Genomic DNA, 69459 nt, shown 5'->3' on the forward strand with positions numbered 1-69459 from the left:
GTTATCACTTTTCAAATGAATTGATACGGATGCTATAATCTTGCTAATAAACAATCTAATGACCAGTGGCTAGCCCTAAAACTACATCAAAGAATCTCTGACAACTAGCCCATATTAAAATCTATAGAATGTCAAAGGGGAAAATTGGTACCAGTGTTTTTGTTCACAATTATTTAGGAGATCCAGCATATTGAGAATGAAAAATGAAATTGGTTTTAAAATCAGATACACCCTCCCCACTATTTATGTAGCCCAGGATAGACCTCTTATGCCATAATGATTAAATAGCTATGGTTTTCATTTATTCAAACTCACATTCAAGTCATTATTTCTGTTATAGTAACCCTGCCAGTGATATAAGCTGCCAAGTGGTATACAAAATTTCAGGTTCACCTTTGGGTCTCTGGTGAACCCATAAAAGCTATATTTATGTATTTCATAGCCTTAGATTTTAATGGAAAAAGAGTTGGCATATTAATAAAATGTTCTGTTTTGTATATGCAAGTCAAATTTATGCCATTATAGAAAGGTTGCTTTCTCAAAACAGAAAAAAAAGATCCAATCATTGCCGAAAGCAGACTACATGCAGACATGAGGAAATGAAAGCACAAAGGTTAATTACAATGAGCAATAAAAATTCACATTTTAACAGTAGGGTTTGGAGACATATCTCCTACACAAGGCTTTTAAGAACACAGAATTTAAAAATGAAGTTAAAGACTAGAATCCAACTTTTCAGTTTAAAATCATTCCCTGGATCTTTTTTTTCTCCATCACAAGGAGACTTCTACATAGGCATTCATTTCTCCTTTTTTCCTAGAATCAGCACATTTCAGTACTTCAGATACTCTCCCAATTACTGGTTAAATTTCCTGAAGGAAGATAAGAAAGCATTTACATGTATTTATGAAACAAAAAACCATGAATTTATTTACAGATATATTTTTAAACTATTTCAGCAACAACATTACTTTTCATATTATAAATTTATGTTCTTTAGATGTTGCTCCCTCAAGAAGAGATAACAAACTGAATATCAAAAAGGAGCTGAGGTCTTGAGGCTCATGGATTTATTGCCTTCAATTGGTAATGCTGGTTGTTTGTGATTCTAATCCACTGGTTTTTGTTAATAGGAATTGCATTCTGGCCTAGCATGAGAATCTGTGAATTGTGGTCATTCATTAGAAAGATCCAGAAGAGACTAATTGCTCCCTTAATGGCAGACATCAGCAGCGTTCTGCCAATGTATCTCAGAAGGATGGGAAACTAACCCAGAATTACACACAATATTTTCTTTCCTGCACTAACAGCTAAAGCAAATAGATATTAGTACTTTGTGTTCATATGTGTATTTTCACTGACCCATTTTTCAAATTCATTATCATTAATATCTGCCTAGAAATTTGGAAAGAAATAGAGAAGATAGGTATCCAGTGTTCTTAGAAAATTATTGTTCCATAAAGTCATAGCAATGAAAAATCCCACAGCTGTAGAGCCACGCTCATTGTTATACATGCACTGCTTTCTAAATCCCATAAAAATCTCAACATCTGACTCATTTCATTTTTACAAGGGAAGGGGCTATTATACTGGAAAATATGCATAAAAATCTGCAGCATTCAGAGGCATTAAGCAGTTTTACTTCACATTTGTTTCCTATGTAGCTTACATAGGAAACATGCATTCCTGTGTCCTGTGTCCACTGTAGCACCTGTTGCTATAACTCCACTCTGTCAGTTCCCAATCTTCTGTTTTTAGAAGGGATTACATGGAGAGCATTTGAACAGCTGAAGTAATGCTGCCACCTCCTGTTCACTTCAGAGAATGTAATGAAATTGCACTTAACAAGGATAGAAAGTACAACTGAATTAAAATTACAAATCTTCCTACCATTTTTAAACAAATCGAAAATAAATTTTATTCATGCTAATAATTCTATAATTTGTTTTAAACTGTTATTATATATTTAAATAGAAGTTACTCTACAGTGTTAGTGTTTAGCTAAGCATTAAATTTGTAGTTTGTCTGATTTTTCTGAATATTGTTAATACCTTAATTTCAATCATATATCTTTTACAGTGTAAACATAAAACATTTTAAAAATTTAAAAATAGTAATTATTTGCCTTGATTTTAACATCACCTGAAGTGTTCTTGGGAAATTGACTCCTCCCCAGCAATTTCATGTGTAGAAACAGAGATGAGAGTGTAAGGAATGCAAATGCTAACAGTTACCCTAGTAACAGAAGTTACTATCTTATTTTGGAATTTTACCAAAGCATATACAAGAAAATAAACTTTTCAAAAATTTATTTTCATGGCTAAATTTCTATATTTGAGACCGCATCCAGTTCTTTCTATTAATATAAATTGGGACCACTGGTTGGTTGTGATTCTAATCCCAGGTTTTTGTGAATAGGAATTGCATTCTGGCCTAGCTTGAGAATCTGTGTCTCGTAGTCACTCATTAGAGAGATCCAGAAGAGACCAGAGGCTCCCTTGATGAGAGATATTAACAACATTCTGCCAATGTATCAGAATGATGAGAAACTAACCCACTATTACACACAAAAGCAGTTTCCCTACCAATCAACTACAGGGAGCAACACTCCTCATTTGAAGTTACCTATAATCTCCTCTGAAAATTAAGATGATTTTATTTACTGTGTTTAATGCCAGGGCAAAGCCACTAGCTGTAACATCTTACAAAATATACCCTCATCATATACTTTGAGATTTTCTTCAAATCACCTTTATCTGGACAAAAAGCTCCCTTCTCCCTCTTTCTCTTAAAAGCCATCTGCTTGGCCCTGTGAATTCACTCGTGTGCCCAACAAAGTTCTCTTTTGCAGGTCCTCCATTCTGGAGACTTCACCACTCTGAACCCCTGTTGTTAGCCTGGATAATACGAAACAAGTGTAGATCAAGAAAATATTGCACAGCCAAACTCAAAGTGCACAGCATTGTAAATAGAAGGCCAGTGGCAATGCTTTGTACATTGTATCTTTGCGTAAATGTTCTTCCAAATCCAAATGTCATTCTTGTAGGAGCCAAATGAATTGACATCGTTAGCTTATTTTTCAGGCGATAAAAAGTATTGTTGTACTCATAGCACATTTATAGTTCTTATCACCAATATTTATCAATATATACCCTTCAGTTTATAAAATGTAATTTCCTACATATATTAAATACAGAATATTCTAATCTTCAACAAAACAACAAATCCTATAATCAGTCCATTTTTTCACATGGTCAAAGGCTTCTCTGGGGCATGTCCTGGAACTTGGGGCTCTGTCTTCTCAGTTGGAAAATTATGGAATGAAACTAGGTCATTTCTCAGGTCTCTTCTATCTTAAGAACTCAGATTCCAACTGTGAGTAGAGTCTACAGTGGGAAACTGTTTTCACATAGGCCTAAATTCTCTTGAAACAAGAGAACCTTCTTCAAAAGCATAGGAGAAAACTAAGAACGTTGTATTTGGTCAGGGCACACAATCACTTCCTTCTAGAAAATAACACAACCAATAATGATAGAAGTAAAGTGGCTGCTGACTCTAAGAAAAATAATCTACTATAATTACAACCAACAATTACTTTAGGTTACAGTATTAGAGAATATCACTTGTATCATTACGAAGAACAGTATAACAGTTTGCTATGTTTTAATTGTCTAAATTTTATTTAGGCAAATTTAATTTGCTAAATTATTTAGCAATAACCTATTTCTGAGAGGAAATCATGAGACATTATATATATATATATATATTTTTTTTTTTACACTACATAATCCTAAATAAAGCCCAGGATTCCATAAGTGACCCTTCCTCATAGACCCTCTTCAAAGGACTAAAATCAAATATGTAGCAATTTGGGAACTGCCTAAGATGTCAAAATGCTAGGATAAAAGAGATGTCCAATGGGGCAGGCATTGTGGCATACACCATCGCTTGCGATGCACACATTCCATTATCAGAGTGCCTGAATTCAAGTCTCACCACTGCTTCCTGCTAATGTGCACCCTGACAGGCACCAGGTGATGGCTCAAGTACTCTGGTCCCTGCCACTCACCTGAGAGACCTAGATGGAGCTCTGGGCTTCTGGCTTTGGCTCAGCCCAGTCCAGGCTGGTGTAGGCATTTGGGGAGTAAAACCAGCAGAAGGAAGCTCTTTCTACCTCTTGCTCTCCCTCTCGTTCTCGCTCTGCCTTTCAAATAAAGAAAACAGGGCTGGCACTGTGGTGCAGTGGGTTAAAGTCCTGGCCTAAAGTGACATCATCCCATTTGGGTGCTGGACTAGATCCCATATGGATCTAGTCCCTGATGCTCCTATTCTGATCCAGCTCTCTGCTATGGCCTGGGAACTCAACCCAACTCCCACATGGGTGGCAGGACCAAACCACCTGAACCATCACTTGAATGTATGCATTCCCCAGCTGCGCAATAGCAGGAAGCAGGAAGCAGGAAGCAGGAAGCAGGACTGGAGTCCAGACTGGAACCCAGGCACTCTGATAGGGGATGCAGGTGTCCCAACTGACGAGTTAGCTGCTTGGCCAAACACCTGCCCCAGGCTCTGTGTTCTTTATGTTTCACTGATAATAATTGTACTAATTTGTGGGGCACAATGTGATATTTTGACCTATGTACACATCATACATTCAATCAAGCTAATTAGCATGTCCTTAAAGATTTCTGCTCTTAATTTCCCAATGTGAATGATTTACCCGAAAGATAAGGTGCACAAGTAGGATAGCATATTTTACTTTGTTGCTATCAGAAAAACTGTCAGCATAACAGGTGCAAGTCTGTAGATTTGTTGTACACTTCTCATATTAGTAAAAACGCATTTCAGTTGAGCCTGTGATCACCACAGAAAACAATTACTGGAGTTCTAATGCAACCAAAGAATCGGTCAGATAATATTCTATTTATGTATATTTATTTCCAACCAATGATCTATAACACCAAATAATTACTGACCTTATAAAAGTAAAGATGAATGCTGGCCATTTTTTTTTCATATTTTTAAACTTAAGGAGCCGGTATTGTGATGTAGTTAATAGGCCTCCACCTGTGGCACTAGCATCCCATATGGGCGCCTATTCGAGTCCCATTTGCCACACTTCTGATCCAGCTGTCTGCTTATAGCCTGGAAAAGCAGTGGAAACTGGCCCAAGTGCTTAGACGTCTGCAGCCACATGGGAGACATGGAAGAAGTTCTTGGCTCCTGGCTTCAGTCTGGCCCAGCCCTGGCCGTGGTAGCCATTTGGGGAATGAGCCAGCAGATGGAAGACCTCTCTTTGTCCCTCTCTCTCTGTAACTCTGCCTCTCAAATAAATAAATTTTTAAAAATAGATAAATAAACTTAAGAAAATAATTAGAAGTTAAAAAATAACTCCTTTGTACTAATTTAAAATAAGCTGAACATCTCCTTCTCTCTCCCGTTTCCTTCTTCCCCAGCCCTCCCTCCTCGTTCTCTCTCTTCATATTACAGAAATACTGCTTGCTTTTCAAATGTTACCTTCCCTTCCTGCAGATGAACACTGAGCAGCTGCTGCAAATCTGTCCTTACCAGAGAGGGTGCTGGGTTCACTGTTAGCAGGTTTCTGGTCCACCAGTGGGCCTGCTGTTCCCACTCCTGACAGCAGAAAGACGCCAGCAGCTTGACCACACAATGGAAGATTCTTGAAGACCAGCTCATTTCTTACCTGTTTTTACTGCAGCCCAACACAACCACTTCACACTGTAACTGAAGGTTCAACTTGGACCTGTCCTCCATCCTATTACTCTGCTCCTCCAGATGGGGCAGTGCAACCCAAGGGGCTTTGAATGACACTCACTTGACCAGAGAGGCAGCAACAGAGAGAGTAACAAGTATGCTTTTATGTGTTGGTCATGCTTTTTAAGAACTTGAAAGATTTAACGTAGATCATTCTGCTTTATACTTATTTAATAACTTTCAATTAAGTTCTCACTGTCATTGTCTCTTTTTAGAGTAAAAACAAGACAGTACTTCGGGAGATATTTCAAACTGTATGATTTTCTTACAAAATGCAGCCTGTTGTGGGGGGAGGTAGAAAAGGTTTTATTTTCTTCTTTAAAATGATGTCTATTCCCCCAGGAAATAATGGCAGAACTGCATCACTTTATGGTCCAAGTGTGGGGCAGTACCTCCCAGTAAGGCACAACTTATACCCACGTCGCTAAACATCTGCTGACCCCTAAAACTTAGCAACTAAAACCCACCTTCTAAAAGCAAAGACAGGGTTTTAAAATTGTAGCATTTTGTATGTTAATGTTTTATTTTCCCCACAAGAATCTCATATTTATTTATTTTTATGTGCATTTTGCTCCTTTTAACCTGATGGCAGCACTGTGAAATATCACAGGCCTTTCACTCAGTATTCTTCTAACAAGTCAACCAGGTACAAACAGGATTTTTATATCCATTTGTAAATTTTAGTGGGGGGCGGCTGAGTTGACAGAAGGAAAATAAAAAGACAAATACTACATTTGTGCAATGCTTAATTCACATCACTTGTACAACACTGTGCTGTTGGCATTTGTCTCAATAAATAGGCTTCAAAAAGAAATTACTGCAGTGTAAAAATAGTTTCCCTGAATTCACGCGCTTTTTATGGCTCCCACATCTCAAAATGGCTTTTAAAGTTTTTTTCTTTCTTTCTTTTCAGCCTCTTCCAGTCATGGACCCCATATTGTGATAGGGTATGTTCCCCCTGCCCTGCTCCTCAGAGAGGCATTGGAGAAAAGAGAAGTTGAGACAATTTGGCACCATACTAGTCTGAAAGAGGCCCAACTTGAGACATTCACTTTGATTGCCAGATAGAAAGGAATATGAGAAATGAAATGAAAGGAAACAACAACAACAAAAAAAGATGGAGGAGTGTAAGCCTGAGAAGAAAGGACAAAAATAAATGCACACACACAGCTCAAACCTGTTTGTCCAACAAAAATCGTCTGGGTGCACATCAGCACCATGCATGATACCGGAAACAAAGTACTCGGTGTTTCCCTGGAGCGACCGTGTGCTTGGGGACTCTGAACTGTGTGCACTTCCCAGAACCAACCTTCTCTGCAAACTCGTTCCTCAGGTAGCCCCAGGCATATTCTCAGCAGAGTGGAAGAAAAAAGCCTAGCACAAACAGACAACCCCCTATCGCAAATCAAACCTTTTCCTGTAGGAGTATGTTGTAGAGTTTCCATTTCTCACTCGTATAGAAAATACTGCAGTAACCTCAGTTTACAGTCTAACAAAACACATGACAAAATGCCACCCACCACTGACCTCAGAGGCTAGAAAGCATGGATTCTGCAAATAAAGATTAAAATGTTCAATCTGACGCCAAATCCTGGGATAAGTTGTCCATACGCCTATTTCTTTAACATGAAAAAGGTGTGATTAAGAAATTCATGCTGACATGAGAAATGCACTGTTAAGTGAAATATAGCAAGTTAATGGGAAATATCTAAGTATAACCTCACTGTGTTTTTTTAGAAAAGGCAAAGCCTTGAAATTTCTTAAAATCTAAAATGGTAGTGGGGAAAAAAGTCAAACGAAAACAAAACTACGTCCTAGTTAGCCTGTTGGTACTCGATGATACTTAGGATGAATATCATTCTTCAGGAGGAAAGATCTTCCAAGGGACTAAATGGCATCACCAACCAAAGGGATCTCATAATGAGACCCACTTACTCCAGAATTAGGACAAGGAAACAAGAGGGGGGAGAGAAGGAATTAGGAATATAAACCAAGTGAGAGGAAAGCCAAATTGCTTTTCTTGCATTTTTCTTATTTTTGAGATTTATTTATTTACTTGAAAGATAGAGTTACAGAGAGAGAGAGAGAATCTTCCTTCTGCTGGTTCACTCCCCAAATAGCCACAACACCCGGAGCTGAGCTGATTCAAAGCCAGGAACCAGGAACCTCTTCTGAGTCTCCAACCTGGATGCAGGGGCCCAAATACTTGGACCATCCCCCGTTGCTTTCCCAGGCCCATTAGCAGGGAGCTGGATCAAAAATGGAGCAGCCAGGACTCGAACTGGCACCCATATGGGATGCTGACACTGCAGGCAGCAGCTTCACCTACTATATCATAATGCTGGGCCTGCCAAATTGCTTTTTAGCATTATGGTTTACTGTAGGGACCTACCAAAAATCAATTTTTTATAATATCTGATTTTCTATATACATATATACTGCAATTGAGCAAAATTAGTAACATTTGAATGGTTGGTTTTTAAATCTTAATTCATATTACAATTACTAGATAATCATTTCAATCTGCTGCTTGGGATGCCCACACACCATATTAGTGCATATCTGGGATCAAATTCCACCTCTGCTCCCAATACACAGAGTTCTGAGGGACAGCAGATGATTGCTCAAGTACTAGGGTCGCTGCCATCCACATAGGAGACCCAGATGGAGTTCCTGGTTCCTGGCTTCAGCATGGCCCAGTCCTGGCTACTGTAGGCATTTGCAGGATGAACAGGTGAATGGAAGGTCTTACTCTGTGTCACTCTGCCTTTGGAATAAACAAAACTTTCTTTAAAAGAAAATTGTATGATTTATAAATCTCATTAAACTGCTTAACATAATAAATCGAAATAGTGTCATGAAAATTTACAAGTTCCAGGGCCTGTGTTGTGGCATAGCAGGTAAAACTGCCGCCTGCAGTGCCAGCATCCTGTATGGGTGCTGGTTCGAGTCCCTGCTGCTCTACTATCCAACTCTCTGCTATGGCATGGGAAAGCAGTAGAGGATGGCTCGAATGCTTAGGCCTCTGCACCAGCGTGGGAGACCCGGAAGTAGTTCCTGATGGGCATAGCTCCGGCTGTTGCTGCCATTTAGGGAGTGAACCAGTGGATGGAAGATATCTTTCTGCCTCTCTGTAACTCTACCTTTCAAATAAATAAATAAATCTTTTTAAAAAAAGTTCTAATATCCTTTAATATATTTTGTAAAGAATCACATATCTTTAATGTTTATTTATTATTTTCATCTACTTGAAAGGCAGAGAGAAAGAAAGCAAGAGAGTGTATGAGAGAGAGGTCTTCCATCTGCTGGTTCATTTCCCAAGGTCTTGCCACGGCCAGAGGTCAGAAGCCAGGAGGAAGGCCAGAAGGAAGCCAGGAGCCAGGAATGCTGACTGGGTCTCCCATGTGGGTGTCAGGGGCCCAAACACTTGAGTTATCAGCTGCTGCCCTCCAGGATGGCTTAGCGGGAAGCTGGATCAGAGGCACAGCAGGAACATGAACCAGCACTCTGATATAGGATTCCAGCATCCCAAATCATGGCTTAACCTGCTGCAGCACAACACCTGTGCCAGGTTTAAAAAGTAAATAATCTAAAAGCAAGGCTAATTAGGTCTCTTTGATGGTATTATTAGTATAGGTATTAAACTCAGTCCAACTGATGATACCATTTGCAAAAATTAATGTAACCCAAAGTAGTAAACTAAGGGTTAATAATGTGCTTCCGAAAAACCTTCCTAAAGAGGAACCTGCCATAGCCTTTTTTAAAAATTTTTTTATTATTTTTTTTGACAGGCAGAGAGAGAGAGAGAGAGAGAGAGAGAGAGAGAAAGTCTTCCTTTCCATTGGTTCATCCCCCAAATGGCCGCTACGGTCGGCGAACTGCTCCAATCCAAAGCCAGGAGCCAGGTGCTTCCTCCTGGTCTCCCATGCGGGTGCAGGGCCCAAGCACTTGGGCCATCCTCCACTGCCTTCCCAGGCCACAGCAGAGAGCTGGATTGGAAGAGGAACAACCGGGACTAGAACCTGGGGTGCCGGCGCCACAGGCGGAGGATTAGCCAAGTGAGCCACGGTGCCAGCCAATGCCATAGCCTTTTACTCTCATCTTCCAGTTTCCCATGCATGAAGTCAGTTTTGTTTTTCCCTACAGCATCTCATTCACTTCTCAAGCACCAGAAAGGAAGCAAAGATTCCAGCTGTGAGCTCCATTGTGCAAGATCACAGGGTCAGGCAAAGGCGCCATGGTTAACCGCAGGTCACCTGGCTGAATTTAACTCAGAGACCCACGCACAAAGTGGGGCAGGCTTGAATATACCCACAGGCCCCACCCATACAAAACGGGAAAACTGAAGCACAAAGCAGAGTTAACACCCAGCTCTGGGTTACACCGCACAACCTGTACATGCCTTGGGTTCAGAGCCAGACAGTGGCGCTGTCCACGCATTCCCTGCGCAGCTAGACTGCTCCAATGCAGTCAGTGCTGACATCTCCAGCCCCATCCAGTGCACGTCTTGAATAGTCTTTTTAAGCCTTGTCGTTTTCATACAAGTGCAATTTTACTAATTCACTTGATTCACAAAACGTGTATTTTAAAATTTTTGCATGTTTTATAACTCTTTGCTTGGTTCACATAAAATTGAGACTAGAAAATACTATAAAAACACTTCTCGGGGCTGGCATTTGGAGAAGTGGTTAAGCTGCTGCATGGCACACCCACTTTCCATGACAGTCTCAGCTCAGCTGCTGATCCAGCTTCCTACTGATGTGCACCCTGGGAGGCAGGTGATGGCTCAAGTACTTGCATCCCTGTCACCCATGTGGGAGACCCAGATTGAATTCCAAGCTCCTGAGTTTGGTGTAGCTATTGCAAGAATTAATAATAAGAGCATTCTCTCATTCTCTCTGTGTCTCTCTGCCATCCAAGTTAACAGGTAAGTTAAATACTTCCATAGCTCTGCTCTTTGGCACATTTCCTTTCCAAAGCTAAGGGACTGAAAACCAAATTACGAGTGCACTGAAGATAGCCACCGAACAAGGAGCAAAAGAGACATTCTTAAGGGATATTTCAGGCAAAGTAAGGAAGAACTCAGAAAACCACATCATCAATGTAGGTAAGGAATCCTTAGAAGTTAGGTATTGCCAAGCAACAACCAGATTGTAATGCTATTTCTAACAGTAGACCAAGATTAGGCACCACAAGTTTTAAGGGGGAAAAAAAAAAGCTGGCTGTACCATCTCACTTAACATTTCACCTGTTTTTGAAATGTTAAGATTTATTCATTGGGGCCAGCACTGTGGCATAGAGGGCTAAGCTGCCGCCTGCAGTGCCGGCATCCCATATGGGAGACCCAACTGCTCCACTCCCGATCCAGCTCTCTGCTATGGCCCAGGTCCTTGGGGCCCTGCGCCCACGTGGGAGACCCGGAGAAAGCTCCTGGCTTCGAATCGGCACAGCTCCGGTTGTTGCGGCCATTGGGGAGTGAACCAGCAGATGGAAGACCTCTCTCTCTCTTCTCTATGTAACCCTTTCAAATAATAAATTCTTTAAAAAAAAATTTTATTCATTTGAAAGGCAGTTAGAGAGGCAGAAGCAGAGTAAGAGACCAGGAGAGTTCTTCCATCCACTTTGTCCTTCCCAAATAGCCACAATGCCTGGAGCCAGGCCAGACATAACCCATGAGCCAGGAATTTCCCGGTCTCCCACGTGGATGCAGGGACCCCAAGAACTTGGACCATTTTGCAATCCTTTCCCAGGTGCATTACCATGGAGCTGGAACAGAAGTGGAGCAGCTGGGACTAGAACTAGGACTTGCGGTTCTTTTGTGCATTGATAACCTGTCATAGTGTCTGTTAAAACTCAGATCAATCTTTATGCTCTCCAAACCCTAAATACCTGGTCACCCTTGGTTTTCCGATTTTTACCTCAACAACCCTTCGGCTCATTATACCACCTGCTGCCAATGATGAGCAGGGCTTCTCCCAACGCGTACCCCAGGGGAGCAGAGAGCCCACCATGCCACCTGTGGATGTTGTTGGAATTTACTGCAGTAAGTAATGTTCTGGCATGTGAATAAGCCTGGCTGGAAGATCCCTCAACACATTCCTTGGGCCCAATGCTGGATCGAAAACAATTGTTTCCACACTTTTCTAGGTAACACCTCTGCCTATATGCTTCCACTGCCTCAGCAACCCAGTTGAAGTGACAGGCCCATTTTTTTTTTAATTTATTTTGATAGAGATCTTTCATCCACTGGGTCATTAACTAGATGAGCACAATGTTCTGATAGAAGTCAAGAGCTTCATCCCTGTCTCCCATGCTGGTGCAGGGGCCCAAACACTTCAACTCATTTCCACTGTTTTTTCCAGGCCATTAGCACAGAGCTGGATGAGAAGTGGAACAGCCAGGACACAAACTTGTGCCTATATGGGATGCAGGTGGTAGCTTTGCCTGCTATGCCATACCATCAGCCCTGCTGTTCTTAAAACTTAAATTGACTTATCAGAAATAATAAAATTTTAATAAAAACTAAATCAAAAGTATAAAAATGGAGGAGAGTTATCTGGCCCAGTGGTATAGAATTTTAAAGGGTGGGTGGGGGAGGGGTGCTGGCCCACTCCCCAAATACCTCCAACAGTCAGGACTCAGCCAAACCAAAGCCAGGGGCCGGGAATTCCATGTTTCCCACTTGGGTGGCAGGGACTCAAAATACCTGAGCCATCATCTGCTGCTTCCCAGGAGCATTAGCCGGGAGTAGGTTCATTGAGTAGCCCAGCACCAGAACCCACATCAACAAAAGGGTCCCAAGTGGCAGCTGTACCACACAGGACCCTTTTTCTTAAGATTTGAAAGTTAGTTTTAGAGAGGTAAAGACACAGAGGTCTTCCATCTGCTGCTTCACTCCCCACATGGCCACTATAGTGAGCTGAGCTGATCTGAAGCCAGGAGCCAAGGTCTCCCACCTGGGTGCAGGGGCCCAAAGAATTGGGCCATTCTCCATTGCTCTCCTAGATGGATTAAGAGGGAGCTAGAGCAGCAGGGACTCAAACCAACACTGGTGCTGGATGCTCCAAAGCACCAACCTCCCCCTCCTTGAGATTTCTTACAAGCAGTGTAAACATGCCTCATCTCACTGTCCATGAGCATACAGAAACCACACCTCCAAAGGTTAAAGTTACATCTGGAGCAGTTCATGTTGTAAGACCCAAAATGAACCAAGATGAAGAAAGGAGCGTGATCACTTTCATCAGAATTTAGTTGGTGCACTCAGCATGAAAATAACCTTGATAAGATGTCTGGAAAACAAAGTAGAGGCAGGTTAAGAAACCTCTGCCTTAGGAAACTGGTTAAGCAATAATGGACCGAAAACATTTGGTGCAATCTGGTACATACCAGATGTTCTACAGCTTTCCTCTAATGAAAAACATGTTTTTAAGGTGATACTTTAAAAGAAATGAAACAGAAAAGCAGTCATGGAGACAGGAACAGATTTCATTTACTGTTCACAGCTGGGTCAGAACACAGGAATCACAGGAAGCTATTAAAGTAGAAATGTTCCAGTCTGAACTCGAAATTACAACTGAAAGGGTGAGCAGAGAACAGAAGACTGCTAAGAATGAGGCTGAGGTAGAGCGGGGACACAAAATACTTACTTCCAAAACAAATACACCAGGGGTCATGGACTGAAGCCACTGAAAGGTCAATGACTATCAGTGGCACAATATAGACTTTCTATAATCTTAATATAAAAATGGCAACGTTTCCAACAAAATTGTACCAGAAGCTTAAGGTTGAGATTAAATCAAATTATGTCACCAGGGCCAGCTCTATAGCACAGCCGGTTAAAGCTCCAGCCTGTAACACTGGCATCCAATATGAGCACCAGTTTAGACTTAAGTCCTAGCTGTTCCACTTCAGACCCAACTCCCTATAAACCCGGGAAGACAGAGAAGGGCCCAAAGACTTGGGCCCTGCACCCGGGTGGGAGACCCAGAAGCTGCTCTTGGCTTCAATTTTCCCCTGGTTGCCACCATTAACCTGTGGCAAGCCCATCTGCTTCACCAAGGAACACACGTATCAGTGATTGGCTTAATAGGCTTTCACCTAGAAACCAGGAAGTCAAACTGGAAGCTGCTTTAGAGCATGCTTCCAAGTCAACGTTTGTAGACTGCTTGTTTTTCACTCATCTTACCAAACAAAATGTCAGACAAGAGAATAAATATGAACCAAATTTTTATTTGTTCATTTCTTGCATTTGAAGTATTCTTCGATGACATCCTTGGCCTGAGATTCTTTGCCGTAGTCCTTGAAAAAAAAAATAATTTCTTATTAACATTTACAAAAAAAATCTCATTTGAGGTCCTTAGCAACTAATTATTATGAACCTTTAATTAACCATGCCTTAAAAATGCTTCTTTCTTATCACAAAAGTTTGTTGTAGCCATTTTCAGGGACCTGAAAGACTTCAATGTCTTTAAGGCTCGTAACATGGCACTACTATTGCCAGCTTTTTCTAGATTTCTGCAGAAACACAACAGGTAAGCAGATTCATTGGCTGGCTTCTAAATTAAGCTTCCATTTCATTTCTAAAATCCCAAGTTTTCCAAGCCATTGACAGCCATTTTTTCCTTCACATGGCTCTCAATCTTATTTGAATATAAGGTTATATATGGTCGACACAATCTTCACCCCCAAGATAAAAACTGACTTACCTTAACCACTACGCAACTGCAACCAACCACTTTGCGGGGTTTCCCTTCTCGGTCAATTTTACAGAGGCCTACCCATTCTCCAAGTTTCTTGTTGTCATCAACCTATTGGGGGGATTTAGAAAAGAAAAATCACTATTAGCAGACATTAAGCCACCGACAAAAAAACGGAAGCAGAGAGATGGCTGTAGTCAGTAGGGTGACATGGCAGTTTCCTCAAGGCAGCTCAGTAGAGGGAGCCAGTTGTCATCATTCACAGCACCATTAGCACTCAATCTTTGTTCCATATCCAACACCAAAATCAGCACTTCTTTCTGCAGGTGTAAATGCTCCTACAATGAGCTTCCCCACAGCCCACATCAGGTCCCTGTATTTACACCTGCAAAAAGGAGCCCAATTTTCAGGCAGGCATCTTGATCAGACCAGTAACTTACCTTAATGAGGTTGATTTGGTGCTCAGCACACAGGGCCTCCACCAGCTTGACATACATAGGCTCATCGCAGTTAGATGCAAGCACACAAAGATGGGCTTGGCGCCTGAAATGGAAAAAAATACATCAAATTCAGGCCTACAGCAAATACTCCTGTACTTTCAAAGGTTTATCTTTGCACTCCCTACACTCAGTAATAATTCTGCAGTAGACCCACTACAGAACCCATTATAAATCTGACACACCTGTTAACCAACCCAGTCAATTTGCTTATAAAAATCCTTGACAATCTTCAGCAAATCTCACCCCAAAAATATCAGGTTCGTACACAGGTATGCCATGTATTTGTGGTCAAACAAAACCAAGACAGTTTTGTTATTTTTTTGTGAGCACGGCTGTCATGTACCTGCAGACGATTCAAATCCAAACTGCATCCCAGCAGGTGTTTACTATGTGCTCAGCTCTTACTAAATGACAAATCCTTTACTGTGTAAAGATCTTATGTTCATTGAAATTAAACTCAAGAATATTGTTCTATTGCCAACCTAACCAGCCCAATAAATATCAGAACTAGAATGATTACTTAACCATTCCAGATTCCACCTAATTATCAGTTGTAGGCACAAAAGTACAAACCCAGGTACTTTTTCAACAAACAGGAGCTCAACGCTCCGGTAGTTTCATGCCGGCTCTGCTGAGCCTCCCCACGATTCCCGGTAACCTACAGGTTTGTCAGACTGCAGTGTGTCACTCAGGAAGGAGTGAAGGGGTATCCGACAATTTCAGTCATCATTCAAACACTGTAGTTCTGCTCCGCTTTAGAACCCGACGCTCACCCCCACTACACACAGCAAGCCACGTGTTCTCGGTGGGCTATACAAGATCTGAGTTCTGATACCTTTTCCTAGGTCTCTTGTAGGACGGATGCCATTCACAACTTTTGTGCTAACTTCACGCTTTCTTCCCTTGGCTGCAGTTTTGTTCCGGCTGCAACAACCCACAGTATTGAGACTGATACACGTACTTGTCTAAGGCTTTGGCAGCTTCACGGATTCCACGTGCTAGGCCATCATGGATGAGGGCGGTCTTCAGCACCTCTTGTAGAGCAGTGTTAACGTCCATTACACCTCCAGCAGCAATGCTAAAAACACAGGACAGCAAGGTCACGAAATCTTCCCATGTACCCCGGTAGACACACCAGCGAAGCTCCGCAAGAGCGCCCTGGCGCCCAGGCAGACCCAGCCCCACGTAGCCGGCTCCCGACCCGCGCGGCCTACGTGAACCCCAACTCCCAGGCCCCCGGACTCACCCTTCCTCGGCCATGGCGGTGGGTTACGGGTGAAGCCGAATCTTGAACGCACTGCAAGGAAAACACAACTGCTTAACTCGGTTTAGAATCAGGAACCCATAATCAGCCACAGCCGCTTTCCGCCACAGCCACACGACTCGCGCTCCACACTCACCCCGGGCCTCCGCCTCCGCGCGTCTCGGCGGCGGCAGGGAAAGAGGCCGCACGCGTCCGCATGACGGTATTTAAGGGTTTGTTAAGGACCCCTGTGCGCATGTGCATTCCCTCCCACGAAAGAGGTGGCTGTGGCCGTGCCGGGCCCCGAGTGCCTCTGTTTCCGGGTTCAGGCGGTCTTCCGGAAAGAGGACTGTGCGTCTTCTGCCTCTGCCGGGCCAGTTATTGGCGCGCGCTGCAGGCACGACGCGGGCAGCCTCGCGTCGGTCCTCTCTGCCAGGGGCGTGGCCTGCGGAGGCCCAGCAAGCTCGTTGTACAGGGCGCGAGAGGAGCCAAACACGTTTCTCCGCACTAATTGCGGGATTGTTGGAGACGCCGGCGCCCTTAGAGCTCAGATTTTTTTTTTTCCTGGTGTAACTTTTTTTTTTTTGATAGTTCTTGTATTTTACTTTCTAACTCGTTTTTACCAGGTTCAATGTGACTTGTAGATACAATTCCAAGAACATAATGAGAATCCCGGTTTTAACCCTTTCCACATCACACTGATTTCTTGTCGTCTGTGTTAAACTCAGCGTTCCGGCGAGCAAACGAGTCCCTTCGCTTCTAAGTCACCCCCTGTGACTGCCTCGTTCTGGGGGTGGTCCTCGTCTTTTTCCATGACGCTATAGGCAGCGCGTTTTCGCTGCTAAAGTGGACCCGCCAGCCCGGGGGACAGTTCCGGTTCTGAGTTTAGTGCGAGAGTCGGTTCTAAAAGAAGTCGTTCTTTTGCTTCGTTTCGTTTTGAGCACTAGATTGTGCCTGGGATTCAGTGAGGCCGTAAATCTCGATTCGTTTCGTGCGTTTTAGAAGCTGCAGTGCCTGACAGCATCTGGCTCTGTAGGAATGAAAAAAAGCGCGTCTTTGAAGAACCCGGCCTAATTCCACTTAGGGCGTGACGGAGTCAGGGCTAGAATTCGACCATCTCAAAGCTTTTTTTCTTTTCCTTCAGAAGAAACGTTCACTTTCAGGGGCTGGCTGCCCCCACCCTCACTTCCAGACCCCAAAGGAGAAACAGCTGAATGTAGTCAGTGTTACCGTTTTCCTTTAGCGCGCTCGCCTGAGGAATCTCCAGGGAGTCAGCAGTTATTAGGTGCTTGCTGTATGTCAGTACTGTGGATGTGGTGAGCAGGTAGTGTCAGGCCCATGCGTGCTGTGAAGGAAAACAAAAATGGGCGAGGTGATGGGGATGTTCATCGGCATGTCCATGCTGGGATTTTAGTAAACTGGCTTTTCAGATGCGCTGTTTCATTTTTAGAGTGTTGAACCTGCTTCTCTCAAGCAAATGTTTAATAAGATTTTTTTTTTAATGTGAAGAGGAAGGAGGCAGCGGATATTCTTGTCTCTGAAATTTTGTGTTGAGATTAGGATTTGTCCCCATGCTTAGAATAGCTAAGGGTCACAGGGAAGTACAAAGGGGCATGAGGAGTGGGAGTGAGGAGGATGTGGCAAGGTAGCCAGACAGACCTTAGCCTTGGGACTGTATTTGAAAGGGGTTATCAAAACTAGGGATTCCAGACAGATGTGAGTGGGAGCCCAGGACGGGAGAGCATTCTACCTGGAGCAAAAAAAAAAAAAAAAAAAAAAAAAAAAAAAAAAAAAAAGAGTAGTGGAGGCAAAGAAGGATGCCTCCTTTGTTTTCCTGGATGTTACCTTAAAGCAATTGTGTATTCAAGAAAGAATGTGATAAATAGTATTTCAGCATGCTTCTCATCTAAATTTAATATGCTAAGCATATTAGAAGCTTTCCTTCCAAAACAGTATTAAGGAAGAAGCAAGGATTTTCTGACATCGGAGACATAAACAGAAGAAATAATAATTGCCAAACAACATACTGATTTGGAGGGAAATGACTGAGTGCCTTTTAATTTAGTTGTTTTAGTGCTGTTTTCCCCACATACCAACCAACTCAGACTTGGTTTCTGGCATCCAAGAGCTTGTCATCTGTTCTGTTCACATACTCAAACATCATGGACGTCTGCCTTCGTACTTCACCTTGATAAACGCCTTTCCTGTCAGCCAGAAACCCTCCTCCTAATACTGCTGGTACATGATTTGGAGTTGGAGTTGTATAATCAATTCTAACCCTAAAAATAAACTTTGGGCACAGTGGGGAAATAAGAACTCTTTCATACAGCTTCTCCTTGTTCACTGTGGTTAAGATCAAATCCTCTCGGTTCTATGTTTAGCAAAGATGGAAGACAATACTAAATAGAGGCCAGAGGCTAATCACTCTTAAATCAGAAGACTAGAACATTTATATGCAAATATGAATCAAAAACATGAAAAATAAATGAATTCTAAAGTCTGCTTTGGGAACAATGATGATGAGTAACTATCTAGCATTTTTAGGTGACAGGTTTTGTGTTAAAAATTTTTTTTTAAGATTTATTTATTTGAAAGGCAGAGATCCAAAGAAGGCAAGAGAGATCTTCCAACCACTAGTTCACTCCCCAAATAGCTACAACAGTCAGGGCTGGGCCAGATAAAAGCCAGCAGCCAGGAACTTCTTCCAGGTCTCCCACATGGGTGCAGTGGCCCAAGCACTTGAGCCATCTCCCAGTGCTTTCCCAGGCCATAAGCAGAGAGCTGGATTGGAAGCAGAGCAGCTGGAGCTAGAATGCCGGCACTGCAGATGGCAGCTTAACCTGCTGCGCCACAGCTCCAGCCCCAGAGAGTATATTTTCTACAATGTGTACTGTACAAGTTCTGGTTCTTTGTGTGCAATAGCATGACCTATGGCCAACATAAACAATGAAAATGAATTTATTAGAAAGGTATCAATGGCTCAGGCAATACAAGGGTTTGCTGAGCAGACTAGAGAACGGTAGGAAGAGGATGATTCCAGTGTTCTTGGTTATGGAAACTCAACAAAAATATCTTAATGAAATACTATCAAACTATCTTAAGGCTGTCCCCCCAGGCTATTACATATGATTAGTTTAATGAAATGCAACAAACACTGATTACTAGGAAGTTCTGCAAGACTTGCAGATAAGAAATGTACCTCTGAAAATGGTATAAAAAATTACCTGAAGACACTGGAGAATGACCATAAGCATACAGAGCCGTGGGGTAGAAGCAGGGAAGCAACATTAGAAAGAAGGAATGGCACTGGGTATTTCTCATGTTTAAGGGTTTTAGCATCAGAGTAGCAACAAGTCCACACCATGTGGAGCAAATAGCAGAGTTCTTCAATTTTACTGCCTTGAAAACCAGAGGACTGAGTTTAGAGCAACCGTGGTGCTGTAAATGGATAGGAGGAGAATACAGGAAAGAGACAGCCAGAATTTTGTGCATTATCTCTGCCAAAATCTATGGTTGACCCCTCCGTTACACATGCATGGGGTTGGCCCCAAGCAAGAGATGTTAGGCTAAGCAAAATGTATGGACATTTCAGCTGCTTCTGTTTCCATCACTGGAGAAACAAATTACAAGTTTGAGTCAAGGCAGGTTGACTTTCTGCTAAATTTAAAAGAAAAAATAAATAGTCTTTGGAAGAATATAACAAAATCCAGACATTAATGTCTGATAAAGTCCAAAGTTATTATAAATATTAGGAAACAGAAAAAAATGACTCATACTCAAGAGAAAAGGTTGGGGCCAGCACTGTGGCGTAGCGGTAAAGCCGCTGCCTGCAGTGCTGGCATCCCATATGGGTGCCCATTCGAGGCCTAGATCCTCACCTTCTGATCCTGCTCCCTACTAATACACCTGAGAAAGCAACGGAAGATGGCCCAAGTCCTTGGGCCTCTGTACCCATGTGGGAGGCCCTGAAGAAGCTCCTGGCTTTGATCTTGCCATTGTGGCCATTTAGGGAGTGAACCAGCAGATGGAAGACCTCTCTATCCCTCTGTCCCTCTCTCAAACCTGCCTTTCAAATAAATAAAATAAATCTTTAAAAAAGAATAATAAAATGGAGCAACCAGGACATGAATCAGTGCCTGTGTTGGATGCTGGTGTTGCAGGTGGCAGCTTAACCTGCTGTATTACAACACAGGTACCCTGGGTGAGGTTTTGAACATGAATCTGGGAAGTGGAGCACAGTCCGTTGTTTATTTGATTAAGGAAGAGAGAAGAGAATACAAATGGCAAGAATCACAATAGATTATTCAATAGACATTAAAAGTTAAGAAAATACCATGAAAAATCTGTGCCAGTAGATTTGTCAATTTAGATGAAATGAGAAATTTCTTAAAAACATACAACCTAGCAGATCTGGCATAGGAAAAAAAAAAAAGAGAAAATCTTAATACCAGTACACTTAGTAAACAAATAATTTTCTAGCAATGACATGCCTAGAAATAAACATTCAGATCCAGGTAGTTTCACTGAGTTCTATCAGACAACTAAGCATAAAATAGCACTAATCCTAATCAGATTCATCTAGAAAAGACAGAAATTTAAGTGTAAACAATTCAGTTTTGATTGTTTGTAAACAATTCATTTTTCTATCTTTTGAAAGATATTTAGGGGCCGGTGTTATACCATAGCAGGAAAAGCTGCCACCTCAATGCCAGCATTCCATGTGGGGAGTCCAGGTTGCTCCACTTCTGATCCAGCTCCTGCTAATGGCCTGAGAAAAGCAGCAGAAAATGGCCCAAGTGTTTGGGCCCCTGACACACACATAGGAGACACAGATGAAGTTCCTGGCTCCTAGCTTCACTGGCCATTCGGCCATCTGGGAAGTGAACCAGTGGTGAAGATTTCTTTCCAACCCGCTTTCTCCCTCACTCCCTCTCTAACTTTGACTTTCAATACATAAATAAGTCTTTTAAAAATAAATAAAATTGAAGATATTTAGGGATAAATTTAACACAAGGCATGTAATACTCTACAATTAAAACTGCAAAACATTTCTAGAAGAAATGAAATATCACAAAAATGGAGAGATATACCACATACATGGATTAGAAGACTGAATAGTGATTAGATATTGATTCTCTCCAAACTTGGAGGGGGGGGCAATAAAAACTCCACCAGTATTTTGTTGTTGTTTTGTTTTTTGAAAGATTTATTTATTTTGAAAATCAGAGTTACAGAAAGTGGGAGCAACAGAGAGAAAGATCTTCTATCTGCTGGTTCACTGCCCAAATGGATGCAATGGCCAGGGCTGGGCCAGGCTTAAGCAAGGAGCCAGGAGCTTCTTCCACGTCTTCCATGTGAGTAACAGTTATCCAAACACTTGAGCCATCTTCCATTGCTTTTTCCAGGCCTTTAGCAGGGAGCTAGTTTGGAAATGGAGCAGTGGGACTCAAACAAGTGCCCATATGGGATGCCTGGATTATAGGCAGCAGATTTACCCACTAGGCCACAATGCTGGGCCCTGATTCTGACATTTCTATGGAAATGCAAAAAAACCTGGAAAATGCAAATTTCTCTTGAAAAGAAAAGAGTTGGAGAATTTTCACTAGTAACTTCACCCATAGTAGGTCTTCCTATATGAGGAAAGCGAGTGTGTGAAAGAAGTTAGCACAACAGAAAATCCCTTTTGGTCAGGACAACAGAATTGCAGAGGAGTAAGGATGAAGTTCTAGCTACAGTGTCATACCTAGCTCTAGTGAGGCTGGGAGCACATGCTGCAGGGTATATCTAGCTGCCTTGCCCTAGCATGTGCACTGGACCACTCCAGTAGTGTGGTGTAGGCACTTATCCTCTGGGAGATGTGTCTAAGCCCCTGATGATTCTGATTGTTACCTAATAAATCCTGATACTCATTTTCTGCTTATTTTATCAGCAAGGGAGTCCTGAAAGATATGAATGCTAAGAGAATTTTTTTTTTATTTGAAAGAGTTACAGAGAGAGAGGAAGAGATAGAGATAGAAATAGAAAAAGATCTTCTATCCTCTGGTTCTTTCCCTAAATGTCTGCAATGGCCGGGTTATATGAGGCTGAAGCCAGGAGCCAGGAGCTTCTTCTGAGTCTCCCAGGTGGGTGCAGGGGCCCAAAGACTTGGGCCATCTTCTGCTGCTTTCCCAGGTGCATTAGCAGGGAGCTGGAGTGGAAGTGGAGCAGCCAGGACTCAAACCTGAACCCACAGGGGATGCTGGCACTACAGACCAGCACCAGCCACATGGAGGAAAAATTTTAAAAGATGAAGGGATAAAGAGTGACATGGGACAGTGTTTTGGATAAGGGGATAAGTAGGATTTTCTTTGAGGAGGTGGCATTTGAACAGAGACCATATTATTCCACTTTATTTTCTAAAGAAACTATTGTTCATATGTATACTTATACCTAAAGGCACATATAAAACTATGAGTAGATCATTGTGGTAGACTAATAATGGCTCCCAAAATTATATTCTCATCCCAGTTGTTGGAACTTGCATATGTTACCCTACTATAGGTTGGAGGGGCGGAAAAGGATCCATGCAGATGTGAATAAACTGGATTGTCCACATGGGCAGTAAATGTTGTGAAAGTATCCTTATGAGAGAGTAGCAAAGGAAGAGTGCACACTCAAAGGAGAGGAGACAAAATGACTACACAGGCAGAAATCAGAGTGCGGTTGGCACCAAGAATGCCCACAGCCTCCAGCAGCTCCAAGAAACACACTCCCCTCGAGCTGCCAGAGGAAGCATGATTCCGCTGACACCTTGATTTTGGGCTAATGAAACTGATGTTGAACTTCTGGCCCACAGGGTCATGTTGGTTAAAGCCACAAAGTTTGTGGTAATTTGTAGCTACAGCATACTAACATTATAGCATATTGTAACACTGATCATCTAGGGAGGATGGGAGGCAGAAGTTAGGAGCAGAGAGGAGGATAGGAATATGAATACAGCATAGATATAAGAAGACTTCAAAAAGTTCGTGAAAAATTGAATTAAAAAATAAGATTATGGGCCAGTGCCGCAGTTCAATAGGCTAATCCTCCGCCTGTGGTGCCGGCACCCCGGATTCTAGTCCCGGTTGGGATGCCGGATTCTGTCCCGGTTGCTCCTCTTCCAGTCCAGCTCTCTGCTGTGGCCTGGGAAGGCAGTGGAGGATGGCCCAAGTGCTTGGGCCCTGCGCCCACATGGGAGACCAGGAGGAAGCATCTGGCTTCTGGCTTGGGATCCGCACAGCAGCCATTTGGGGGGTGAACCAACGGAAGGAAGACCTTTCACTCTGTCTCACTGTCTAACTCTGCCTGTCCAAAAAAAAAAAAAATTATGTTACTGCAAAAAATATTAAAATCCATATAACAACTCCACTTATGTAAAGTAAAAATAGGTGATACCAAACAAGAACACACATTTCGGAGCCAATGTTGTGGGGTTGCAAGTTAAGCTGCTGCCTGCCTCACCAACATCCCATGTGGGTGCAGGTTCCTGTTCCGGTGCTGCTCCACTTCTGATCCATCTCCTTGCTAATGAGCCTGGGAAAGCACAGAGGATGGCCCAAGTGCTTGGACCCCTGCACCCATGCAGGAGACCCAGAGAAAGCTCTGGGCTCCTGGCTTTGGCCTGGCACAGCATCTGCAGTTGTGGCCATTTGGGGAGTGAACTGGCAGATGGAAGATCTCTCTCTCTCCCAACTCCCCTCTCCCAGTAACACTGCTTTCCAAAGGAATAAAAATAAATCTTTTTTTAAAGTACATATTTTTGTAAAAACATATACAAACAAAAAAGATTTGCATTAAACATGCAAGAACGATTACTGATGGAGGAGGGAAATAGAAATGGAGATAGGGGCCAGTGCTGTGGCAGAGTAAGTTAATCCTCTGTCTGCATCACCAGTATCCCATAGGGTGCCAGTTTGAGTCCTGGCTGCTCCTCTTCCAATCCACTTCTCTGCTGTGGCTTGGGAAAGCAGTGGGATGATGACCCAAATTCTTGGGCCCTGCACTGGTGTGGGAGACCTGGAAGAAGCTCCCAGCTCCTGGCTTCAGGTTGGCTCAGCTCCGGCCATTGTGGCCATTTGGGAAGTGAACTGGTGGAGGGAAGACCTTTCTCTCTGTCTCTCCCTCTCTCTGTAACTCTACCTCTCAAATAAATAAATAACATCTTAAAAAAAAAAAGAAATGGAGATAGAGGGAAATAGCAACAGAAATGAAAATTTTAGTTGAAAGACTGCAAGATGAAGTTGTAAAAATGCCTTATAAGATGGAGAAAAGGAGAAAGGGAAGAAAAATAGGAGAGAAAAAGAGCAGTAAGTAAGAGGATAAGTTTGGGTGACTCAACATCTCCATCAAGAGCAATCTTGAAAGACAGCAAAAAAGGAAATGTGATCATCAAAGAAAATAATTCAGGAAAATGCTGCTGTGCAGATCCATGTTAGATTGGAGGGAGAACACAGGTTAAGAGAGATGGCAGCAGATGGCAGGGGTTAGATCCCATCTGCAAGGCCACTCTAAGGAACCCTTGCTAGGGCCTTCCGTTTAGAGTGACTTCAAAGATCTCCCCACATCTCAGGCCACCCAGGAATTTGTACTTAATTAGTACACCCCATATCATCACTTCCTCGGGAAGTCACGCAGGACTCATGTGGCCAAAGTGAGCAATCCTTTCAATATGTTTCTATTACAGGACTATTCATTGCTTTATAGTGAAGTATTCAGTAGTGTCACGGGATCTAGACTAGAAGGAGATATGGTCCCTCAGGGCAGAGGCTGGCTGAGGCTCAATCATCTTTAAAAATTCACAATGCTTGACACAAGGTGCTAGGTCAATGGTGCTTAGCTCTGGCCCCAAATCAAGAATTTATCAATCCCCATACTTGAGCCCTTCCCAAATAGTAAGGTGAAGATAGTGAAGATAGTGAAACCTGTTCTGTGCCAGAAATCTGTGATCATGAGAGTAAGGTTGCAGCCATACGTCCACATGCCAGGACTTAACATATCCTATCCCCCATGCTCACAGCTACCCCACAAAGCAAGCATTAGAGCCCCAGCTGACAGGTGAAGAAACTGTCCCTGTCATGCAAAGTCACCCATAGCTAGTAAGTAACCTGCACTGAAACCCGGTCCTGTGTCCCCTGGCCATCACGCTCACAGCCACTAGCTCAGGAATCCTCAATGTTCATTTTCATTAACATCGGTTAGTTAATTAATTTCCAACTTGCTAGAATCTGGCTTGGGTGATCACAAACACTACCTCACTTACCGTGAAAAATACCAGGACTCATGAAAAGCTTTGGTATGAACCCCACTTTTGAACTCACTTCTGTGTCTTTCGGGTATGGCGCTCCCTACTTTTCCTGCTGTCTACTAAGCTTCCTTTCTTACTCTTAGGAGGAATAAATTGTACTTGTTTGAAAGTAGAAGTGGGTCTAGCTATATGAAATATAGCCTTGACTTTTGTCTGTTTTTTCCCCCACCCCACCCTTCTCATAGGGGATGAAAAAGGACAGCAAGATTGGCAGCAACTGAAGTGATGGAACAAGCTGGTAGGGGAGAAAAAGACCCTAGGGCACCTCGCCCCGCCCCGCCCCTCCCCGCCTCGCCCCGCCCCACCAGCCTCGCCCCGCCCCTGCCCCGCCTCCCAGGGCTTGCAGAACCTTGAAAGCTTCGCGCAGCTCCGGGCCGGCCGCTGCCCGCTGGGGAAGCCGAGATGACCGGGTCTGCTTGAGCAGTGGCCGCACGTCGGTCTGCTTGTTTTAGGCCGGGTTCGAGGCGCGAGCTTGGAACTCGGAGTGGCGGCGCTGGAGTCCACGCCGCGCATGGACGCGCCGGAGAATCCCGAGGGCCCTCGCCCACCAGGAGGTGACGGAGAGCAGCGTGGCCAGGCGCGCCCCCGGTGCCTCGGGCCTGCCCTTTCTCAGCGATTCAGTTGCCTTTAGCTTGGTTTGCTTCCCAGAGGTTCTCAGAGCCTGGGCCCGGTCCCTGGGTTTTGAGCCAGCCTTTCTTTTGTTTCTGGAAGGGGTAAAGTTCGGGGACTGGATGTGGAGCAGTCTCTAAGGGACGTTTCTAACCAGTCGCTCTGCTTTTGAGTACTGTGTGTTTAAGAATGTAATCAAATAAGTGTGCCATTATGCAAACGTGAGACATTACCTTCCCACTACCTGCTGCTCCCTTCTCGTTTTAATTGTCTCTCGTTTCCCTTCCTCATCTATTTCAAAAGTTTTACAAAGATGCTAATCACTTCCTCATCTTGCACAGATTTTTTTTTCTTGGCCTTTTTCTGGACTGCAAAGGCAAAAAAAAAAAAAAGCAAATCAAATATAGTTATTTTTAAAATTTTCCCCAAAATCTTTTGATTTAAAAGTGTTTAATGGATTTGCTGGGATCTGTGAAGCTCTGAGTGATTTACTTAGTGTCTTTAAATTGAAAACTAAATGAACTGATGTAAGAGACCGGTAATTAGTGCTTTAAAAAAAGTATTGCTATATGGGTTTTTGAGACTTGCCTTCCCAGAAGCATACCATTTTAAGTGTTAATTCAGCAGTTGAGTGGTCTAACTCGTTCTCTCCTACTTAGACTTCATTTGACTTCAGTTCTTCCTCAGAGTTCTTAATGCACTCCCAGCAAACATTATTGTGCTTAAAACACAGTCTGTGTAGCATGGGAAGCCGGGGGCGTGATTCTTCAGATCACAGCCTCTGGAGGTCAGCGTGCCACCTCATCCTTCCTCAACGCATTCCAGACAAGAGTAACGGGCATAAGGTGAAGGTAAAACAGATCAGATGGCTTGGTGATCTCTGCATTAAAATTCTGTGAGGGATTAATGTAAAAATGGAAGTGGCACGTTTTCATCATCACAGTGACAGACAGCGCTGTGTTCTCTTTGATCCAATGCGTTGTATGCAAAATAGCCCTTTGCTCAGCAGGTGTTGTCTTCAAAGTGCATCATTTATGGCAGCATTGGCACTTGTGCGCTTGGATCCGTGGCCCCAGCGGCAGGCCTGTGATTGCATTGTGTTTGCATTCAAGGTGGTGGCCCAGCAGGAGGTGCCACAGAGACACCCAGGCGGCTTTCAAGAGAACAGCTTTTTGTGCTGATATCTGCAGCTTCCATGAACTTAGGTTCCATGATGGGCTATTCTGTCCTGGGACCCTTTTTCCCCAAGGAGGTAAGACATTTTTATATCCTTTTAAACTCCAATTTTTAAAGAAGCCTTTTGAATTCTTTCTCTTTACAGTATGTGAAATGGAAGAGTCTACATGTGGTATAGATGATGTATAGGACTTCAACAGAATATTTCTTTCAGAATATTTGATATGGGGGAAAAAATCCCAGATAGAACGTCTTGGGAAGGGGGAGGTGGGGCAGGCATTTGACACAGTGGTTATTGGAATGCCTACCTCCCCTCCCATCCAGGTACCTACTAATGGGCAACCTGGGAAGCAGCAGATGATACCTCAAATACTTGAATCCCTGCCACCCACATGGGAGACTCAGACTGAAGTCTGGCCTCCTGGCTTTGGCCTGGTCTTGCCCTGGCTGTTGTGGTTAGTTGGGGAGTGAACTAGTGGATGGAAGATCTCTGTCTCTCTGCCTTTCAAATAAATAAAAGTACAAAGTAAAAAATAATAATAAAGAACATCTTGGGAGGTAATTCACCTAACTATAGTTGACCTACTCAGAGTTGCTTTGCTTACCATGTAGTTTAATTCATTCTTACCCGATTTCTACAATTGAAAAACAGGTGCACTGGAAACTGAGATTTGAATGTTACAAAAGGACTGTGTTAACAAAGTAACTCTGTCTCCTGGAATTTTTGGCTTATTAATATTTTGAAATTATGAAGTCCTGGTGCATTAAATTCTCTTTTCAGGCTTGAATTTGTTATGGATTCTAGCTGCAATATTTTGACAAAGGAGGATTTCAGTTATGTAATATCAGCTAGTTCCTCTAATCGTAGCCTTTTATGTGGTGTCTGGGTTTATAGATAAGGGCACAGACAGACTCAAAGAGAGTAACCCCTCAAGAGACCTGACATCTGGAGGTCAATGGGATACTCATCTAGTATGGGATGAATGGGACTGGCCTGAATGAAGGGAGACAATATGGCTTTGTGTTTTATTTTGTGCTATTTGCCAAAGCCTCAGCTCACAATGCACTGGCAGCTTCTCAGTCCTCTAACAGCTTTGAAAACATTTGAGCCTTCCTTCTGTGTGTGACAAAAGAGGGTGAGTGGATTCTCTGCTGGAGGACAGTATGGCTTGCTACCCATACAGCACTTTTTAGTTTTCAGTGCGTGTCCCCCCGGTTTGTCCCTGCACAGCTCCCTCAGGTAGGTAGGATGATGAGAAAGTCAATCATGTTGCATGTGAAGAAACAGTCTCAAAAGTTATGTCGTTCCTAACTCAGTTCTGTTCATAAGAGGTTTTACAAGTTCTCACGCTGGGTTGTGCTAGACCCTGAATGTGGGAGGGAGGAAAAAAGGTTAAGAAATTGTCCCTCTCTTAGCTGGGAGTGGAAAAATATGAGCAACAACAACAAATGGTTAAGACTATTTGGGTATCCTGTAGAGGAATGGCTTATTTGGCCACTGGTTGAGTGAGTCAACAGAAGAAGGAAACTCACAGGAGATAGAGAGGTGATAGCAAGTGTATAGCAGATATAGCAAAGTAAATGGAGTGTTCATGGGGAATAGCAGATAGCGTGGTGTGGGCTGAATTGCGGGTAGGGTGAGGCAGCCTGGAGCTTGAATGCGCACTCAGAACTTACTCACTGGGATGTGTCATATCAGGGGTGTTTGAGCAGAGTAGCCTGACCAGATTTGAATTTTGTAAAATAATAATAATGGGAGCCCTTGGAATTAGAAGAATTGTGAGGGATCAACCAGTTAGAAGGGCATTTCCTAGCTTAGCTGGAACTCAGTAAGTGCAGCTTAAGCCAGGCTGTGGGTGTGTGCTTTTCAGATTTTGCTTTTAGGGAGGAAAGCTGAAGGAAAGAAGACAAAATCAGGAGAACGAATGTTACAAGCTGTAGCAAAAGAATGGGCTCTTTTATTCTTATTAAAGTATCTGGTTGACAATGCATTGGTAAAATTGTACCCTTCCTCATATCCTATTAGAGAGAGCTAATTGGGCAAACGAAAAAAGAAACCTTTCTTTTATTTTGGACCCTTCTTTTTAAATTCTGGTGCATGATTCCTCTTTCTATTCATCATTTTTCTGGTCTACCTCCTCTGTCAAAGGATTACATGTGAACTGGAAGTTATTCTGGCTCTCCTGTTATAAAACAGTCCCAAAATTATTCAGTTGCTGCCATGGCATGTGGTTCTAGGATATGCTATGTCACCATTGCATTTGCACATGAATGTGGGACTCAATGTAGGATGTAGTTACTCAGTGAGGGTTTAATATTTGCAACTCTGTGCCCTTGTCTATGAATGGGGCCAGCTAAGAACATGAGAGGGCCTCAAAAAGTCCGTGGAAAATGGAATTAAAAGGTAATGGGGATTTTCCACTAACCTTTTGAAGCATTGTTATACATCCTTTATTTACTTGTGGTCGTATACCATTTAAGGCAACTCTAATGGAGATTCTGGCTCATAGTGAGGGTCCAATAAGTATTAGTTGCTGTAACCATCATAATGTTCTAAAACAACATGCTTAGCAGATCTACTAAGCAAAACAAATGGATAATGTAATTTCACCAATGAATGTTTTTCTTATGACTGAATTGACTTCTTTGATAATACATTCTCTTTGAGGAACCTGACCTTTGTGTAGTAGAAATGTTGTGGTCTCTCTATACCATAACCTTTAGCTATATCATACGCTATTCATGTGGTTATTAGAGCATGAGATGGGAATGTACAGTTTTGAAGATCATGAAAATTATGGATTTAAATCCTGCCTCAACAATTACTACAGTGCTGTGGGCCCATTCCTTCTACTCTCCACCTCCACCCCGACAACTAGGTACTTTGGGACCATATTTCTAGGCCTTCCTAGAAGAATGGGGTCCTTCCTGAAGTCAGCTTACAAGTGACTTCACCTATCTGGTTTCCTGTGGTTTGACACTGTAAGAAATGTAGAGTGGATTTCAAGAGGCATAGTCATACATGAAAAGAATTTCCTTGAAAAAGATGGTGACAGAATGATAACGGTTTCTTCATGTGGGGAGGGATGGAGAAAAATTTTCTTAAAATTGTAATTAGAAAAAAGTAAAGTAATGTGATTAGGCTGTTGTAGAGAATGGATTTTAAAGGGGTAAGAGAGAGTGTGTGTGCATGCTTACACATTTCTGTATTAAGAGGTAAGTTATTTGCAAAAATCTGAAGCTCTGGCAGAAGAATGAATCTCAACTGGACTCTTCTGGCCACGAACAGTCACTGCTCGTACAATACCAGACACCCAAAAGGTGCCCAATAAGTGACTGCTAATTGTCTGAGAGGACAGAGTCGTGTAGTTCAGCCTTGCACTTCATAGTATGCTAAATTGCCTGTTCTGTATCAAAGAAATTAAAGTCATGGGGCCAGCGCTGTGGCATGGTAGATTAAGCATCTGCCTGTGGCACTGGCATCCCATGTGGGCACCAGTTTGAGTCCTGAGTGCTCCACTTCCGATCCAGCTCCCTGCTGATGGCCTGGGACAGCAATGGAAGATGGCCCAAATGCTTTGGCCCCTCCACCCACATGGGAGACTTGGAAGAAGCTCCTGGCTGCTTGCTTTGGATTGGCCCAGACCTGGTAATTGTGTCCATTTGGGGAGTGAACCACGGAATGGAAGACCTCTCTGTCTCTCCCTCTCTCTGTCTGTAACTCTGCCTCTCAAGTAAATAAATAAATCAATAAATAAAGTCAAATTTTAAGTCCTAAAAGTGCTACAGCTGGAGCTTGATGTAAGAATCTGCTATATTTCTAAGGTTTTAAAAAAATTTTTGCAGCTTCTTTCTGTTCTTGTATATATGTTCAGTTATCCATCACAATAGTAATCATTTGAGGTTCGAATCAATACTATATCCTCTGTAGTGAATTTAGCTCATCGGTTAAAACAAAGTCTGTGAGCATTAATAGTTACACTTGGTGGATGATAAACCATGCACGTGTCGGAGGAGAAGGCAGGATGTCTGGGGAGCATCTTTCCTCTGTATTGATGGCGTCAGAAAGGAGCACTGTCAGGCAATTGGCATTAATGCAAGAAGCGAGGAACCAGACTGAATGGGTCATAGATGACCCGTGAGCCCGCAGAGGACTTCCTAGTCTTGAATTTTTGACTGGGAAGTGTTTTTTCTTTGTTTTTAGCAGAGTAAAATTCTAGAACTAAGTGTGATACCAAAAAGGAAGTATGTCTAAATCAGCTGTTTCCTCCAATCCTGTGACTATGAAGTGGAGCCCAGATTTCTTCATCAAGGATTTTTGTGTTTGTTTATACTCTCTAATTCTGACTTTTGTCAGCACTTGTAGGTGAAATGAATGAAATATTTTCATGTCAGAAACTATGTTTTACTGTCTAGTTTCCCTTTCCTTGCCATCTTGCACATTTTAAGGACTCCACAAATAAAGTTCACAGGAAGATGATGCCTTGATATGATTTTTTTTTAAGCTGGTGCTAGTCTATCTTTCAAACATTTTTCCCATTTGATTTCTTTAAAGGCTGAAAAGAAGGGAGCCAGCAATACTGTCATCGGCATGATCTTTGGATGTTATGCTTTATTTGACTTGCTGGCATCTTTGGTGTTTGGAAAATATGTAAGTATTATACTATGCACATTTCAATTTAAAAAGCTGTATAATGTGTTATTCTAATTTGCTAATCCTGCACTTTCCTTGATATAGTAATAATGACTGTTACAGTTTTATACATTGTTCCATCCTTAGGAGTGACTGATTTTTAACTATTTCTATGATTGTGAGCAATGTATATTGCCATTTCAGTAAAGAATTATCAGAATATTATATTAATTATACATGTCTTCCCCAATCCTAGATTTTACAACACAGTTTCCTTTGTAATGTCCGTATGGATTGTTAAAGTCATCATTTTACCACTCTTCTGTTACAGCTTGTACATATTGGAGCAAAATTTGTGTTTGTAGCAGGAACATTTGTCTCAGGAGGAGTTACAGTTCTCTTTGGGTAAGTCGTATTTTGATATGTTTGGGAACTTGAACAAATCTCATAATTGAGCTCCAGTTCAAAATGTTAATGACTTTTTAAAATCCATCAATATTATTGTTTTTTGAATGCATAGCATGTGACCATTGGTGGGAGGAGTTAGGGGGTTTGGAATAGGGGGTAAATGGCTTTGATCTTGAGGAGAGTCCTCCAAATGAACACAGAAAGGGACAAAAGTTAAAGCTAGTGTGGCCTTTAAGACTTGTCTTATTTCATTTTAGCGTCCTGGACCAAGTTCCAGATGGACCAATATTTATTGCTATGTGTTTTCTGGTGAGAATAATGGATGCGATAAGCTTTAGTGCAGCAATAATGGCATCTTCTTCTATCATTGCAAAGGCTTTTCCAAATAACGTAGCTACAGTATTGGTATGTATCTTATACATTTTCGAAAGTTTTCTTTGTTGCAGACCAATGTATTTGTTTGGCCTTGCAAATGAAACCTGGCATCCTGTCTTTCTCTACCTTCTGTGTTGTTACCTGTCACTCCTAATTTCTATTTCTAGCCGCAAGGCTGTGTCAGTAAATATACCATTAGTGTTCTTACCCTTCTCTTCCTGGAGTTGGAATTCCCTGAATGGGCAGTTTGACAAGTAAACATGATCCAAGCTGGTTATGCTTTTACCACTTTTTTTTTTTTTAAACTGAGTAGTATTTTTCTGTCTCCGTATAGCCTACATTAAGGTACGATATGGTATGATATGGTATGCCTAAAGCCTTGCTCCACTTTAGAAAAGTCTTGTCCCTAGTGGCAAAGGACTCAGTTCTTATTAGATCCCTTCCTCCACTTTTCCCAGACTGATGGAAGCAATCTTAGAGGTAGTCCTAAAGTCCTTCAGTGCTTATGTGCTGTCAGTCTGAGGAATGCCCTATTTTGACATCAAAACCCAGAACCTGCCCATCACCCCATAATCTCATATGGGTGTCAGTTTGTGTCCCTGCTGTTCCACTTCCAATCCAGCTCCCTGCTATTGCACCTAGGACAGCAGTAGAAGATGACCCAAGTACTTGGGCCCCTGCTACCATGTGAGTGGCTGGATGAAGTTCCTGGTGTTTGAAAAATATGTAAATAAGGCAGAGCCATTTGGGAAGTGAACCAGTGGGTAGAGGATGTCTCTCTGTCTCTCTTTCTCTCTCTTCCTGCAACTCTGCCTATCAAGTAAATAAATGAAAAAAAAAAAAAAAACAAACAAACCAACATGCCCAGGACCTGGTGGCAGCATATTGAGGGGCATTCTTATGTGTTGTTGGGATGCATATGTGAGTAGACCTGGTATTAGTGACATACCAGATTCCTGTCTCTGGGCAACTGCTTCCTGACCCCCAGCAGCCTGTCCCATAGCTTTTTCTCTGGACCCAAGCATCCCTGCAGGACCCCTGATCTGAGTATCAGACCAAACACCACCGTCATTGCATGTGTTGCTCTCCAGATTCCAGAGTCTACTCAGTTTAGTACCAAAGGACTTCCCTTGTTAACTCATTTAATACCGGAGTTTGAAGGTTTTGATTCTCAAATAAACAATTTCCTATGTAATTTTGATTGCACAGGTAAGTCTGTAGCCAGATAGGTTCATTTTGGGTTCTGTAACTGTTCAGCTTGCCACTGCAGTGGCCACTGTGACAGATGTACCATTTACACTACCCAGATATGGATTTCTCAGAAAGAGTTCAGAAGAACATGAGTCTGTTATCATGCTGTGTGAAACAAGGTTTTCTAGCTAAGCAGGTTGCTAGTGTGCATGCTGTCCTCCAACTTGGAGATATCCGGTTCATAATAGCATTTTGAAGGCTCTGAGGAGCATTAGGGTAAAGATATTTTTATTTACCTGTGGCGTAGCAGGCAAAGCCACTGCCTGTAGTACTGGCATCCCATATGGGTGCCGGTTCAAGTCCTGGCTACCACTTCCGATCCAGCTCTCTGCTATGGCCTGGCAAGGCAGTGGAAGATGGCCCAAGTTCTTGGGCCCCTGCACCTGCATGGGAGATCTGGAGGAAGCTCCTGGCTCCTGGCTTTGGATCGGCATAGCTCTGGCTGTTGGCAGCCGTTTGGGGAGTGAACCAGCAGATGGAAAACTTCTCTCCCTCTCTCTGACTCTGCCTCTCTGTAACTTTGCCTTTCAAATAAATAAATAAATCTTTTTAAGAAAAAGATATTTTATTAAAAGTTCCACAGCTCAATTAGATTCTGGAACTGCTTTTGTCAAACAAGAGCTGTGGACGTCTTAAGGAGCTGGTGTTCTGCAGAACCCTAGAAAGTACTGTGCTAGAGACCTATCATGAGGGCAATAGTCCATAAGATTTTATGGTCAGCAGGGGGAATACATGTTGTAATACTAAGTTTCTATATAAAATTGCAGCCAAAAGTGAGTATCCCTAACATGGTGGTTGACTTGCAAGGCTGCATTGTGGTTAAAGTAGAATTCCTATATTCCTTATGAATGCTGAGATTACTGACTGACTGCTTTTGTGTGCTTTGTGAAGTCTGAGAAGGTAAGGTCACAAGCCAAGGTCTCTGTTAATGCCACAGGAAGCTATGTTGATGTTTAAAATGATCATTTCTATAAAGTAAACTATTTTTTCCATAAAAGTAAACTATTTTTTGATAGCACTGTTTAGTTTAATTTTTAAATTAACTTTTTAAAATTTAATTTTAATTAGTTTTTAAAGGTTCAATGAGCCCTTTAGATACAATTCTGACAACATAATGATGTTCCCTTCCTCCCTCCCTCTCACTGTCCTTCCTTCTTCCTTCCTTTCTATTTTTTTAGTCTTTGAGATTATATATTATAAATTTACATTACAGTACTTCACAGGATAAGAAGTTTAGCAAGCAAAAAAACCCTAGTTTACTGAGAATGCACACAATGGCTCTAAACAATAATTGAATGGAAAAATGACCATTTCACCCATATGTAGTAAATTTTAAAGTAATAACAGATCATTACAAATATAGTAGTATAACATTCTTAACCACTGGTTTAATGTTTAGTTTTTAAAGAAGATTTATTTATTTTATTTGAGGGCAGAGTTACAGAGGGAGAGACCAAGAGAGAGATCTTCCATCCTCTGGTTTATTCTCCAAATGGCCCCAATGGCCAGAGCTGGGCTGATCTGAAGCCAGGAGCTGGGAATTTCTTCTGGGTCTCCCCTGGGGGTGCAGGAGCCCAAGTACTTGGACCATTTTCCACTGCTTTCTCAAGCATAATAGCAGAGAGCTGGGTCAGAAGTGGAGCAGCCCAGATTAGAACAGGTGCCCATAAAGGATTCCAGCGCTTCAGGAAGAGGGTTCACTCGCTATGCCACAATGCCAGCCCCTGTTTAGTTAAATTTTAATGAACAAGATAATTTTATATGGGGGCAAGTGTTTGGGTTAGTGATTAAGATGCCAGTGTTCCAGGTCTGGGTTCATCTCCTGGCTCTGGCGCCTGGCTGCAGCTTCTGCTAATGCAGAACCTGGGAAGCAGCAGTGATGACTCAAGTAAGTAGCTGGGTTCCTGGCACCCATGTGGATTAAGTTGTCAGCCTCTGGCTTTGGCTCCCTGGCTATTGTGTTCATCTGGGGACTGAACTAGTTGATGGGAGCTCTCTCTCTGCCTACAAAATAAATAAATAATGTTTATTTCCTTTAAAGATTTATTTTATTTATTTGAGAGGCAGAGTTACAGAGAGAGAGAAAGAGCACTTTCATCAGCTGGTTCACTCCTCAAATGGCCACAATGGCCAGGGCTGGGCTAGACTGAAGCCAAGAGCCATGAGCTTTTTCCAGGTCTTCCATGTGGGTGCAGAGGCCTGAGTGCTTGGACCATTTTCTGCTGCTTTCCCAGGAGCATTAGCAGGAAGCTGAATGGGAAGTGGAGCAGCTGGGACTCAAACCGGTGCCCATATGGGATGCTGACATTGCAGGCAGTGTCTTTACCCAGTATGCTAAAGCTCCAGCTCCAGCTCCAGTAATTGTTTGTTTTTAAAAGTGGGGAATAAGGGCCGGCGCCGCGGCTCACTAGGCTAATCCTCCGCCTAGCGGCGCCGGCACACAGGGTTCTAGTCCCGGTTGGGGCGCCGGATTCTGTCCCGGTTGCCCCTCTTCCAGGCCAGCCCTCTGCTGTGGCCAGGGAGTGCAGTGGAGGATGGCCCAGGTGCTTGGGCCCTGCACCCCATGGGAGACCAGGAAAAGCACCTGGCTCCTGGCTCCTGCCATCGGATCAGCGCGGTGCGCCGGCCGCAACGTGCCGGCCGCGGCGGCCATTGCAGGGTGAACCAACGGCAAAGGAAGACCTTTCTCTCTGTCTCTCTCTCTCACTGTCCACTCTGCCTGTCAAAAAAAAAAAAAAAAAAAAAAAAAAAAAAAAAAAGTGGGGAATAAGCATTTACTGTTGCAGTTAAGACACATGTGTCCCATAGCTGATACCTGGGTTCAATAACCAGGCCTGGCTCTGACTCCAGCTTCCTGCTAATGTACACCATAGGACGCAGCAATGATAACTCAAATAATTGAGTGTCTGCCACCCTTCTGGAAGTCTTAGATTGAGTCCCAGTTCCTGACTTCAGCTCAGCCAGGCCTGGCTGTTGCAGACATTTGGAAAGTGAATCAGTGGATGAGAATTTGCTCTCTCTGTCTCTACCTCTCTACTTGCATCCTTGTCTGTCTCTGCCTCTCACATTCACAAATAAATAAATAAATAATTAATTTTACATGATATAAAATTCAGAAATTACAAAGAGAATATAAGATATAGTAATTATATTTTACATATTACTGTTGCTCAGCCTTTGCATATACACCTTTTATCCAGGTGTCCAGCCATCCACCCTGCACCTAGAAGGCAACTGGTGTTATCAGTACATTCCAGAGAAATTCTATATATGTTAATACATATGCATGCATGCACTCACACATAGCATGATGACCCACCCCCCTTTTTTCTTCACACAAATAGTAGCACATTACATATATCGTTCAAGACCTTGCTGATTACATTAGCAGTGGAATCATCTTGGGGATCTTTCTGTAGCTATGTATAAAAAGCTTTCTTGGAGACAGGCATGTGGCCCAGTAGTTAAGACACCAGATAAGATGTTCATGTCTCCTGTCAGAATATCTTGGTTTGAATGCTGGCTGCAGCTCCTGAGTTCAGCTTTTTGACAGTACAGACCATAGAACGTAGCAGGTGATGGCTCAAGTTGAGTTCCTACATGTGGGACCCATGTGGGATACCTAGATTGAATTTATGGTTCATGGCTCTAACCATGTCCAGCCACTGTGAGGTTTTGGGAAGTGAACCAGCAGAGGGAAGCTCTGTCTCTCAGATTCACTCACTCACTCACTCATATACACACACTCTCTCTCTTTGTCTCTGCCTCTCAAATAAACAAATAACAGCAGAAAAGCCTTCTTACTGCCTAGTATTTCCCAGATGTAACCCAGTGCATGTAAATTGTTGGCAAGGATTTAGATTGCTTCCATCTTTTGCTATTGCAAGCAGTACTGCAATGCTCAAGCTATATACATGTGAGGGTACATCCTCATGGCTCTATGTGCACCTTAAATTCCTAGAGTGGAATTCTGGGTCAGAGAATGTGTGCATTTACAGTGTTGATATATCTGCCCGATGGGCCTCTGTCAATCCCTCACCAGCTGTCTGCAACAGTGCTTCCTTCCCTTCTTCCTTCAGCAGCATAGCGTGTCCAATAGACAAAAGTGAAAAGTCTCGAAGTTTGTTCGTTTCTGTTAAAAAGTGAGAGAGTGCTTCTTCCATGAGACATCTGTTTTTCCTTTTTATGTTTCAACAGTATCTGTAGCATTTTCCTATAGGCTTGTTCACTTTATTCTCATTGATTAGTAGCAGCTCTCTTAATACATTTGGGAAATTAGTCCTTTATCAATATTTTTCCTGTTTGTCACTTAACATTTTAATGTGTTATCCTTTGCACAGATTTTCATATAATCAGATTTATCAGTCTTTCATGTCTTCTAAGTTTTATGTCATAATTAGAAAACCTCCCGGGGCTGGCACTATGGCACAGTGGGTTAATACCCTGGCCTGAAATCCCAGCATCCCATATGGGCACTGGTTTGAGACCCGGCTGCTCCACTTTCGATCCAGCTCTCTGCTATTGCCTGGGAAAGCAGTAGAAGATGTCCCAAGTCCTTGAGCCCCTGCACCTGCGTGGGAGACCTGGAAGGGGATCCTGGCTCCTGGCTTCGGATTGGTGCAGCTTCGGCTATTGGAGCCAACTGGGGAGTGAACCATCGTATGGAAGACCTCTCTCTTTCTGCCTCTCCTTTATCTGTGTAACTCTTTCAAGTAAATAAATAAATCTTAAAAAAAGAAAAAATTATATTTCTAGTACTTTTTTGAGATTTATTTATTTATTTGAAAGTCACAGTTACAGAGAGGCAGGGGGAGAGAAAGAGAGAGAGAGAGAGAGAGAGAGAGAGCTAGCTTCTATCCACTGGTTCACTCCCCAAAAGGCCACAATGGCCAGGGCTGGGTCAGACCTAAGCCTGGAATCAAGAGCTTATTCCTGGTCTTCCACACGGATACAACTCCCCCAAGAGTTGCGCCATCTTCTGCTGCTTTCTCAGGTACATTAGCAGGGATCTGGATTGTTAAGTGGAGCAGCCAGGACTTGAACTGGCATCCATATTGGATGCCAGCACTGCAAGTGGAGAGTTTACCCACTATGCCACAGTGTCAGCTCTTTCTAGTATATTTAGATTTCAATATTCACACATTTTTGGTCCATCTTGGGTTTATATGTGTGTAAATTGTGAAGTGGACAATGCTTATTAAATGTTTATTATTATTATTTTTTAAAGATTTATTTTATTTTATTTGAAAGACAGAGTTACAGAGAGGTAGAGACAGAGAGAAAAGTCTTCCATTCTGGTTCACTCCCCAGATGGCCGCAACGGCCAGAGCTCACCAATCCGAAGCCAGGAGCCAGGAGTTTCTTCCAGGTCTCCCACACAGGTGCAGGGGCTCAAGGACTTGGGCCTTCTTGTGCTGCTTTCCCAGGCCAGAGCAGAGAGCTGGATTGGAAGAGGAGCAGCTGGGACTAAAACCAGTGCCGATATGGGATGCTGGTGCTTCAGGCCAGGGTGTTAACCTGCTGTGCCACAGTGCCGGCCTCTGTTTATTATTTTTAAAAATTCTGTTTGAAACAGAGAAGAGAGACAGAGACAGAGATCTTCCGTAGGCTAATCACTCCCCAAGTGCCCACAACATCCAGGTCTGGGACAGGACAAAGTCCAGTGGCTGGAACTCTCTTTGGGTCTCCCTCATGGGTAGCAGGGACCTAAGTACTTGAGGCATCATCCGCTGCCTCCAAGATGCATTAGCAGGAGGCTGGAATTGAAAGCAGTGGAGCTGAGACCATAACCAGGCACGGTGACATGGGGTCCAGGTGTCCCACATGGTGTCTTAATGCCTGTGCCTAAATATCCATTTGTTAATTCTTCAAATGAAGTATATTAACTTAATTTTCTTTTTTTGCCCATTTTCAGGGAAGTCTTGAGACTTTTTCTGGACTAGGACTAATACTGGGTCCTCCTTTAGGTGGCTTTTTATATCAATCCTTTGGCTATGAGGTGCCTTTCATTTTTCTGGGCTGTATAGTTCTCCTGATGGTACCACTCAACATGTGTATTTTACCCAATTATGGTAAGTCTACTTATATTATTTGCTTTAACACACTTAGTTTTAAGTATTCTTATGCCTTTACCATAAATTCAGTTTTATTCAATATGGTGGATGACAGCTTTTTTGGAAATCTCTGAAATAATTGATTCCCTTTTCGGAATTATTGCTGGCAATTGATTTATATGAATTTATATATATCATGGATTCTTTCCAACAAATATCAAATAAAACTATCAAATATTCAATTTCTTCTCATAAATCATTACCATCTGTAGTGCCCTCCAGATGTGTTCTTGGACTGAGCTAAATCTCCGGAGCAAGTAGTTACCATGGGGCCCCTTAGGCCAGGAGCCCTGAAGGGTTCCAAGCGTCTCTCAGGTCATCAGTGCCATGCTGAGACCTATACGGCTTTCTCCACAGAAATAGCCTTACCTGGTAAATATTTATCTATGCTAGTACTTCAAAAATAAGTTTATTTTGGTGCAACAAATTTTTGAAATCCATACATGGTTTGTAATACACATTTTCTATGAACTTTTTGAAGCTCCCTCATATGCAAATATACAGCAAACAGAAACATGTACATAAACATATACATAACCAAATATATACATTATAACCAAAGCATGTATATTATAACCAAGCTATGCATATTATAACCATAAAATATATTCATATACAGATGTGGTTGTAATAAAAAATTTGGGTTACTTCATACTACTAAGGAGAAGAAAAGCCATAAATAATAATTCTTATGTAGTTGTATACACATTCAGATGCAAAGAAATAAAACATATATTTCTAATACGTACATGTAGGGAACCTGTAAAGCATATTTATAATCCATATAGAACTGCATAAATATATAAAGCAGCATATAAAACAGGAGTTCCCATGGGCTACACATGGCCCAGTGGTTCAGGAAGGCTCTAGGACAGGAGGGAGGGCAGACCCTCCTCAGGCTTTAATGGGAGTCACTCTGGCTCTATAAGAGGAGTCAACCTGCCCTGTGATACCTGCCTGGGAATTGCTGCCAGATCTCCATGGGGGGCATGCTGGCTACAAGCAGGCTTAGAGAGGCACAAAACATGGTATGCTTCTCAGATATTTATAGTTCATCTTTATCCCCTCCTGTCAAGATGAACTCTACCACGCAGAGTTATTAGTATTTTAAGCGAGGTTGCCATGTAACACGGTAGGCACTGGACCTTTAGATTACTAGCAGAACAGAGCTGGAGTTTAATTAGAGATCTGGCGAACCCAATGATAGGCAGAGCTGGAGAGGCAGTACCACAGTGAGCCACACGGTGGTGCTTGTCTTCCTTTGAGGTGTAGCTAGGCTTTCTGCCTGTGACTGAGTTTTCTGGGCTGTGCTCAGGTTTATTCATTGGAGACTTGGCTAATAATTAAGAAACAGACATCAGGTCAGAGTCTCATGTAGCAGGAAGGAAAACTTTTAATTCTTTCCCACCTCAGAAAAGGAAAATAGAGTTTGCTAAGACTTACTTATTAGCTGGTAGTTGATATTGAGAATTTATGTGATTAGATGCTAGAATGGCCCCAACATCTGTTACCCTGAGGACTGGTCTGTACTTCTTTTTTTTTTTTTTTTTGCTTGCATTTTTTTTTGACAGGCAGAGTGGACAGTGAGAGAGAGACAGAGAGAAAGGTCTTCCTTTTGCCGTTGGTTCACCCTCCAATGGCCGCCATGGCTGGCACGCTGCAGCCGGCGCACCGTGCGCTGATCCAATGGCAGGAGCCAGGTGCTTCTCCTGGTCTCCCATGGGGTGCAGGGCCCAAGGACTTGGGCCATCCTCCACTGCACTCCCTGGCCACAGCAGAGAGCTGGCCTGGAAGAGGGGCAACTGGGACAGAATCCGTCACCCCGACCGGGACTAGAACCCGGTGTGCTGGTGCCGCTAGGCGGAGGATTAGCCTAGTGAGCTGCGGTGCCGGCCTTTGCTAGCATTTTTAAAAACTTTTATTTAATAAATATAAATTTTATAGGTGCAGCTTTTGGATTATAGAGGTTCTTCCCCCCATATCCACCCTCCCACCCCCACTCCCGACCTGCCTCCTACTCCCTCTCCCATCCCATTCTTCATTAAGATTCATTTTTAATTATATACAGAAGATCAACTCTATACTAAATAAAAGATCTCAATAGTTTGCACCCACAAAGACACACAAATTATAAAGTACTGTTTGAAGACAACTTTTACCATTAATTCTCATAGTACAACTCATAAGGGCAGAGGTCCTACATGGGGAGCAAATGCACACTGACTCCTACTGTTGATTTAACAATTTGGCGTGCACTTCTGATCACCTCTCTCCCCCTCCCTACTCGGTATCTTCTACTCAACACTAACCTAGGTACTTAGTACTTATTTCTCATCTTTTGTTGTTGTTGTTGTTGTTGTTGTTACTTCTCTATTTTTTTTTTTTTTTCGACAGGCAGAGTGGATAGTGAGAGAGAGGGACAGAGAGAAAGGTCTTCCTTTTGCCGTTGGTTCACCCTCCGATGGCTGCCACGGCTGGCGCACCGCGCTGATCCGATGGCAGGAGCCGATGCTTCTCCCCGTCTCCCATGGGGTGCAGGGCTCAAGGACTTGGGCCATCCTCCACTGCACTCCCGGGCCACAGCAGAGAGCTGGCCTGGAAGAGGGGCAACCAGGACAGAATCCGGCACCCCAACCGGGACTAGAACCCGGTGTGCTGGCGCCGCTAGGTGGAGGATTAGCCTATTGAGCTGCGGTGCTGGCCTACTTCTCTATTAAGGTTCCCCTGCACCCAAGTCACAGGTAGCTATATTTTCATGAAGAACAACAATGAAAAAGACTGAAAAATTTTTTCTTTATATTTTATTCAGATTGGTTGAAAATAAGTTTTAAAAATCTCTAGGATTGATGCCATTAAATCTGCAAATGAAGATTTAGTTGTTGTAATTTAGCAGTACATTTAAAAGTTGTTGTCTTAGCAGTTTATAGATAGAAACTAGAAAATTAAATTTATTTTGGTGATATTGGCAGAATTTGGTATTCTGCAGATTCTGCCTACTCTGTCTTCCTGTAGACCCACAGACAACATGACTTTATCTTTTTTTTTTTTTTTTGACAGGCAGAGTGGACAGTGAGAGAGAGAGACAGAGAGAAAGGTCTTCCTTTGCCGTTGGTTCACCCTCCAATGTCTGCTGCTGCGGCCAGCGCACCGCGCTGATCCGATGGCAGGAGCCAGGAGCCAGGTGCTTATCCTGGTCTCCCATGGGGTGCAGGGCCCAAGCACCTGGGCCATCCTCCACTGCGCTCCCTGGCCACAGCAGAGAGCTGGCCTGGAAGAGGGGCAACCGGGACAGAATCCGGCGCCCCAACCGGGACTAGAACCCCGTGTGCCGGCGCCGCTAGGCGGAGGATTAGCCTAGTGAGCCGCGGTGCCGGCCAACATGACTTTATCTTAAGGCAGCTGGAGTCCCTCTTTCTCATCCTTTATATCTGCTCACCAGTCCCTTCCTTTGTACTATTCAAAAGAAATATTTCTTTTTGTAAAAAACATTTATTTATTTATTTGAAAGTCAGAGTTACACAGAGAGAAGGCGAGGCAGAGGGAGAGAAAAAGAGGTCTTCCATCTGCTGATTCACTCCCCAATTGGCCACAATGGCTGGAGCTGTGCCAATCCGAAGCCAGGAGCTAGGAGCTTCTTCCGGGTCTCCCACACAGGTGCAGGGGCCCAAGGACTTGGGCCATCTTCTACTGCTTTCCCAGGCCATAACATAGAGCTGGATGGGAAGTGGAGCAGCCGGGACTCGAACCAGCACCCAGTTGGGATGCCAGCACTGCAGGTGGTGGCTTTTCCTGTTAAGCCACAGTGCCGGCCAGAAGAAATATTTCTAAAATAGCCATGGATGTGTCAATCCTTTCGTTAAAGCCCTTCACTAAGTTCAAGGGACTACAGTTAATAGCAATATATTGAATAGAGTTGCCCCCTCTTATCCAAGGGAGATACATTTCTACATCTCCAGAGGATATACTTGTAACTGCAGATAGTACCACATTTTGTATATACGTCAGTTCTTCCTGTACATACATGGTTATGATAAAAGTTAATTGCTAAATCAAGTACAGTAAGAAATTAACAATTGCTAATAACCAAATGGAACAGTTATAACAATATTATATAACATGTTATACAAAATGTTGCTTATTTCTGGAATTTTCCATGTCATATTTTCAGACTGCAGAAAGTGGAACTGTGGATAAGAAGACTACTGTCACAGAAAATTGTGAAGAGTAGACTTTAAATATTCTTACCACAAAAAATGATGTACATGGTAGAATACTTACATTAAATCACCTGATTTAGTCATTCCACAATATATACATATATAAAAACATTCTGTTGTACACCATAAATATATATATGTGTTAATTGTCAATTAGAAAAATCCTCAAATCCATGAAGTACGACCTTTATTCTGAAATCTACTGGGAGCTATGTTAGATTTAAGTAGAGGAGTCGCATGGTTGGAATATTTCCCTCCCACTCTCCCTACCCTACTCATTCTGCAAAACCTAATTTGTAGGAGCTCTTTGCTGTGAAATTCTCTGGACCTTCTTGGCACTGGGCTGAGAGCTCACCTTTCGTCTTTTCCCTCACCCCTGAGGACTGCCTCGCTTCCTCTGCTACTGGCAGTGAGATCATGGGGCAGGTGTTGTCAGAGTGGGAGTCAAGTCCATTCAAAAGTGAATCAGCCGGCGCCGTGGCTCACTAGGCTAATCCTCCGCCTAGCGGCGCCGGCACACCAGGTTCTAGTCCCAGTCGGGGCGCCGGATTCTGTCCCGGTTGCCCCTCTTCCAGGCCAGCTCTCTGCGGTGGCCAGGGAGTGCAGTGGAGGATGGCCCAAGTGCTTGGGCCCTGCACCCCATGGGAGACCAGGAGAAGTACCTGGCTCCTGCCATCGGATCAGCGCGGTGCGCCGGCTGCAGTGCGCCAGCCGTGGCGGCCATTGGAGGGTGAACCAATGGCAAAAGGAAGACCTTTCTGTCTCTCTCTCTCTGCCTGTCAAAAAAAAAAAAAAAAAAAAAAAAAAAGTGAATCAGACCTTGGAGGAAGCAAAAAGAAAAAGAATATCCACGTGGTTTTAAAGACTTCCCCATCTGATTCTTCTACATGTCCCTTGAACAACCCGAAGTTTTCATTACTTTGTCTTCTTCAACATCTTAATTCAACTAATTTTGTGTTCCTTTTCATAGACTTTTTAATATATTATTGATAATATATTATCAATATATAATATAATATATAATATATAAAATTATATATATTATATATAATATATATATAATATAATATTAATATATTATTGATAACCCCTTTTCTCACTTTGTATTTTAAGGAATGGGACTATGTATATCATACTGCTTTGTCTTATACTATAAATGCATAATAAAGTTTAAGTGCACAATAAATTTAACCAATTCTCATTAGAATCATTTACAATTTATATTTTAAAGGAAACTATAATGCTTAATAGACAAAATTCAGTCAGTTGTCTCCCTGATGGCAATACCTCAGTGAGCCACACGGTGGTGCCACTTAACTGTTTCCAAAGTTGAGCGTCTGGTGGTGCTGGGATTTGGGTTACTCTAACACCATGGTTTAACTTTATTTCTTGTAGGGTGAAAAAGTCCAAGTGTAGGACCTAAAATAATTGAGCAATGCTTCTTGACTTTCTTCAACTTCACCCTCCACTTGATCGTTATTCAATAATTTATAGAATAATGATCTCTGTTGGGTGCTGTGGAAGAAACTAACGTATCTAAGGGCTGATCTTCACCCTCAAGGTGCCTTCCCGTTCAACCCCAATATCATCTCTGGCAGAATCACTAAAACAGCTCTCTAGCCAGCCCCTCTGCCTCCATTCTTCACAGGGCCATGGAGCTCCCTCCAAATCCCATGTCGGATTCTCATTCCTTCCTTGGTGATTTCTCAGACTTCCCAGTGTATGTCCCAAGGTGTTGCATAATCTTATCACTACTGTGGGGAGCAACTCGGACTAGACTAAGTTACTGGAATTAAGACTTATTCTATGCATCTGCTCTCCCACAATATGGCGCTGAGAAGGGAGAAGCAGCTTCTACACAGCTGCCTCCAGTTCAACCAATAAACAGCAGGACCTGCTCCTGATTGGAGGAGAGCAGCGTACTCGGCGTGTGGGCAGCCGAGTTAGGATTGGCGGAGGAGGACTATAAAGGAGGAGAGAGACGGCATGCACCAGGAACATCTAAGGGGAACACCTGTGCAGCCCCCGAGAGAGCCGGCCTGCGGTGTGCCGCTCCCCCGCGGAAGTGGAGAATGTGGCAGTGGGAACCGCCCTTCCACGGAGGTGGAAGGGACGGTAGCCAACCCGGGAAGGACCAGCAGCCAACCCGGGAAGGGACAGTAGCCAACCCGGGAAGAACCAGCAGCAAACCCGGGGAGGGCCGAGCAGACAAAAGAACAGCACAGGGTTTAGTGTTGTTCCTCCATGAAGACGGGGAGCGACATAATGGTGCCGTGACTCGGATATGAAGCCTAGGCAGGGTTTAGTGTCGTTCCTCCTCCACGAAGAGGGGGAGCGACAACTACACCGTCTGCACGGTGATCACTTCCCACATCACTGCCATTGTCTACTCCAATCTATCTTCAAAGTGTGCGTCTCTTCTTTATTTTCTCAAACACAGAAGAGTTTACCTTCATTTTTGGGTCTTTGAATAATATGCCTGGATTATTGTTTGTCCCTTCCTTGCCTGCTCATCTCAAGCTCGTCCTCTAGGAATCAACTTAGATGGCACTATTTTTTTTCTGACCTTTGTCCAACATTATTCTTGCACTTACACAATTCCTTCCTGTTGTTCAAACTCCACGACATACAAAAAGACAAAACTAGACTGACTGTATGAATTTTCAGTAGGATACAAAAGTAAACAAAAACAAAATAAAAATTCTCAGGCCCCCGAAAATGAGAAACTGCTTTCATAACTCCTGGATTACAGAGTGCAAACCTCGTTTGTTCATTATTGGGTGGGACTACTTTTGAAAGCCCTTCTGTACAGCCCTCCCTGAAGTGTTCAACCCTGTTATGCACTCCACTAGGTACTCTCCTAATTCTATCCTAGCTCCCTCAACTCCTTTTTGTAACTTTTATGCAGGAAAAGATTGTAGTCTGTCGCATTTATCTTTGTGTGCCCAGTGTTTTGGATGGTGCCTGGCTCAGCAAAGATTGTGTTCAATAAATTAATTAGAACATAGGAAAGTCATGAAATAATGGGAAATATAATTTCAGTGGTAAGATATGTAGTATAGATTAGAAATGCAATAGGAAGCCAGAAAAAGCAAAAATTATGAATTAATTATACCCTGAGCCAGACCTTCTAGAGTAAATAAAATTGAAAACTTGGCAGGGAATAAAGAAAAAAGTCATGCAAATTGACTAGAGGCTTGGAAATAGCTGTGCGTGGTGCTTTTGGGACATGAACAAGTTGGATTACCACTGGGCTGGTGGGAAATAAGATTGGTGCTCAACTGACTTTGGATACTAATCCAATTTACACAGGATTCAATAGTGCTCTTTTTAATATAATGTTTACTTTGCTAGCAGAAAAAAAAGTGTCTTTTTAAAATTATCAGTAACATTAAGTTCCTCCTAAGAACCTTGTTCTTTGGTAAAACTTCTCCCGGGCACAAAGTCAAACATTTCATATTCTCCACCCCGTCTGGGGAAGGCCTTCCTTCTAGGTTATAATGTTTAACACACTCACCCTCACACTCCAATTCCAGGTAATTGCCTTTTGGGTTGGGAAAATTATTTCTAATAAAATTGAATGTGACCTCTAGGTTTGAATAATTAAACTGCAAATGTAGATGATATGCAATGTTTGGCAAACTCAAAGGTGCAGCTATTACCAGTTTTACTGTTCAAAATGCATTAAAACAGAAAGTTAAGAGATTTTCAATGCTATGCTTATTTCTTGTGTCTTTCATTTTACCCCAAAGATGCTGATATAGGTAAACACTCATTCTGGAAACTCATCACTCTACCCAAGGTTGGCCTCATAGCCTTTGTCATCATTTCGTCCAGCTCATGTTTTGGCTTCCTTGATCCCACTCTGTCTCTTTTTGTTTTGGAGAAGGTAAGTAGCCTGACTGTCACAGAGCTCTGTGCTGTAGTAGGTGCACGTGATTGCTGGTTCTCGGTCCCTGCTTTGTGGAAAGCAAGGTAAGACCTTTGAGTGGGTATGAGAAGGAGGCAGACTGAGAACTGCACACCAGGATAGCTGTGCCTTCCTTCTGTGATGTCCCTTTGAATGAGGGATCTGACTCAATGCAGGAGAACGGTTACACTAAGGCGGCTAAACATTGGTCTTTCCAAGACCTTGCTCGTGTCATTGTAGGTCCAGCACGGAGCTCATCTGCACTGCTGAACAAGGATCCTTATCCTCTGTTGATCCATTATACAATGCAAGGATTAAAATTAATTTTTCTTATAATTTCACACTACCCTTTGCAGTCACTGCAATTTGGGGTATTTCACAGATAAACTACAGGACTATAACTTTAGTGCATGGCCCAAGGTTTAGAGAATAATGTAACATCATGCTTAACTGGTGAACATCCATGAAGTGACACATAACAAAAATATTTTTGTTACAGTGACACAATCCACGCACATCATGAACAACGTGTCTCTTTGGGTCATTTTTCTGTGCACCTAAGAAGTTGTGCCTAATGAAAAATTCTCTGTAACTGATCTCTGAGAAACCCAAGTTGTTTGTGTGTGAGAAATCATCCACTCTTCCCCTCCAAGGCAAAAGTAGTTTATTTAAATGAGAAGAGGAAGCCAGGTGTCCCCAGAGACACCTTTGGTTGACCACTTGTCAAGTGGTAGGTTTTGGGGGGCTCTGTTTGCTCCAGACTGATTGGCATCAGACTTTTACTCCATTGGTGATGCCTCACCACCGTGGACACTTAGTGCAGAGAACACTGCTATTCATGTTTTTTTCAGATTGGTGGGCTTCGGTCTCATGCTACTGCTTCAAACAACTCCAACCAAGGAAATCCTCAGAAATTTGCTTTCCTGTTTTTCTAGCAAATGTTTCTTTTCCCATTGTTAGAAAACTTTTTATCTGTCTTTTTGATTGGCAGTTTGTAAAATCACTGGTTGTCCAGCCTTTTAGGATAGGATGGCTCCAACCCTCATTCACCAGCCATAAAATGAGTATAGGGCATTTTGGACTTTTGTGTTTTGCTATTATCTTTCAAGGACTAAGTTTTAGCATGAGTTAATGTTTGTCACAAAAACTATTAATAGATATATTGATCTGTAAATAAGTTCCATGGGCTGAATGAAAGAATCTAGCTGAAGTAATTAATTAAGGAAAATGAAAATATCTTATATTTTAATAAAAGACATTTTTATCATGTTAGTAATACTGACAGTATCAGGGTTACATTATTAATGTTTTCAAAGCCTTTTAAGATGTGCCATGCCAGTTAATTTTTAAATTAAATATCAATATCCCTTTTAGATGCGTAGATTTTATTATCTGTTCTTTTATGCCAATGTACATCAAAGAGCTCTCTGTGACTGTCAGTATCATTTGCGAGCTTATTAGAAATGCAGAATCTTGGGCCCCATCTAGACTTCCTAACCAGAAGCTGCAGAGTTGGGTTCAAGGCCCTCTTTTAGCAAGAGGTAAAAGAGGTAAAATTGCAGGGTATTTCCAGGTAGTTTTTATGCACAAAAAGTTTTTGAAACACTGGTTTATATATAAAGATGTTGTGGGTTATAAGAGCAAAATTGTACTTTTGTTGTCAAGTGATACAGAGCAAAAAAATCTATGTCTTCTGACCCATAGTTAGGCTTTTTTTCTTACCCTTAGAGACAATCCCATTTCTAAAAGTAAGACAAAAAAATTGGGAAGAATCCTGAGTATTAGTAGACTAGAGAAAAGATGAATGCTTATTTGAAAAATGACTTCCCCATGTGACTGTAATGCACGATTTCTTTTACAGTTTAATTTACCAGCTGGATATGTGGGACTGGTATTCCTGGGTTTGGCACTGTCCTACACCATTTCTTCTCCACTCTTTGGTCTGCTCAGTGACAAAATGCCTGTACGTACACTTTCTTTCTATTTGAGTCACATATGTATGTTTAGACCAGAAGTTTTCAAACTGTTCTTCAACTCATTTTTTTTTAAAGATTTATTTATTTGTTATTTGAAAGGCAGAGTTATAGAGAGGCAGAGGCAGAAGAAGAGAGAGAGAGAAAGAGAGAGAGAGGGGTAATCTTTCATCTGCTGGTTCACTCCCCAAATGGCTGCAGCAGCCAAAGCTGAGCCTTTCTGAAGCCAGGAGCCAGGAGCTTCTTCCAGGTCTCTCACATGGGTGCAGGGGCCCCAGGACTTGAGCCAACTTCTACTGCTTTCCCAGACCATAGCAGAGAGCTGGAGCAGAAGAGGAGCAGCCAGGGCAAGAACCGGCGCCCACATGGGATGCTGGCACAGCATGTGGTGGCTTTACTCACTACACCACAGTGCCAGCCCCTGTTTTTCAACTCCTTGGGTTGAAACGGAGAACTCTGTGGGCCTTCCAACTTCAGCCATGACCTTGAGCAGATTCACTTTTAATTGCCTCATGTGGGTAAAGGGGAGTCTTTTGAGTGGAAAAAGCTGCTTTCTACCAAAAAAAAAAAAATTGGGGAGAGGAAGATTCATCCTAATAATTAGGGCAGAATCCCAGAGATTATTATGGGATTTAATCAAATGGATTCTGTTTAGGAAGAGATATTTTCAGTTTTCTACGGGGGTGAAAGAATCGGCCGTGTAAGCATTCATAGTTTGTCCAGAGCTGTCCTGACAGAAAATCCCCTCTATTTCTAGATGTAAACCATCAGCACAGATCACTGCTGTACAAAATCAGCGCTCCTGTCCACATCTCAAATCTATGGCTTTAGTGCTTGTTTTTCATTTCTCACCTTCATTAGATTTGCATATTTATTTATCAAAACCTAAATTACTTGGGGATTACATAGTAACTTGATTTTAAAATATAGTCTTAGAAAGCTTTTATTCAATAAATATAAGTTTCATAGGTACAGCTTTTGGAATATAGCAGTTCTTCCCCCATACCCGCCCTCCCACCCCCATTCCTTTCCCACCTCCTACTACCTCTCCCATCCCATTCTTCATTCAGATTCATTTTTAATTATCTAAATTATCTCTCTCTCACTATCTATAACTCTACCTGTCAAATAAATAAATTAAAAACAAACAAACAAACAATGGAAATGTATTCACACGGCCCTGAGACTGGGAGGTCCCAGCTCCTGGTGCTGGCAGATTCCTTTCCCGATTCACAGCTTTCTTCTCACTGTGACCTCACTTGCTGGAATGGTCAAGAGAGGCCTCTGGGGCCTTTTGGGTGAAGGCGCTCATGCCATTCCTGAGGGCTCCTCCTTCCACACCTAGTCACCTCCTTTGCAAAGGGCCACCTCCATACAGCATCGCACTGGGTGTGGGATTTAACGTATGGATTTGGGGGCAGAGGAGTATTAACAGTCTGCGGCAGGCACTTTTTAACACTGTGATGTTTAAGGCACTGTGACTACCTGTTGGGTCCCTTTTGGTGACTGCTTTTGAAATGATTATATCTGGAATAGTTCGACATGTGCAAAATCAACACTATGCCCCTTTCTGAGGAATTCTTATCTTCACTGACTCCCTGTGGTCTGGTGTAATGTCCTTGCTTTTGAGTTTATCATCGACCCATTTGCTCTTAAGTGTAAAGTTTTGTTTTCTTCATGATATTTGAATGTTTGAATATCATGGCTTCTGTTCATCAGTGATTCCTTATATAATTTGATTTTTTCCCAAGATTTATCTATTTATTTGAAAGTTAGATTCACACACAGAGAGAAGGAGAGACGAGGAGAGAGAGAGAGAGAGAGGTCTTCTATCTGCTGGTTCACTCCTCAACTGGCTGCAATGGCTGGAGCTGTGCCGATCCGAAGCCAGGAGCCAGGAGCTTCCTCTGGGTCTTCCCACGTGGGGGCAGGGGCCCAAGCACTTGGGCCATCTTCTACTGCTTTCCCAGGCCATAGCAGAGAGTTGGATTGGAAGTGGAGCAGCTGGGACTTGAACCAGTGCCCATATGGGATGCTGGCACTGCAGGTGGCAGATTCACCCGCTAAGCCACAGCACCGGCCCCAGTTTGATTTTTGAGGGTCTTTACCTCTAACAGTTTCTTTGTCCTCTCGTTCTCTTTGCCAGCATCTAAGGAAATGGTTTCTGGTTTTTGGAAACATAATCACAGCTGGGTGTTTCATACTTTTAGGACCTGTCCCAATCTTGCACATTAAAAGGTAATTTTTTCTGTATTTTTTTCTTTTCTTCAGTGTTTGAGGGAGGGACAGAATCACGTTTTGTTTTGTATCCTTAGCATGCAGTAGCTGCACATCATAGCTTGTTTCTTGTAATTTATCTGCTAAAATAAAGTGAGCTTCTTAGACCTTCTTAGGTTCTTCCTGGATAAAACATGATATGGGAAGAGAGAGATTTCAGTCTTTTTTTTTTTTTTAAGATTTATTTATTTATTTGAAAGGCAGAGTTACAGAGAGGTGAGACAGAGAGAAAGGGCTTCCATCCACTGTTTCACCCCCAAAAAGGCTGCAATGGCTGGAGCTAGGCCAATCTGAATCCAGGAGCCAGGAGCTTCCTCTGGGTCTCCCACATGGGTGCAGATGCCCAAGCACTTGGGCCATCTTCTACGGCTTTCCCAGGTAATAGCAGAGAGCTGGATTAGAAGTGGATCAGCTGGGACTCAAACTGGTGCCCATATGGGATGCTGGCACTGCAGGTGGTGGCTTTACCCCATTGGCCACAGTGCCAGCCCCCAGAGTCTTTTTGACTTAGATTTGCATCTGGGCTTTGCAAATTACTTAATTTCCAAGAGCTTCAGTTTTGTTGTCAACCAAAAAGAACTGGTATTAGTACTTCTATCACAAAGATTAAATGAAATAATCTATTTATTAAGTAAGTGACATAGTGCCCAACATGGAAGAAATGTTAGTTTCTTGTCTAATCCCTTACCCTGCCGCATTCCATACCATCTTTTAGTTAATTGAATTGCAAAGTCAAATGATTGAATAAACAGTATTCATGTTGATATTTTACCTAATCTTCAAAGGATTTTATATGATAAAAACAAGGCAAATTGGTTCCACACATGTGACATATGTGCACAAAGATTGAGATATCAAGATGAATCATTTTTCTTCCCCCAAAATATAAAGGGCAAATTAACTTAATGAAATGGGACCAGATATGAATCTAAGTTCAGTGACACCAGCTTCCCTGGTGTCCTGCCTTCTTTGCATTATAGTTTTGTGTCTCTTAAAATACGAGTGCTGTTTTGTTTTCTCCTTAATTCTTTTGCAGTCAGCTCTGGCTGCTGGTGCTGGTGTTAGTGGTCAATGGCGTCTCTGCTGGAATGAGCATTATTCCAACTTTCCCAGAGATCCTCAGCTGTGCACAGTAAGTTACTTCTGTTGCATGAAGAAGTGTGCTGTGAATAGCTGTGACCAGCACAGGCTTTCTTGAATTTCTTGATTTTGTAGGATGTTGAATAGTTCCTCCCCAATATTGAACTTCATGATTTCATAGCATATAGTATTTTGACATAAATGGTATAAATAATAATAGTACAATAATATAAATGATAATATAAGGTGGTATTAATAAACTAATAGGTGACATGGGTGTGGGTAGATACTTGGTTTGGTTTATGCCATATATATATATATATATATATATATATATGGTTTTTGAAAAGCCAAAGCAAAACAGAAAGGTTTGAATTATTTTCCTCTTTCAAAGAAGAGGTCTTTATCTGAGAGTAGAGTAACCAGCCTCTGTTACTTAGCTATCATTCTTTTGTCCAGTCGGCATGATGGTGGAGAACACCAAGTATTATGACTGTGCTGGTTCAATTCAATGGTTCTCATTTAATCTGTAATAAAAATTCTCAGTTTTTTTTTGAATTTACTTGTGCTTTAACTTTTAGGAAAAAGGAGCTGTCTCTGCATTTCAAAAGTTCCCCATTGTTCTCATATCATCTTCATCTCAAGAATTTCTGATTTAGTTATGTATCTTATAGGCATTTGGGGCAAATGGGTCATGATTTGTAATATATCTTATACGAAGGGGTTTTCAAAAAGTTCATGGAAAGTGCATATTGTAAAAAAGCTGTGAATAGACTTTAAAAGTTTTGCACCAAAATATGCATGTTTTAATTCCATTTTCCCAGAAACTTTTCTAAGTGTACTCATATATGCAATAAAATTATTTTTAGAAAACCATGGAGCAAATCTAACTATGAAAGTTCTATTTTTTTAAAGATTTATATATTTATTTGAAAGTCAGAGGTACACAGGGAGAGGAGAGGCAGAGAAAGAGAGGTCCCCCATCCGATGGTTCACTCCCCAATTGGCTGCAATGGCTGGAGCTGCGTCAATCCGAAGCCAGGAGCCAGGAGCTTCTTTTGGGTCTCCCACATGGGTGCAGGGGCCCAAGGACTTGGGCCATCCTCCACTGCTTTCCCAGGCCACAGCAGAGAGCTGGATTGGAAGTGGAGCAGCCAGGTCTCGAACTGGCTCCCATATGGGATGCTGCCCCTTCAGGCCAGGGCGTTAACCCACTGCACCACAGCGCCGGCCCAGAAGTTCTATTTTTAAAAATATTTATTTTATTTATTTGAAAGGCACAGTTACAGGGACAGAGAAAGAGCCTCCATCCACTGGTTCACTCCTCAGATGGCTGCAACAGCCTTTTATCTTAGAAGTGGAATGTCTTGCTGTTAGTTTTGTCCACATTGTCCCTGATTTACCTTAATTTATCTGTTATACAAATTTTCTCTCATGTAGGTTTTCCTCTTAATATTGGGTACACTCATGTCTTTCTTTGCAGTGAAAATGGATTTGAAGAGGGATTAAGTACATTGGGACTTGTGTCAGGTTTCTTTGGTGCAGTGTGGTCACTTGGGTGAGTAGACATTATGTTGAATTTTGTTGACATCTGCAAGATGAAAATACCATGCCCATTTTACAGGTGAAGAAGTTCAGATGCAAAGTCACTTGAGTCAGATGAATTTCTCAGAAACAAATAGTTCATCTAGAGCAGAACCAGAGTTCTTTTTTTTTTTTAATATTTATTTATTTATTTGAAAGGCAGAGAGGCAGAGACATGGGGGGAGAGAAAGAGAGACAGAGAGAGGTCTTCCATCTGCTGGTTCCCTCCCCAAATGGCTTCAATGGCCAGAGCAGTGCTGATCTGAAGCCAGGAGCCAGGAGCTTCTTCTGGGTCTCCCACGTGGGTGTAGGAGCCCAAGCATTTGGGCCATTTTCTACTGTTTTCCTAGGCCACAGCAGAAAGCTGGATCAGAAGTGGAGAAGCCGGGACACGAACTGGCATTCATATGGGATGTCTGTCGGCACTCTAGGCAGCGGCTTTACCTGCTATGCCACAGTGCTGGCCAAGAGTTCTTTTTAAAATTTATTTGAGAGGCAGGAAGAGGAGGCAGGAAGAGATATAGACAAAGAAAGAAAGCTCCCATCCTCTGGCTCACTCTCAAAATGCCCACCATGGCTACAATAGCCGGTATTGAACTGGATCAAAGCCAGGAGCTGGGAACTCAATCCAGGTTTCCTACATCAGTGAGAGGAGCCCAGTTAATTGAGCCATCACCAATGGTGTCTCCCAGGGTGTGCATTAGCAGGAAGCTAGAGTCAGGAGTTGGAGCCAGATACTGAACCCAGGTACTCTGATATGGGACTCAAGTGTTTTAACCTGGATCTTAACTGCCAGGCTAAATGTCAGGCACAGGGACAGAGTTCTGATCCACACCCTGACTTCAAGAATCAAGAATTATACCAGTAGTTTCAATACCTAATCCAAATTGTCTCATGTAGTTTGTCTTATTTAAGTGATATTTGTAAGTCCCTTTAACAGAATCATGTCTCACATTTTTAAAATGTATTCATTCATTTGTTTTTTACCTTCTATTATACAAGAAGAATAACTGTGTGCTAGCAATATAGTATTTGGTCAATATATATGTATCAAATTGAGTTATATTAGATAAAAATACTGACAATAAAACAGTGTATTTTTCTGGACATGCGCCATCTTTCTTTGCTTTTACATCAGCTGTCAACTTCTCAGAAGCAGTTATAATTTTAGAATTGTTTATAAATTTTTAACATCATCATTATTAGGTAGAATTATTTTCTTACGCTATGCTCAGGAATTGGCTTTTTTTCTTTCATACTTATAGTTCTAATTGAAGGAAGATTTATGATCGAGGAATCATACAGCTTTTATAAAGTAATTATATTTCGGCATTATTAAATACTCTTTCTTTTTTCCATCGTAAGTGCTTTTATAGGACCAACGGTCGGTGGATTTCTGTATGAGAAAATTGGTTTTGAGTGGGCAGCAGCAATACAAGGTCTCTGGGCTCTGATATGTGTGAGTAACCAGTCTTCTGTTTTCATTTTCCTTGTTTTTGTGGAGAAACTTGACTTGGAGAATTTACATTAACCAGTGTCTTTAATTGTGTTAAAGGGATTGGCAATGGGCTTATTTTATCTACTGGAGCACACAAGAAGAAAAAGGTATGATCAGTTTCTGAGCTTTCGTCTTCTTTAGGAGTTAACTTATAGCAGTGGAAAAGAAAGACCATTTTATATCCATTCTTCCAATTAGCAGACTCTTAGGCTCATCATTTATTAGACACTTTTAAGGAGACAGTTGGGTAGAGTTCTGGATACTGGATTTTTGTTTGTATGTTCATTTAAGATGAGATATATTAATATTTTCTTTTTCTTTCCTTCAATGTAGATCTATACCTCAAAGTATTCCCAGCACAGAGCAGGAACGAACTGCTCTCTTGCCTAATGAAATCTACCCTTACACCATCCTGGAGTAATACAGGACTGGGAGATGTATTCTCATGGTCTTGAACATCGCTGCTGGAGATTTCATGATTTTTTGCACAGAACTCCGTTGACCCCGTACCAGCAACCTGGGAGCATCAACATGTTTTTGGATAATCCTATATCGGACTGCATGTACTGTTGTCTTGGCAAGCTGGCCTGCTGAGCAGGTGCATTTGAAACCGTAAGATGAGAATGGTAGCTGAAAACCAGGCGAAGTTTGCACTTTTAAGCAAGCACACTTAGGCTTGACTCTATTTAAGTTATCCTTTGCTTCCTTTTTTTTCCAAGCACTGATTCTGTGAATGTGCCTTTTTTATGAGCAAGAAATGAAATGAATTGATATTCTGTAAACAGAAGGGGCAACTTCACAAATATTTTGAAAAATAAAAAAGATATTTTGGTGCAAAAATTTTTTGAATTCCATGCATGCTTTTTTCACAATGTACATTTTCTATGAATGTTGTAAAGACCCCTCATATGCATAGATTTCAAATTTTTTTGCCTTGAAATAAATTTATCTTTTAATCCCATTTCCATAAATTTTTTGAAGTCACCTCTGATAAAGATGAGTCAAAATAAATAGAATAATTACTACAAAATCAGTGTTGAAAAGGTATGCTTTCTCTGTGTCCTGAGATTTTTGTACTTGTTCAAAAGGCAAACTTTCTAGCTCTGTAGCACTTTTTAGCACTTTTTAAAAAAATATTTTATTTATTTATTTGAGAGGCAGAGTTATAGACAGTGAGAGGCAGAGACAGAGAGAGAGAGAGAGGTTTTCTATCCACTGGTTCACTCCCCAATTGGCCACAATGGCTGGAACTGTGCCAATCTGAAGCCAGGAGCCAGGAGCCTCTGCCAGGTCTTCCAAGTGGGTGCAGGGGCCCAAGCAATTGAGCCATCTTCTCCTGCTTTCCCAGGCCATAGCAGAGAGCTGGATCGTAACAGGAGCAGCTGGGACTCGAACTGGCGCCCATATGGGATGCTGGTGCCACAGGTGGAGGATTAACCCATTGTGCCATAGCGCCAGCCCCAACACTTTTTTTTTTTTAAAGAAATTTATTTATTTAAAAGGCAGAGTTACAGAGAGAGAGAGGGAGCAACAGAGAGCAAGAGAGCGAGAGAGAGCTTTCATCCATTGGTTCACTCCCCAAATGGCCACAATGGTCAGGGCTGGGCCAGGCTGAAGCCAGGAGCCAGGAGCTTCATCCAGGTCTCTTATGTGGGACTTGGGCCACCCTCTGCTGTTTTCCCATGCACATTAGCAGGGAGGAAGACTGGAAGCAGAGCAGATGGGACATGAACCAGCATCTATATGGTATGCTGGTGCTGCAGGCTTTGGCTGAACCACTCCACCACAGCACGGGCCCTCTCTACCATTTCTTGATCTTCAATTTTTCTAGAAATTAGGACTTCCATTTTGTTAATATGTTTTCAGTTATGAAGTGAACTTACTACTTGGCAGAACATTCGTCTCCTTGAACGTCTGTCTTTCAGCTGTACCATTTGCTTTCGCTTTCATACTCTCAGTGGATGATTTCCACACCAAGAGCAGGTGACCCTCTGCCCAGCCATCAGTGCACAGTGTATGGTAGGGAAATGTTTTCTCCAACTTTATTTAAAATCCATGTGGTTGTTTGCAGTGAATGAGCATTTGTTGTACAGCTGTCATACTTCCTAATCTATTCTCATGGTTTACTGGCTACACTTACCTTAAGTTTTTGAAGATATATTTTTATCTATTCATTCAAAAATATATCTAAGAGAAATTTATTTGAGAGACTGACAGAGCTCCCATTCACTTGTTCACTCCCCAAATACCTGCAACGGCTGGGACTGGCCCAGCCAGATCCTGGAACTTAATTTGGGTCTCCGACATGGGTGGTGACAGGGACCCAAGTGCTGAGTCCTCACCTGCTGCTTCTCTGGGTCTGCATTAGCAGGAAGCTGCAGTCAGGAGCAGAGCTGGGACTTGAACCCAGGCCCTCTGCTATGGGGCGCAGGCATCCCAAGGGGCATCTTTCTTAACTATTGTGAAAAATGTCCCTACCTATGGAATACTTTCCGTGGACTGACACCATGCTGAGTGCTAGGCATTTAACTGTGCGCAAGATAAAGAGTAGCCTCTTCCTTTATGTAACTGATAGCAGCAGAAGGGACGAGCAATAAATAAACACCAGAATGCAATGAACAGTAGTGCTCAGAAGGAACACACATGGTGATGTGTTGGAGTAGCTGGCTGGGGCTGATGAGGAGAGACAAGACCTCCTCGCCGAATGAGGCTTTGGAGCGCAGACCTGAAGGGGCAGGAGGCCGCGGGTAGTTCACCCTGAAGGAGGGGGAGCGAGGACTTGGGCGTGCGCAGGCCTGTCGTGCTCGCTCCAAGGTGAGCCCTGGTGGGCAGGCTGGGGTCCAGGAATTAAGAGGTCGGCGAGGGAAGCAGGAGTCGACGATGGGTGAGGGTAGCGGCGGTGGGGACGAGGAAGAACTTGGGGCTTGGGAGAGAAAAGGGGGCCAGACCAGGGAGGTGGTGGGTGAAGGGTGCACCTGTCAGTGGAACCGCAGGCCAGACTGCTGTGGCGGGAGCAGGCTGACTCCCAGGCCTGGCTTGATGGTGTAGGCTGATGCTACCGCCTCGCGGGAACGGGAAGAGCAGGGGCGAACGGCTCCCAAAGGGACCTAGTAGATCCTCCAAGGGACGCTGTTTCAGCCGCAGAAAGGAAGTCATTTACAAGGATGACAACAGCCACGACTGGCGGCACCGCCCTGGAAGGCGGTCCAGCACGAATGGCCAGGGCCGTGCGGACAGTCTCAGGAGCACTTCATTCTCTCCTCTCCAAAGCCCTTCGCCCTAAGGGATGCAGGGGGTGGTGCGGTGCAGTGCGTGGGGTGCACACGTGGCCTTGCTTCCCTTCCTGCAGCAGAACCTGGACAGACTGGGACCCCGGCCGGCTGCCCCAGCGTGGGGTGCAGAACCGGATCAGGCCTTGATCGTCTTGTGAAGTCTCCCTGGACTCCTTCCTTGAACGCCTTTCGTCTCTGGTAGCCCATTAGCGCCGGGACTCCCGCGTCCTTGGCCAGCCGGCCTTGGAGGACCCTGAGCACCTGCAGTTCCCGCCACGGCCGCGCGGGGCCGCTGTTAAAGCACAGCGGCGGCAGCGGCGGGCTGGAGAGCGGCGACCTGGGCGTCTGGGAGTAGTAGTGCTGGTCCCGCCCTGCCGGTTACCAGCGCGCTCGCGGCTGCGGTTCAGTGTCCAAGCGAAGATTCCAGGCCTTCTGTGGAGACAACTTTGTTCTCATCCCCAGCACGCTGCCCGCAATACGTACCTCGCCCACCAGTGTGTTTGCACTTGTCTGATGCCAACCTTACCCCTTCCCCATCTTAGGATTTTGCAGTGTTAAGAAAAATGACAGAAAAAAAGTTTAAAAATATGACAAAGGATACAGGAAAGAACATTTTGAAGACTGGAACCAAAAAGTAGGTCAAACTATCAAGGGAAATCACTGTGTGTTTATATTTTTTACATTTATATTTTTCCAAATGTAACAAAGGTCCCTAGCTTTAAAGAACCCCTTTAAAAGATGTGACTACTTTATGTAGATAAACATAGAATATAGTGTTAATACATAGGTAAAACATATTTTTATGTTAGCATCACATCTTTTTTTTTTTTTTTTTTTTGACAGGCAGAGTGGACAGTGAGAGAGAGAGACAGAGAGAAAGGTCTTCCTTTGCCGTTGGTTCACCCTCCAATGGCTGCTGCTGCGGCCGGTGCACCCTGCGCTGATCTGATGGCAGGAGCCAGGTACTTCTGGTCTCCCATGGGGTGCAGGGCCCAAGCACTTGGGCCATCCTCCACTGCACTCCCTGGCCACAGCAGAGAGCTGGCCTGGAAGAGGGGCAACCAGGACAGAATCCGGCGCCCCGACCGGGACTAGAACCCGGTGTGCCGGCGCCGCAAGGTGGAGGATTAGCCTACTGAGCTGCGGTGCTGGCCAGCATCACATCTTTTACATGTATAATATGACAGAAATCTAAAGAAAAAAGGAATAAATACAAATATGAATAATTAAACATAGATTTTAACATTTTGCATAACTGTTAGCTCGCATGCATTTTTTTTTACCATAGAAAACAGATATAATTTATTAGATGGACTTAAAATCAACACAAATCAGTTTTAGGAACTTTTTTTTTTTTTTTTTTTTTTTTGACAGGCAGAGTGGACAGTGAGAGAGAGAGACAGAGAGAAAGGTCTTCCTTTGCCGTTGGTTCACCCTCCAATGGCCGCCGTGGCCAACGCGCTGCGGCCGATGCACCATGCTGATCTGATGGCAGGAGCCAGGTACTTCTCCTGGTCTCCCATGGGGTGCAGGGCCCAAGCACTTGGGCCATCCTCCACTGTACTCCCTGGCCACAGCAGAGAGCTGGCCTGGAAGAGGGGCAACCGGGACAGAATCTGGCGCCCGGACCGGGATTAGAACCCGGTGCGCCGGCACTGCTAGGCAGGGGATTAGCCTAGTGAGCCGCGGCGCCGGCCCTAGGCACTTCTTGAGTACAGACTGTGGGATTTTCTTTTTCTTCTTCTTTTTAAACTAAAGAACAGAGACCTAGCAGGTAATACCATACAGATTTAAAGTTTAGTTTTTAGAACAACACACAAGGGTTAGACAAGCAATAAGAATTATTAAACTAATCCAATTGTATTTTTTTTTTTTTTTGACAAGCAGAGTGGACAGTGACAGAGACAGAGAGAAAGGTCTTCCTTTGCCGTTGGTTCACCCTCCAATGGCCGGCGCGGCTGGTGCGCTGCGGCCGGTGCACCGCGCTGTTCCAAAGCCAGGAGCCAGGTGCTTCTCCTGGTCTCCCATGGGGTGCAGGTCCCAAGCAGTTGGGCCATCCTCCACTGCACTCCTTGGCCACAGCAGAGAGCTGGCCTGGAAGAGGGGCAACCGGGACGGAATCCGGCACCCTGACCGGGACTAGAACCTGGTGTGCTGGCGCCACAAGGCGGAGGAGGATTAGCCTAGTGAGCCGCGGCGCCGGCCCCAATTGTATTGTTACATTTCATCACAATTCCATGTGTTCTTAGGATCAAATGGAAGTATTCAAAGCTCTAAATTCTAGCTTTCTTTCCTTTACTCCACTATCAAGGTCTTAACCAACCATACATTCCTTGAGGGAGCATAATACAGTTGTTTTTGTATAAGTGGATCTGTAAAGGTTTATTTTTCATATTATATCTGCATCTACATAGTCAATGCATGTCTTAAAGCACATTTTGATAGAATTGTAAAGATAGGCTTTCCATTAGAAATTTCTTTGGATATCTAACATTTATCTTTGTTTGTTTTTTTTTTTTTTTTTTGTAAGTAAAGATGAGGAAAATAATGGAATGTGGGCATGGTTTGAAGAATATCTTTAGGTAAAACACTACATATTAATTTGGTTTTGCATATTTTTCCAACTCAAACTGGCTGAACTGGTATTCTCCAAAGCATAATCACCCTCAGCAAGTGGAAGCTAATCCATATATAACATACCCTCCATGTCTAAATAATAACTCATGGAGCTGGCAGAGTCTTATCTTTCCAAATCTACTCAGTATATGAAGTTAAAATTAAGAAGCATTAAAATGTTAAATACAGTGTAACTTAAAGTATTTTACTGCAGGCATCTATGTGCTGTACGCACTGTACGCTGTTCTGATGGACTCAGCTCTGACAAAGCTTTATCACCAGCAAGGTCCAAATCAGTTAATCAAGCCACTTGTGGGAGGACAGCAAGAAACTAGAGAAACCACTTAGAAACTAGTGGTTTGGGGCTCAATGATTATAGGTAATATTTAGAATATCTGTAGAATCAAGATAATGTATCTTCACTGATGGTGAATGAAGATACAAGAGAGCTAGGAACAGCTGAGATATGGGAAAGCTGACCCTGAAGCAAGAAGTTCAGGCATCTCACATGCATTTGTGAGAAATGAGGCCCAGAGATGATGGGTACACTTTCCTCGGTTTTTCTGGATGCTAACATCTTGTAACACTACCTAGTACAATATCATAGCCATGATCTGGGGCTTTCCCAACACATCCTTTTTGTAGTCACACCTGCCTGTCTCCCCTTTGCTGCTGGCAATCAGTAGTCTGTTCTCCATTACTAGTCATTTCAAGAAACATTGCTTAAATGGAATCATATGTATGTGTCATTTGGGGATTTTTTTCTTTCACTCAGCATAATGCGCTTGAGATCCTCCAGATTGTTGTGTAAATCTGTAGTTCGTTTCTTTATGCTGCTGCATAGTATCCCATGATATAGATATGCTACATCTTTGTTGTTGTTGACTGACATATGGATTGTTTCCAGCTCCGGATTATTACAAATAAAAGTGCTGTGAATATTCAAGGACATATTTTTGTGGGAACATAAACCTTCATTTCTCTAGGATAAATTGCCAGGAAAACAGCTACTGAGATGTAATGGCATCATTAGTTTTCTTTTCCTCTAAATAACGTACTCATTGTGGATAGGAAACTTGATTTTGGCCAAAGAAAATTAAATATTTTTCTATTTACTTGTTTATTAAATTATCAAGATTTAAATATGTACAAATAAATACCCTTTCAAGCCTAGCTGGCAAAAGAAATAGATAGTGATTTTTGATATAGCCAACAATTATATAAAAGAATTTTATTTATTTGAGACCCAGAGAGGCAGGGAGAGTCTCTTCAGATGCCTAAAACAGCTGAGGCTGCTGGGCTGCGTCAAATCTGAAAGCTGGGAACTCAGTTCAGGTCTCCCACATGCATGATGAGGACCCAATTCCTTGGGCCATCACTGTGGTCTCCTAAAGTCTGCATTAGCAGGAAGCTAGAGTCAGAAGAAGGAGCCTTCCATCTTGTTGCAAATGATCGGATTTCATTGTTTTTGACTGCTGTATAGTATTCTATAAAGTACGTGTCCCTGCTCAAGCTGACTTGCCCCAAATGGTAGAGTTAGAAACATGCCAGGGGTCTCCAATTCAATCCCATCAAGGTGGCATGTACCAATGCCATCTCACTAGTCCAAGTGATCAATTTCAGTTCACAATTGATCATAATGAAAGGACTAAGAGTCAAAGGGACCACATAAACAAGTCTAGTACCTGCTAATACTAACCGATAGAATAAATAAAGGGGAGAGTGATCCAACATGGGAAGCAAGATACTCAGCAGACTCATAGAATGGCGGATGTCCTAAACAGCACTCTGGCCTCAGAATCAGCCCTAAAGGCATTCGGATCTGGATGAAAAGCCCATGAGAGTATTTCAGGCATGGAAAGCCAAGACACTCTGGCAAAAAACAAAAACAAAAACAAAAACAAAAACAAAAAACAAACACCCTAAATGAAAGATCTCTGTGAGTGAGATCCCAGTGGAAAGAACAGGTCTTCAAAGAAGGAGGTACCTTTCTCTGAAGGGAGGAGAGAACCTCCACTTTGACTATGAGCTTGTCTAAACAAGATAAGAGTCAGAGAACTCAAGGGGCTTCCATAGCCTTGGAAACTCATGACTGGAGCATAGGGAGATTACTGATGCCATAAACAGGAGTGTCAATTTGTAAAGTCAACAACAGGAGTCACTGTGCACTTACTCCTCATGTAGGATCTCTGTCCTTAATGTGCTGTACATTGAGACTTAATGCTATAACGAGTACTCAAACATTATATTTCACTTTGTGTTTCTATGGGGATGCAAACTGTTGAAATCTTTACTTAATGCATACTAAACTGATCTTTTGTAAAAAAAAAAAAAAAAAAGAAAAAGAAGAAGAAGAAGAAATTATCAATTCCCAACTTGACTCTCACTGGGATTAAACATGACAATAGGTCTGATCTGATTTCATCATCATTTAAAAAAAAATCATCTATTATTTTTTACTTTATGTTTCTGTGTGGGAGCAAACTGTTGAAATCTTTAGTTAATGTATGCTAAACTGATCTTCTGTATATAAAGAGAATCGAAAATGAATCTTGATGTGATTGGAAGGGGAGAGGGAGTGGGAAAGGGGAGGGTTGTGGGTGGGAGGGACGTTATGGGGGGGAAGCCATTGTAATCCATAAGCCGTACTTTGGAAATTTATATTCATTAAATAAAAGTTAAAAAAAATATAAAGTACATATCCCATAATTTCTTTATCCAGTCTACTGTTGATGGGCATTTGGGTTGATTCCAGGTATTAGCTATTGTGAATTGAGCTGCAATAAACATTAATGTGCAGACAGTTTTTTTATTTGCCAATTTAATTTCCTTTGGGTAAATTTCAAGGAGTGGGATGGCTGGGTTGTATGGTAGGGTTATATTCAAGTTTCTGAGGAATCTCCAGACTGACTTCCATGGTGGCTTTACCAGTTTGCATTCCCACCAACTGTTGGAATCTTTACTTAATATATACTAAATTGATCTTCTGTATATAAAGATATTTGAAAATGAATCTTGATGTGAATGGAATGGGAGAGGGAGGGGAAGATGGGAGGGTTGTGGATGGGAAGGAAGTTATGGAGGGGGAAGCCACTGTAATCCATAAACTGTACTTTGGAAATTTATATTTGTTAAATTAAAGTTAAAAAAAAAAAGAAGAAGGAGCCAAGAACTGAACCCAGGGCACTCTCTAATACAGAATGTGTACATTTTTTAAACTATTTCCTTATTTTTTTAAAAAAAGATTTATTTTATTATTTATTTGAAAGTCAGAGTTACATAGAGAGAGGAGAGGCAGAGAGAGAGAGAGGTCTTCCATCTGCTGGTTCACTCCCCAGTTGGCTGCAATGGCCAGTGCTGCGCCTATCCAAAGCCAGGAGCCAGGAGCCTCTTCCTGGTCTCCCAGGCAGGTGCAGGGGCCCAAGGACTTGGACCATCTTCTACTGCTTTCCCAGACCATAGCAGAGGGCTGGATCAGAAGTGGAGCAGCCGGGTCTGGAACCGGCGCCCATATGGGATGCCGGCGCTTCAGGCCAGGACGTTAACCCACTGCACCACAGCTCCGGCCCAGAATGTGTACATTTTTGCCACTAGGCTTAATGCCTGCTTCCCAGCCATTTTTTTTTGTTAGATTTAATAAATCAGAAGCAAAGAGGCAGATAATCTCTATTCATATACAATCATATCTAAATGGAAAGATCCAAACACCATGATAGTCATCTTTCCTTTGTTTCACTGTTGTGTGTCATTTTCTGAAATCCACAGGAGAGTAAAACTGAGAAGCAATATATTTGACAAAAAATTGTATAAAACATTAACAAAATATACTAAAGCTTGAGTTTTCAGTCTTCATTAAGAACAACTTAGAAGCCGGCGCCGCGGCTCACTAGGCTAATCCTCCACCTTGTGGCGCCAGCACACCGGGTTCTAGTCCCGGTCAGGGTGCCGGATTCCGTCCCGGTTGCCCCTCTTCCAGGCCAGCTCTCTGCTGTGGCCCGGGAGTGCAGTGGAGGATGGCCCAAGTCCTTGGGTCCTGCACCCCATGGGAAACCAGGAGAAGTACCTGGCTCCTGGCTTTGGAACAGCGCGGTGCGCCAGCCACAGTGCGCAGGCCGCGGCGGCCATTGGAGGGTGAACCAACGGCAAAAGGAAGACCTTTCTCTCTGTCTCTCTCACTGTCCACTCTGCCTGTCAAAAACAAACAAACAAAAAAACAAAAACAAAAAAAAAAAACAAAACAAAAAACTTAGAACTATTTGCTCTAGTTTCTTTCTGAAAATCCACTGTTTACTTCTTTTTTATCCCAGCCTGTTCATAGTTGAGTGTTACAGGGTACATTCTAGCAAAGCCTGGTATTCAGTGACAACTTTTGACTTAGAATTTACTGAATTTCATCATCCCTACTAGAACAAACAACCCAAAGTGTTCTCCATGTTGACATGGGTCAGCAACTGCCTGAGAAATACACAAGGTAGCATGTTGTAGCATTTGTTAAGTTTGTGTCATTCAAGAGGAAACTGGAATACTAAATCAGTTATGTCACAGTATTAGATATCAAAACATTGACAACTGTGAAATCAGTTGTTGAACAAATACAGGCAGGGTTTTATGAAAATTATTTATTTTATTTGTGAGATACAGAGAGACCTCCCATCTTACTTATTCACCCTCCCAAAATGCCTAGATGCTAGGAACTCAACCCGGGTCCCCCACTTAGATGACAGGGACCAAAGTACATGAACCATCACCTACTGCCACTAAGACATGCCTTAGGGGAGTAGAGCTGAGACTTGAAACCAGGCACTCTGATCCAGGATGTGAGTGTCCCAAGCGCCAAACATCCACCCCCATTGTCTTAAGAGAATTAAAAACAGTGCTGATAAACCTTCTATTTGTACATAACATTAACATCTTTTCCTTCTATGTTTTCAGAACTTTTGGTTGTGTTTGTTTCCTCTGTTGTTTTTTGTTCTCTTGTCACTGTTACTGGTTTACTTTGGCCTCTTTCATTTCCTTCTCTGATAAAGATTTGAGTGGCTTGGTTGTTGGTGAGGCTTCTAGTTGTTGTCCAGCCTCTGGACCTGGAACACGAATTAATAAGGAAGGCAAAGGATGTGCATTAGAAAGGTGAGAATTATTGGGGCCAACACTGTGGTGGAATGGGTAAAGACGCTGCCTGTAGTGACAGCATCCTATTTGGGCGCTGGATCAAGTCCCAGTTGCTCCACTTCCAATCCAGCTCTCTGCTAATGGCCTGGGAGAGCAGTAGAAAATGGCCCAAGTCCTTGGGCCCCTGCACCCGCATGGGAAGACGTCGAAGAAGCTCCTGACTCATGGCTTTGGATTGGTGCATCTCTAGCCATTGCGGCCAACTGGAGTGAACCTGCAGACGGAAGACCTCTTTCCTTCTCTTTGCCTCTCTTTCTCTCTCAGTGTAACTCTGAATTTCAAATAAATAAATAAATCTTTAAAAAATTTTTAAAAAGAGGAGAGTCATCTAACAGAGTAAGGAAACTTCAACAATGCGTCGTATGCTAGTTGGTGCATTTTTTTTCATTTTTTTCTTTTTCTTTCTTTTTTTAAATAGAAAGATTTTATTTAATAAATATAAATTTTATAAGTACAACTTTTGGATTATAGCCTATACCGGCCCTCCCATGCCCACCGTCTCACTTCCTACTCCCTCTCCCATCTCATTCTTCATTAAGATTCATTTTTAATTATCTTTATATACAGAAGATCAACTCTATACTAAGTAAAGATTTCAACAGTTTTGGTGCATCTTCTGAAAGAAGAAAATATCCTAGTGTTAAGTCAGTATTGTTAATTGGAATGAACTGCTCATAGCTTCTTCATTCCCATAGCTATGGAAATTTCTCTTAGCACAGCCCTCAAATCTTTGGTTAGTCGATTAAGAAGAGGGGGAATTCACAGATGGGCATTGCACAATAGTGGATCTTGTGTTTGAACAAATTATATCAGTCAGAACTGTGGTGAATCCAATCAGACTTAGATCCTGGATGTTTATAGTCAACACATGCAAGACTTCAGCTTTTCTTCTCTGTCTATAGGAGTCAGTTTGGCTAATGGCACAACCTATATAAAATAACTCAACACAGAATTTCTTCCAGCACTGGGCCTTCTAAATTCCCCCACAAACTCCATCCTGTTGGCCTCCTCCAGTGCATGGAGGAGGAGAATGAAGGAGGAGCTGGCATACTGCCCCACCTCTCAAAGCCAGGAGAAAGGGTGGGGCTTGATTGTTTTCTTGAGAAACTTACCAGGCTGTTTTCTAGAGTGGCTGCATCATTTATGTTCCCAACAGCAACGCAGGAGTAATCCAGTTTCTCAAAGGTTTTTTGTCTTTGTGTGTTGTGTGTGTGTGTGTGGAGGGGAGTGTGAGTTAAAAAAGCTAGAATGATGCAAGAAATAGGTAGCGAGAAAGCTTTCCATCAAAGTGAGAATTGTGGTACAGTTAGAAGAAAAGTCATCAAGATTAGTCAGAAGAAAGGGAACTTAAGGTCATTTAAAGAGAAGCCATTCAGGTCAGGTTGATCTGGAAGAGAGGACACGTGACTTCATGGAGAGAGAGAACAGTGTAAAAACAGAACACGGAGTCACTGACATTCTTATAAACCTATCAAGAACAGGAGAGCGTCTGACCAGGAAGACTGAAGAGCTTAGTCAAAGCTGCACTCAGCATTGCCCCTGATAGAAGGCCTCCTCTTCCTCCTTCTTATTTTTTTTTAAGATTTTATTTATTTATTTGAGAGGCAGAATAGCAGACAGAGAGAGGCATATTGAGAGAGAGAGGTCTTCCACTCTCCAGATGGCTTCAATGGCCAGAGCTGGGCCCACACAAAGCCAGGAGCCAGGAGCCTCTTCTGGGTCTCCCATGTGCATGCAAGGGCTTAAAGACTTAAGCCAT

General features: G+C 42.7%; 2 protein-coding genes and 3 non-coding genes across 6 annotated transcripts; 1 reads left to right on the plus strand and 4 right to left on the minus strand.

The window, feature by feature from the left end:
• Positions 1-13984: 13984 nt before the first annotated feature.
• Positions 13985-16487, minus strand: RPS12 (ribosomal protein S12). Its single transcript, XM_002714829.5, has 6 exons — positions 16372-16487; positions 16218-16268; positions 15933-16049; positions 14912-15014; positions 14481-14582; positions 13985-14073 (listed from the first exon to the last, which is right to left on the minus strand). Exons 2-6 carry the CDS (start codon positions 16229-16231, stop codon positions 14011-14013), a joined length of 399 nt encoding a protein of 132 aa, XP_002714875.1. The 5' UTR covers positions 16232-16268; positions 16372-16487; the 3' UTR covers positions 13985-14010.
• Positions 14202-14330, minus strand: LOC127493363 (small nucleolar RNA SNORA33). Its single transcript, XR_007923417.2, has one exon. It is a non-coding gene; the product is annotated as a small nucleolar RNA SNORA33 (small nucleolar RNA).
• LOC127493371 (small nucleolar RNA SNORD100) lies at positions 14662-14737 on the minus strand. The gene has a single exon (XR_007923424.1). It is a non-coding gene; the product is annotated as a small nucleolar RNA SNORD100 (small nucleolar RNA).
• On the minus strand, positions 15636-15707 carry LOC127493345 (small nucleolar RNA SNORD101). The gene has a single exon (XR_007923400.1). It is a non-coding gene; the product is annotated as a small nucleolar RNA SNORD101 (small nucleolar RNA).
• A 9369-nt stretch (positions 16488-25856) lies between the features above and the next one.
• SLC18B1 (solute carrier family 18 member B1) lies at positions 25857-57673 on the plus strand. Of its 2 annotated transcripts, XM_008263536.4 has the most exons (14): positions 25857-26093; positions 27261-27400; positions 31880-31975; positions 32289-32362; positions 32623-32770; positions 39906-40062; positions 48074-48210; positions 50093-50194; positions 52351-52442; positions 53518-53613; positions 55045-55119; positions 56511-56604; positions 56701-56750; positions 56977-57673. In XM_008263536.4, the coding sequence occupies exons 1-14, from the start codon at positions 26051-26053 to the stop codon at positions 57062-57064; spliced, it is 1392 nt and encodes a 463-aa protein (XP_008261758.2). In that variant the 5' UTR covers positions 25857-26050; the 3' UTR covers positions 57065-57673. The 2 variants fall into 2 exon arrangements, with proteins under 2 accessions (XP_008261758.2, XP_051710284.2); XM_051854324.2 differs by lacking the exon at positions 50093-50194 and having other exon boundaries at positions 25876-26093.
• Positions 57674-69459: the final 11786 nt, after the last annotated feature.

This window comes from Oryctolagus cuniculus, chromosome 5 (assembly GCF_964237555.1).
Source record: "Oryctolagus cuniculus chromosome 5, mOryCun1.1, whole genome shotgun sequence".
NCBI lineage: Eukaryota > Metazoa > Chordata > Mammalia > Lagomorpha > Leporidae > Oryctolagus > Oryctolagus cuniculus.

Excerpts from the sequence above, each read along its gene's own strand:
- RPS12 (XM_002714829.5), bottom strand. Across the intron at positions 15,015-15,932 it reads GCTGCCAAAGCCTTAGACAA|GCGCCAAGCCCATCTTTGTG; the intron begins GTACGTGTATCA and ends TTTCCATTTCAG. Across the intron at positions 14,583-14,911 it reads ACCAAATCAACCTCATTAAG|GTTGATGACAACAAGAAACT; the intron begins GTAAGTTACTGG and ends TCCCCCCAATAG.
- SLC18B1 (XM_008263536.4), top strand. The coding sequence starts at position 26,051 with ATGGACGCGCCGGAGAATCCCGAGGGCCCTCGCCCACCAGGAG. Across the intron at positions 48,211-50,092 it reads CTCTTTTTGTTTTGGAGAAG|TTTAATTTACCAGCTGGATA; the intron begins GTAAGTAGCCTG and ends TTTCTTTTACAG. Across the intron at positions 53,614-55,044 it reads GAGATCCTCAGCTGTGCACA|TGAAAATGGATTTGAAGAGG; the intron begins GTAAGTTACTTC and ends CTTTCTTTGCAG.